The sequence below is a fragment of the Balaenoptera physalus genome (genome assembly GCF_965194825.1).
Source record: "Balaenoptera physalus genome assembly, chromosome: X".
Classification (NCBI taxonomy): Eukaryota; Metazoa; Chordata; class Mammalia; order Artiodactyla; family Balaenopteridae; genus Balaenoptera; species Balaenoptera physalus.
This window is the reverse complement of record NC_138903.1, coordinates 137,039,807-137,111,895: the sequence shown is the minus strand read 5'-3', so window position 1 is coordinate 137,111,895 and position 72,089 is coordinate 137,039,807.

The following is a 72,089-nucleotide window of genomic DNA, read 5'->3' as shown; positions in this document are numbered from 1 at the left end:
TAACGCGTACCCTAACCCTAAACCCTACCCTAACCCTAACTCGTTCCCTAATCCTAAACAATACCCTATACCGAGCCCTAACCCTATCACTAACCCTAACCCTAACCCTAACCCATACCCTACGCCGTACCAGAAGCCCTCCCTGAACCCGTACCCTAAGCCGTACCCTAAGCCTAACCCTAAGCCTAACCCTAACCCTAGGCTACCCTTTGATGCTTCTGCCTCCAATAGATTTCCTAAGCACTAGTGTTTTAAGGAACAGCTTAAAAAGAGAATCCTAATGTGATTTCTTTATAATGGGTGTGTTCCTTATCTTATCCTAGTGTCTAAACTCTTCTCCATGGCTGGACCTCCAAATAATATTCCTTTATGTGCTAAGGGGTATCTGGAGAGTGGGATAGGTTTAATAACTACCCTAACACTAACGCGTACCCTAACCCTAACCCCTACCCTAACCATAACACGTACCTTAATCCTAACCAGTACCCTAAACCGAGCCCTAACCCTAACACTAACCCTAACCCTAACCCTAACCCATACCCTACGCCGTACCCGAAGCCCTCCCCGAACCCGTACCCTAAGCCGTACCCTAAGCCGTACCCTAAGCCTAACACTAACCCTAGGCTACCCTTGACTTCTTCTGCCTCCAATAGATTTCCTAAGCTCTAGTGTTTTAAGGAACAGCTTAAAAAGAGAATCTTATTGTGATTTCTTTATAATGGGTGTGTTCCTTATCTTATCCTAGTGTCTAAACTCTTCTCCATGGCTGGACCCCCAAATAATATTCCTTTACGTGCTAAGGGGTATCTAGAGAGTGGGATAGGTTTAATAACTACCCTAACCCTAACGCGTACCCTAACCCTATCCCCTACCCTAATCCTAACCCGTACCCTAAACCGAGCCCTAACCCTAACACTAACCCTAACACTAACCCTAACCCATACCCTACGCCGTACCCGAAGCCCTCACCGAACCCGTACCCTAAGCCGTACCCTAAGCCGTACCCTAAGCCTAACCCTAACCCTAGGCTACCCTTGACTGCTTCTGCCTCCAATAGATTTCCTAAGCACTAGTGTTTTAAGGAACAGCTTAAAAAGAGAATCCTAATGTGATTTCTTTATAATGGGTGTGTTCGTTATCTTATCCTAGTGTCTAAACTCTTCTCCATGGCTGGACCTCCAAATAATATTCCTTTACGTGCTAAGGGGTATCTAGAGAGTGGGTTAGGTTTAATAACTACCCTAACACTAACGCGTACCCTAACCCTAACCCCTACCCTATCGCTAACACGTACCCTAATCCTAACCAATACCCTAAACCGAGACCTAACCCTAACACTAACCCTAACCCTAACCCTAACCCATACCCTACGCCGTACCAGAAGCCCTCCCCGAACCCGTACCCTAAGCCGTACCCTAAGCCTAACCCTAAGCCTAAGCCTAAACCTAGGCTACCCTTGAATGCTTCTGCCTCCAATAGATTTCCTAAGCACTAATGTTTTAAGGAACAGCTTAAAAAGAGAATCCTAATGTGATTTCTTTATAATGGGTGTGTTCCTTATCTTATCCTAGTGTCTAAATTCTTCTCCATGGCTGGACTTCCAAATAATATTCCTTTACGTGCTAAGGGGTATCTAGAGAGTGGGATACCTTTAATAACTACCCTAACACTAACGCGTACCCTAACCCTAACCCCTACCCTAACCCTAACACGTACCCTAATCCTAACCAATACCCTAAACCGAGCCCTAACCCTAACACTAACCCCAACCCTAACCCTAACCCATACCCTACGCCGTACCCGAAGCCATCCCCGAACCCGTACCCTAAGCCGTACCCTAAGCCGTACCCTAAGCCTAACCCTAACCCTAGGCTACCCTTGACTGCTTCTGCCTCCAATAGATTTCCTAAGCACTAGTGTTTTAAGGAACAGCTTAAAAAGAGAATCCTAATGTGATTTCTTTATAATGGGTGTGTTCCTTATCTTATCCTAGTGTGTAAACTCTTCTCCATGGCTGGACCTCCAAATAATATTCCTTTACGTGCTAAGGGGTATCTAGAGAGTGGGTTAGGTTTAATAACTACCCTAACACTAACGCGTACCCTAACCCTAACCCCTACCCTATCGCTAACACGTACCCTAATCCTAACCAATACCCTAAACCGAGCCCTAACCCTAACACTAACCCTAACCCTAACCCTAACCCATACCCTACGCCGTACCAGAAGCCCTCCCCGAACCCGTACCCTAAGCCGTACCCTAAGCCTAACCCTAAGCCTAACCCTAAACCTAGGCTACCCTTGAATGCTTCTGCCTCCAATAGATTTCCTAAGCACTAGTGTTTTAAGGAACAGCTTAAAAAGAGAATCTTATTGTGATTTCTTTATAATGGGTGTGTTCCTTATCTTATCCTAGTGTCTAAACTCTTCTCCATGGCTGGACCTCCAAATAATATTCCTTTATGTGCTAAGGGGTATCTGGAGAGTGGGATAGGTTTAATAACTACCCTAACACTAACGCGTACCCTAACCCTAACCCCTACCCTAACCATAACACGTACCTTAATCCTAACCAATACCCTAAACCGAGCCCTAACCCTAACACTAACCCTAACCCTAACCCTAACCCATACCCTACGCCGTACCCGAAGCCCTCCCCGAACCCGTACCCTAAGCCGTACCCTAAGCCGTACCCTAAGCCTAACACTAACCCTAGGCTACCCTTGACTGCTTCTGCCTCCAATAGATTTCCTAAGCTCTAGTGTTTTAAGGAACAGCTTAAAAAGAGAATCTTATTGTGATTTCTTTATAATGGGTGTGTTCCTTATCTTATCCTAGTGTCTAAACTCTTCTCCATGGCTGGACCCCCAAATAATATTCCTTTACGTGCTAAGGGGTATCTAGAGAGTGGGATAGGTTTAATAACTACCCTAACCCTAACGCGTACCCTAACCCTATCCCCTACCCTAATCCTAACCCGTACCCTAAACCGAGCCCTAACCCTAACACTAACCCTAACACTAACCCTAACCCATACCCTACGCCGTACCCGAAGCCCTCACCGAACCCGTACCCTAAGCCGTACCCTAAGCCGTACCCTAAGCCTAACCCTAACCCTAGGCTACCCTTGACTGCTTCTGCCTCCAATAGATTTCCTAAGCACTAGTGTTTTAAGGAACAGCTTAAAAAGAGAATCCTAATGTGATTTCTTTATAATGGGTGTGTTCCTTATCTTATCCTAGTGTGTAAACTCTTCTCCATGGCTGGACCTCCAAATAATATTCCTTTACGTGCTAAGGGGTATCTAGAGAGTGGGTTAGGTTTAATAACTACCCTAACACTAACGCGTACCCTAACCCTAACCCCTACCCTATCGCTAACACGTACCCTAATCCTAACCAATACCCTAAACCGAGCCCTAACCCTAACACTAACCCTAACCCTAACCCTAACCCATACCCTACGCCGTACCAGAAGCCCTCCCCGAACCCGTACCCTAAGCCGTACCCTAAGCCTAACCCTAAGCCTAACCCTAAACCTAGGCTACCCTTGAATGCTTCTGCCTCCAATAGATTTCCTAAGCACTAATGTTTTAAGGAACAGCTTAAAAAGAGAATCCTAATGTGATTTCTTTATAATGGGTGTGTTCCTTATCTTATCCTAGTGTCTAAATTCTTCTCCATGGCTGGACCTCCAAATAATATTCCTTTACGTTCTAAGGGGTATCTAGAGAGTGGAATAGCTTTAATAACTACCCTAACACTAACGCGTACCCTAACCCTAACCCCTACCCTAACCCTAACATGTACCCTAATCCTAACCAATACCCTAAACCGAGCCCTAACCCTAACACTAACCCTAACCCTAACCCTAACCCATACCCTACGCCGTACCAGAAGCCCTCCCCGAACCCGTACCCTAAGCCGTACCCTAAGCCTAACCCTAAGCCTAACCCTAAACCTAGGCTACCCTTGAATGCTTCTGCCTCCAATAGATTTCCTAAGCACTAGTGTTTTAAGGAACAGCTTAAAAAGAGAATCTTATTGTGATTTCTTTATAATGGGTGTGTTCCTTATCTTATCCTAGTGTCTAAACTCTTCTCCATGGCTGGACCCCCAAATAATATTCCTTTACGTGCTAAGGGGTATCTAGAGAGTGGGATAGGTTTAATAACTACCCTAACCCTAACGCGTACCCTAACCCTATCCCCTACCCTAATCCTAACCCGTACCCTAAACCGAGCCCTAACCCTAACACTAACCCTAACCCTAACCCTAACCCATACCCTACGCCGTACCCGAAGCCCTCACCGAACCCGTACCCTAAGCCGTACCCTAAGCCGTACCCTAAGCCTAACCCTAACCCTAGGCTACCCTTGACTGCTTCTGCCTCCAATAGATTTCCTAAGCACTAGTGTTTTAAGGAACAGCTTAAAAAGAGAATCCTAATGTGATTTCTTTATAATGGGTGTGTTCCTTATCTTATCCTAGTGTGTAAACTCTTCTCCATGGCTGGACCTCCAAATAATATTCCTTTACGTGCTAAGGGGTATCTAGAGAGTGGGTTAGGTTTAATAACTACCCTAACACTAACGCGTACCCTAACCCTAACCCCTGCCCTATCGCTAACACGTACCCTAATCCTAACCAATACCCTAAACCGAGCCCTAACCCTAACACTAACCCTAACCCTAACCCTAACCCATACCCTACGCCGTACCAGAAGCCCTCCCCGAACCCGTACCCTAAGCCGTACCCTAAGCCTAACCCTAAGCCTAACCCTAAACCTAGGCTACCCTTGAATGCTTCTGCCTCCAATAGATTTCCTAAGCACTAGTGTTTTAAGGAACAGCTTAAAAAGAGAATCTTATTGTGATTTCTTTATAATGGGTGTGTTCCTTATCTTATCCTAGTGTCTAAACTCTTCTCCATGGCTGGACCCCCAAATAATATTCCTTTACGTGCTAAGGGGTATCTAGAGAGTGGGATAGGTTTAATAACTACCCTAACCCTAACGCGAACCCTAACCCTATCCCCTACCCTAATCCTAACCCGTACCCTAAACCGAGCCCTAACCCTAACACTAACCCTAACCCTAACCCTAACCCATACCCTACGCCGTACCCGAAGCCCTCCCCGAACCCGTACCCTAAGCCGTACCCTAAGCCGTACCCTAAGCCTAACCCTAACCCTAGGCTACCCTTGACTGCTTCTGCCTCCAATAGATTTCCTAAGCACTAGTGTTTTAAGGAACAGCTTAAAAAGAGAATCCTAATGTGATTTCTTTATAATGGGTGTGTTCCTTATCTTATCCTAGTGTGTAAACTCTTCTCCATGGCTGGACCTCCAAATAATATTCCTTTACGTGCTAAGGGGTATCTAGAGAGTGGGTTAGGTTTAATAACTACCCTAACACTAACGCGTACCCTAACCCTAACCCCTACCCTATCGCTAACACGTACCCTAATCCTAACCAATACCCTAAACCGAGCCCTAACCCTAACACTAACCCTAACCCTAACCCTAACCCATACCCTACGCCGTACCAGAAGCCCTCCCCGAACCCGTACCCTAAGCCGTACCCTAAGCCTAACCCTAAGCCTAACCCTAAACCTAGGCTACCCTTGAATGCTTCTGCCTCCAATAGATTTCCTAAGCACTAGTGTTTTAAGGAACAGCTTAAAAAGAGAATCTTATTGTGATTTCTTTATAATGGGTGTGTTCCTTATCTTATCCTAGTGTCTAAACTCTTCTCCATGGCTGGACCTCCAAATAATATTCCTTTATGTGCTAAGGGGTATCTGGAGAGTGGGATAGGTTTAATAACTACCCTAACACTAACGCGTACCCTAACCCTAACCCCTACCCTAACCATAACACGTACCTTAATCCTAACCAATACCCTAAACCGAGCCCTAACCCTAACACTAACCCTAACCCTAACCCTAACCCATACCCTACGCCGTACCCGAAGCCCTCCCCGAACCCGTACCCTAAGCCGTACCCTAAGCCGTACCCTAAGCCTAACACTAACCCTAGGCTACCCTTGACTGCTTCTGCCTCCAATAGATTTCCTAAGCTCTAGTGTTTTAAGGAACAGCTTAAAAAGAGAATCTTATTGTGATTTCTTTATAATGGGTGTGTTCCTTATCTTATCCTAGTGTCTAAACTCTTCTCCATGGCTGGACCCCCAAATAATATTCCTTTACGTGCTAAGGGGTATCTAGAGAGTGGGATAGGTTTAATAACTACCCTAACCCTAACGCGTACCCTAACCCTATCCCCTACCCTAATCCTAACCCGTACCCTAAACCGAGCCCTAACCCTAACACTAACCCTAACACTAACCCTAACCCATACCCTACGCCGTACCCGAAGCCCTCACCGAACCCGTACCCTAAGCCGTACCCTAAGCCGTACCCTAAGCCTAACCCTAACCCTAGGCTACCCTTGACTGCTTCTGCCTCCAATAGATTTCCTAAGCACTAGTGTTTTAAGGAACAGCTTAAAAAGAGAATCCTAATGTGATTTCTTTATAATGGGTGTGTTCCTTATCTTATCCTAGTGTGTAAACTCTTCTCCATGGCTGGACCTCCAAATAATATTCCTTTACGTGCTAAGGGGTATCTAGAGAGTGGGTTAGGTTTAATAACTACCCTAACACTAACGCGTACCCTAACCCTAACCCCTACCCTATCGCTAACACGTACCCTAATCCTAACCAATACCCTAAACCGAGCCCTAACCCTAACACTAACCCTAACCCTAACCCTAACCCATACCCTACGCCGTACCAGAAGCCCTCCCCGAACCCGTACCCTAAGCCGTACCCTAAGCCTAACCCTAAGCCTAACCCTAAACCTAGGCTACCCTTGAATGCTTCTGCCTCCAATAGATTTCCTAAGCACTAATGTTTTAAGGAACAGCTTAAAAAGAGAATCCTAATGTGATTTCTTTATAATGGGTGTGTTCCTTATCTTATCCTAGTGTCTAAATTCTTCTCCATGGCTGGACCTCCAAATAATATTCCTTTACGTGCTAAGGGGTATCTAGAGAGTGGAATAGCTTTAATAACTACCCTAACACTAACGCGTACCCTAACCCTAACCCCTACCCTAACCCTAACATGTACCCTAATCCTAACCAATACCCTAAACCGAGCCCTAACCCTAACACTAACCCTAACCCTAACCCTAACCCATACCCTACGCCGTACCAGAAGCCCTCCCCGAACCCGTAACCTAAGCCGTACCCTAAGCCTAACCCTAAGCCTAACCCTAAACCTAGGCTACCCCTGAATGCTTCTGCCTCCAATAGATTTCCTAAGCACTAGTGTTTTAAGGAACAGCTTAAAAAGAGAATCTTATTGTGATTTCTTTATAATGGGTGTGTTCCTTATCTTATCCTAGTGTCTAAACTCTTCTCCATGGCTGGACCCCCAAATAATATTCCTTTACGTGCTAAGGGGTATCTAGAGAGTGGGATAGGTTTAATAACTACCCTAACCCTAACGCGAACCCTAACCCTATCCCCTACCCTAATCCTAACCCGTACCCTAAACCGAGCCCTAACCCTAACACTAACCCTAACCCTAACCCTAACCCATACCCTACGCCGTACCCGAAGCCCTCCCCGAACCCGTACCCTAAGCCGTACCCTAAGCCGTACCCTAAGCCTAACCCTAACCCTAGGCTACCCTTGACTGCTTCTGCCTCCAATAGATTTCCTAAGCACTAGTGTTTTAAGGAACAGCTTAAAAAGAGAATCCTAATGTGATTTCTTTATAATGGGTGTGTTCCTTATCTTATCCTAGTGTCTAAACTCTTCTCCATGGCTGGACCTCCAAATAATATTCCTTTACGTGCTAAGGGGTATCTAGAGAGTGGGTTAGGTTTAATAACTACCCTAACACTAACGCGTACCCTAACCCTAAACCCTACCCTAACCCTAACTCGTTCCCTAATCCTAAACAATACCCTATACCGAGCCCTAACCCTATCACTAACCCTAACCCTAACCCTAACCCATACCCTACGCCGTACCAGAAGCCCTCCCTGAACCCGTACCCTAAGCCGTACCCTAAGCCTAACCCTAAGCCTAACCCTAACCCTAGGCTACCCTTGGATGCTTCTGCCTCCAATAGATTTCCTAAGCACTAGTGTTTTAAGGAACAGCTTAAAAAGAGAATCCTAATGTGATTTCTTTATAATGGGTGTGTTCCTTATCTTATCCTAGTGTCTAAACTCTTCTCCATGGCTGGACCTCCAAATAATATTCCTTTATGTGCTAAGGGGTATCTGGAGAGTGGGATAGGTTTAATAACTACCCTAACACTAACGCGTACCCTAACCCTAACCCCTACCCTAACCATAACACGTACCTTAATCCTAACCAGTACCCTAAACCGAGCCCTAACCCTAACACTAACCCTAACCCTAACCCTAACCCATACCCTACGCCGTACCCGAAGCCCTCCCCGAACCCGTACCCTAAGCCGTACCCTAAGCCGTACCCTAAGCCTAACACTAACCCTAGGCTACCCTTGACTGCTTCTGCCTCCAATAGATTTCCTAAGCTCTAGTGTTTTAAGGAACAGCTTAAAAAGAGAATCTTATTGTGATTTCTTTATAATGGGTGTGTTCCTTATCTTATCCTAGTGTCTAAACTCTTCTCCATGGCTGGACCCCCAAATAATATTCCTTTACGTGCTAAGGGGTATCTAGAGAGTGGGATAGGTTTAATAACTACCCTAACCCTAACGCGTACCCTAACCCTATCCCCTACCCTAATCCTAACCCGTACCCTAAACCGAGCCCTAACCCTAACACTAACCCTAACACTAACCCTAACCCATACCCTACGCCGTACCCGAAGCCCTCACCGAACCCGTACCCTAAGCCGTACCCTAAGCCGTACCCTAAGCCTAACCCTAACCCTAGGCTACCCTTGACTGCTTCTGCCTCCAATAGATTTCCTAAGCACTAGTGTTTTAAGGAACAGCTTAAAAAGAGAATCCTAATGTGATTTCTTTATAATGGGTGTGTTCCTTATCTTATCCTAGTGTGTAAACTCTTCTCCATGGCTGGACCTCCAAATAATATTCCTTTACGTGCTAAGGGGTATCTAGAGAGTGGGTTAGGTTTAATAACTACCCTAACACTAACGCGTACCCTAACCCTAACCCCTACCCTATCGCTAACACGTACCCTAATCCTAACCAATACCCTAAACCGAGACCTAACCCTAACACTAACCCTAACCCTAACCCTAACCCATACCCTACGCCGTACCAGAAGCCCTCCCCGAACCCGTACCCTAAGCCGTACCCTAAGCCTAACCCTAAGCCTAACCCTAAACCTAGGCTACCCTTGAATGCTTCTGCCTCCAATAGATTTCCTAAGCACTAATGTTTTAAGGAACAGCTTAAAAAGAGAATCCTAATGTGATTTCTTTATAATGGGTGTGTTCCTTATCTTATCCTAGTGTCTAAATTCTTCTCCATGGCTGGACTTCCAAATAATATTCCTTTACGTGCTAAGGGGTATCTAGAGAGTGGGATACCTTTAATAACTACCCTAACACTAACGCGTACCCTAACCCTAACCCCTACCCTAACGCTAACACGTACCCTAATCCTAACCAATACCCTAAACCGAGCCCTAACCCTAACACTAACCCCAACCCTAACCCTAACCCATACCCTACGCCGTACCCGAAGCCATCCCCGAACCCGTACCCTAAGCCGTACCCTAAGCCGTACCCTAAGCCTAACCCTAACCCTAGGCTACCCTTGACTGCTTCTGCCTCCAATAGATTTCCTAAGCACTAGTGTTTTAAGGAACAGCTTAAAAAGAGAATCCTAATGTGATTTCTTTATAATGGGTGTGTTCCTTATCTTATCCTAGTGTGTAAACTCTTCTCCATGGCTGGACCTCCAAATAATATTCCTTTACGTGCTAAGGGGTATCTAGAGAGTGGGTTAGGTTTAATAACTACCCTAACACTAACGCGTACCCTAACCCTAACCCCTACCCTATCGCTAACACGTACCCTAATCCTAACCAATACCCTAAACCGAGACCTAACCCTAACACTAACCCTAACCCTAACCCTAACCCATACCCTACGCCGTACCAGAAGCCCTCCCCGAACCCGTACCCTAAGCCGTACCCTAAGCCTAACCCTAAGCCTAACCCTAAACCTAGGCTACCCTTGAATGCTTCTGCCTCCAATAGATTTCCTAAGCACTAATGTTTTAAGGAACAGCTTAAAAAGAGAATCCTAATGTGATTTCTTTATAATGGGTGTGTTCCTTATCTTATCCTAGTGTCTAAATTCTTCTCCATGGCTGGACTTCCAAATAATATTCCTTTACGTGCTAAGGGGTATCTAGAGAGTGGGATACCTTTAATAACTACCCTAACACTAACGCGTACCCTAACCCTAACCCCTACCCTAACGCTAACACGTACCCTAATCCTAACCAATACCCTAAACCGAGCCCTAACCCTAACACTAACCCCAACCCTAACCCTAACCCATACCCTACGCCGTACCCGAAGCCATCCCCGAACCCGTACCCTAAGCCGTACCCTAAGCCGTACCCTAAGCCTAACCCTAACCCTAGGCTACCCTTGACTGCTTCTGCCTCCAATAGATTTCCTAAGCACTAGTGTTTTAAGGAACAGCTTAAAAAGAGAATCCTAATGTGATTTCTTTATAATGGGTGTGTTCCTTATCTTATCCTAGTGTGTAAACTCTTCTCCATGGCTGGACCTCCAAATAATATTCCTTTACGTGCTAAGGGGTATCTAGAGAGTGGGTTAGGTTTAATAACTACCCTAACACTAACGCGTACCCTAACCCTAACCCCTACCCTATCGCTAACACGTACCCTAATCCTAACCAATACCCTAAACCGAGCCCTAACCCTAACACTAACCCTAACCCTAACCCTAACCCATACCCTACGCCGTACCAGAAGCCCTCCCCGAACCCGTACCCTAAGCCGTACCCTAAGCCTAACCCTAAGCCTAACCCTAAACCTAGGCTACCCTTGAATGCTTCTGCCTCCAATAGATTTCCTAAGCACTAGTGTTTTAAGGAACAGCTTAAAAAGAGAATCTTATTGTGATTTCTTTATAATGGGTGTGTTCCTTATCTTATCCTAGTGTCTAAACTCTTCTCCATGGCTGGACCTCCAAATAATATTCCTTTATGTGCTAAGGGGTATCTGGAGAGTGGGATAGGTTTAATAACTACCCTAACACTAACGCGTACCCTAACCCTAACCCCTACCCTAACCATAACACGTACCTTAATCCTAACCAATACCCTAAACCGAGCCCTAACCCTAACACTAACCCTAACCCTAACCCTAACCCATACCCTACGCCGTACCCGAAGCCCTCCCCGAACCCGTACCCTAAGCCGTACCCTAAGCCGTACCCTAAGCCTAACACTAACCCTAGGCTACCCTTGACTGCTTCTGCCTCCAATAGATTTCCTAAGCTCTAGTGTTTTAAGGAACAGCTTAAAAAGAGAATCTTATTGTGATTTCTTTATAATGGGTGTGTTCCTTATCTTATCCTAGTGTCTAAACTCTTCTCCATGGCTGGACCCCCAAATAATATTCCTTTACGTGCTAAGGGGTATCTAGAGAGTGGGATAGGTTTAATAACTACCCTAACCCTAACGCGTACCCTAACCCTATCCCCTACCCTAATCCTAACCCGTACCCTAAACCGAGCCCTAACCCTAACACTAACCCTAACACTAACCCTAACCCATACCCTACGCCGTACCCGAAGCCCTCACCGAACCCGTACCCTAAGCCGTACCCTAAGCCGTACCCTAAGCCTAACCCTAACCCTAGGCTACCCTTGACTGCTTCTGCCTCCAATAGATTTCCTAAGCACTAGTGTTTTAAGGAACAGCTTAAAAAGAGAATCCTAATGTGATTTCTTTATAATGGGTGTGTTCCTTATCTTATCCTAGTGTGTAAACTCTTCTCCATGGCTGGACCTCCAAATAATATTCCTTTACGTGCTAAGGGGTATCTAGAGAGTGGGTTAGGTTTAATAACTACCCTAACACTAACGCGTACCCTAACCCTAACCCCTACCCTATCGCTAACACGTACCCTAATCCTAACCAATACCCTAAACCGAGCCCTAACCCTAACACTAACCCTAACCCTAACCCTAACCCATACCCTACGCCGTACCAGAAGCCCTCCCCGAACCCGTACCCTAAGCCGTACCCTAAGACTAACCCTAAGCCTAACCCTAAACCTAGGCTACCCTTGAATGCTTCTGCCTCCAATAGATTTCCTAAGCACTAATGTTTTAAGGAACAGCTTAAAAAGAGAATCCTAATGTGATTTCTTTATAATGGGTGTGTTCCTTATCTTATCCTAGTGTCTAAATTCTTCTCCATGGCTGGACTTCCAAATAATATTCCTTTACGTGCTAAGGGGTATCTAGAGAGTGGGATACCTTTAATAACTACCCTAACACTAACGCGTACCCTAACCCTAACCCCTACCATATCGCTAACACGTACCCTAATCCTAACAAATACCCTAAACCGAGCCCTAACCCTAACACTAACCCTAACCCTAACCCTAACCCATACCCTACGCCGTACCAGAAGCCCTCCCCGAACCCGTACCGTAAGCCGTACCCTAAGCCTAACCCTAAGCCTAACCCTAAACGTAGGCTACCCTTGAATGCTTCTGCCTCCAATAGATTTCCTAAGCAGTAGTGTTTTAAGGAACAGCTTAAAAAGAGAATCCTAATGTGATTTCTTTATAATGGGTGTGTTCCTTATCTTATCCTAGTGTCTAAATTCTTCTCCATGGCTGGACCTCCAAATAATATTCCTTTACGTGCTAAGGGGTATCTAGAGAGTGGAATAGCTTTAATAACTACCCTAACACTAACGCGTACCCTAACCCTAACCCCTACCCTAACCCTAACATGTACCCTAATCCTAACCAATACCCTAAACCGAGCCCTAACCCTAACACTAACCCTAACCCTAACCCTAACCCATACCCTACGCCGTACCAGAAGCCCTCCCCGAACCCGTACCCTAAGCCGTACCCTAAGCCTAACCCTAAGCCTAACCCTAAACCTAGGCTACCCTTGAATGCTTCTGCCTCCAATAGATTTCCTAAGCACTAGTGTTTTAAGGAACAGCTTAAAAAGAGAATCTTATTGTGATTTCTTTATAATGGGTGTGTTCCTTATCTTATCCTAGTGTCTAAACTCTTCTCCATGGCTGGACCCCCAAATAATATTCCTTTACGTGCTAAGGGGTATCTAGAGAGTGGGATAGGTTTAATAACTACCCTAACCCTAACGCGTACCCTAACCCTATCCCCTACCCTAATCCTAACCCGTACCCTAAACCGAGCCCTAACCCTAACACTAACCCTAACCCTAACCCTAACCCATACCCTACGCCGTACCCGAAGCCCTCACCGAACCCGTACCCTAAGCCGTACCCTAAGCCGTACCCTAAGCCTAACCCTAACCCTAGGCTACCCTTGACTGCTTCTGCCTCCAATAGATTTCCTAAGCACTAGTGTTTTAAGGAACAGCTTAAAAAGAGAATCCTAATGTGATTTCTTTATAATGGGTGTGTTCCTTATCTTATCCTAGTGTGTAAACTCTTCTCCATGGCTGGACCTCCAAATAATATTCCTTTACGTGCTAAGGGGTATCTAGAGAGTGGGTTAGGTTTAATAACTACCCTAACACTAACGCGTACCCTAACCCTAACCCCTGCCCTATCGCTAACACGTACCCTAATCCTAACCAATACCCTAAACCGAGCCCTAACCCTAACACTAACCCTAACCCTAACCCTAACCCATACCCTACGCCGTACCAGAAGCCCTCCCCGAACCCGTACCCTAAGCCGTACCCTAAGCCTAACCCTAAGCCTAACCCTAAACCTAGGCTACCCTTGAATGCTTCTGCCTCCAATAGATTTCCTAAGCACTAGTGTTTTAAGGAACAGCTTAAAAAGAGAATCTTATTGTGATTTCTTTATAATGGGTGTGTTCCTTATCTTATCCTAGTGTCTAAACTCTTCTCCATGGCTGGACCCCCAAATAATATTCCTTTACGTGCTAAGGGGTATCTAGAGAGTGGGATAGGTTTAATAACTACCCTAACCCTAACGCGAACCCTAACCCTATCCCCTACCCTAATCCTAACCCGTACCCTAAACCGAGCCCTAACCCTAACACTAACCCTAACCCTAACCCTAACCCATACCCTACGCCGTACCCGAAGCCCTCCCCGAACCCGTACCCTAAGCCGTACCCTAAGCCGTACCCTAAGCCTAACCCTAACCCTAGGCTACCCTTGACTGCTTCTGCCTCCAATAGATTTCCTAAGCACTAGTGTTTTAAGGAACAGCTTAAAAAGAGAATCCTAATGTGATTTCTTTATAATGGGTGTGTTCCTTATCTTATCCTAGTGTCTAAACTCTTCTCCATGGCTGGACCTCCAAATAATATTCCTTTACGTGCTAAGGGGTATCTAGAGAGTGGGTTAGGTTTAATAACTACCCTAACACTAACGCGTACCCTAACCCTAAACCCTACCCTAACCCTAACTCGTTCCCTAATCCTAAACAATACCCTATACCGAGCCCTAACCCTATCACTAACCCTAACCCTAACCCTAACCCATACCCTACGCCGTACCAGAAGCCCTCCCTGAACCCGTACCCTAAGCCGTACCCTAAGCCTAACCCTAAGCCTAACCCTAACCCTAGGCTACCCTTGGATGCTTCTGCCTCCAATAGATTTCCTAAGCACTAGTGTTTTAAGGAACAGCTTAAAAAGAGAATCCTAATGTGATTTCTTTATAATGGGTGTGTTCCTTATCTTATCCTAGTGTCTAAACTCTTCTCCATGGCTGGACCTCCAAATAATATTCCTTTACGTGCTAAGGGGTATCTAGAGAGTGGAATAGCTTTAATAACTACCCTAACACTAACGCGTACCCTAACCCTAACCCCTACCCTAACCCTAACATGTACCCTAATCCTAACCAATACCCTAAACCGAGCCCTAACCCTAACACTAACCCTAACCCTAACCCTAACCCATACCCTACGCCGTACCAGAAGCCCTCCCCGAACCCGTACCCTAAGCCGTACCCTAAGCCTAACCCTAAGCCTAACCCTAAACCTAGGCTACCCTTGAATGCTTCTGCCTCCAATAGATTTCCTAAGCACTAGTGTTTTAAGGAACAGCTTAAAAAGAGAATCTTATTGTGATTTCTTTATAATGGGTGTGTTCCTTATCTTATCCTAGTGTCTAAACTCTTCTCCATGGCTGGACCCCCAAATAATATTCCTTTACGTGCTAAGGGGTATCTAGAGAGTGGGATAGGTTTAATAACTACCCTAACCCTAACGCGTACCCTAACCCTATCCCCTACCCTAATCCTAACCCGTACCCTAAACCGAGCCCTAACCCTAACACTAACCCTAACCCTAACCCTAACCCATACCCTACGCCGTACCCGAAGCCCTCACCGAACCCGTACCCTAAGCCGTACCCTAAGCCGTACCCTAAGCCTAACCCTAACCCTAGGCTACCCTTGACTGCTTCTGCCTCCAATAGATTTCCTAAGCACTAGTGTTTTAAGGAACAGCTTAAAAAGAGAATCCTAATGTGATTTCTTTATAATGGGTGTGTTCCTTATCTTATCCTAGTGTGTAAACTCTTCTCCATGGCTGGACCTCCAAATAATATTCCTTTACGTGCTAAGGGGTATCTAGAGAGTGGGTTAGGTTTAATAACTACCCTAACACTAACGCGTACCCTAACCCTAACCCCTGCCCTATCGCTAACACGTACCCTAATCCTAACCAATACCCTAAACCGAGCCCTAACCCTAACACTAACCCTAACCCTAACCCTAACCCATACCCTACGCCGTACCAGAAGCCCTCCCCGAACCCGTACCCTAAGCCGTACCCTAAGCCTAACCCTAAGCCTAACCCTAAACCTAGGCTACCCTTGAATGCTTCTGCCTCCAATAGATTTCCTAAGCACTAGTGTTTTAAGGAACAGCTTAAAAAGAGAATCTTATTGTGATTTCTTTATAATGGGTGTGTTCCTTATCTTATCCTAGTGTCTAAACTCTTCTCCATGGCTGGACCCCCAAATAATATTCCTTTACGTGCTAAGGGGTATCTAGAGAGTGGGATAGGTTTAATAACTACCCTAACCCTAACGCGAACCCTAACCCTATCCCCTACCCTAATCCTAACCCGTACCCTAAACCGAGCCCTAACCCTAACACTAACCCTAACCCTAACCCTAACCCATACCCTACGCCGTACCCGAAGCCCTCCCCGAACCCGTACCCTAAGCCGTACCCTAAGCCGTACCCTAAGCCTAACCCTAACCCTAGGCTACCCTTGACTGCTTCTGCCTCCAATAGATTTCCTAAGCACTAGTGTTTTAAGGAACAGCTTAAAAAGAGAATCCTAATGTGATTTCTTTATAATGGGTGTGTTCCTTATCTTATCCTAGTGTCTAAACTCTTCTCCATGGCTGGACCTCCAAATAATATTCCTTTACGTGCTAAGGGGTATCTAGAGAGTGGGTTAGGTTTAATAACTACCCTAACACTAACGCGTACCCTAACCCTAAACCCTACCCTAACCCTAACTCGTTCCCTAATCCTAAACAATACCCTATACCGAGCCCTAACCCTATCACTAACCCTAACCCTAACCCTAACCCATACCCTACGCCGTACCAGAAGCCCTCCCTGAACCCGTACCCTAAGCCGTACCCTAAGCCTAACCCTAAGCCTAACCCTAACCCTAGGCTACCCTTGGATGCTTCTGCCTCCAATAGATTTCCTAAGCACTAGTGTTTTAAGGAACAGCTTAAAAAGAGAATCCTAATGTGATTTCTTTATAATGGGTGTGTTCCTTATCTTATCCTAGTGTCTAAACTCTTCTCCATGGCTGGACCTCCAAATAATATTCCTTTATGTGCTAAGGGGTATCTGGAGAGTGGGATAGGTTTAATAACTACCCTAACACTAACGCGTACCCTAACCCTAACCCCTACCCTAACCATAACACGTACCTTAATCCTAACCAGTACCCTAAACCGAGCCCTAACCCTAACACTAACCCTAACCCTAACCCTAACCCATACCCTACGCCGTACCCGAAGCCCTCCCCGAACCCGTACCCTAAGCCGTACCCTAAGCCGTACCCTAAGCCTAACACTAACCCTAGGCTACCCTTGACTGCTTCTGCCTCCAATAGATTTCCTAAGCTCTAGTGTTTTAAGGAACAGCTTAAAAAGAGAATCTTATTGTGATTTCTTTATAATGGGTGTGTTCCTTATCTTATCCTAGTGTCTAAACTCTTCTCCATGGCTGGACCCCCAAATAATATTCCTTTACGTGCTAAGGGGTATCTAGAGAGTGGGATAGGTTTAATAACTACCCTAACCCTAACGCGTACCCTAACCCTATCCCCTACCCTAATCCTAACCCGTACCCTAAACCGAGCCCTAACCCTAACACTAACCCTAACACTAACCCTAACCCATACCCTACGCCGTACCCGAAGCCCTCACCGAACCCGTACCCTAAGCCGTACCCTAAGCCGTACCCTAAGCCTAACCCTAACCCTAGGCTACCCTTGACTGCTTCTGCCTCCAATAGATTTCCTAAGCACTAGTGTTTTAAGGAACAGCTTAAAAAGAGAATCCTAATGTGATTTCTTTATAATGGGTGTGTTCCTTATCTTATCCTAGTGTGTAAACTCTTCTCCATGGCTGGACCTCCAAATAATATTCCTTTACGTGCTAAGGGGTATCTAGAGAGTGGGTTAGGTTTAATAACTACCCTAACACTAACGCGTACCCTAACCCTAACCCCTACCCTATCGCTAACACGTACCCTAATCCTAACCAATACCCTAAACCGAGCCCTAACCCTAACACTAACCCCAACCCTAACCCTAACCCATACCCTACGCCGTACCCGAAGCCATCCCCGAACCCGTACCCTAAGCCGTACCCTAAGCCGTACCCTAAGCCTAACCCTAACCCTAGGCTACCCTTGACTGCTTCTGCCTCCAATAGATTTCCTAAGCACTAGTGTTTTAAGGAACAGCTTAAAAAGAGAATCCTAATGTGATTTCTTTATAATGGGTGTGTTCCTTATCTTATCCTAGTGTGTAAACTCTTCTCCATGGCTGGACCTCCAAATAATATTCCTTTACGTGCTAAGGGGTATCTAGAGAGTGGGTTAGGTTTAATAACTACCCTAACACTAACGCGTACCCTAACCCTAACCCCTACCCTATCGCTAACACGTACCCTAATCCTAACCAATACCCTAAACCGAGCCCTAACCCTAACACTAACCCTAACCCTAACCCTAACCCATACCCTACGCCGTACCAGAAGCCCTCCCCGAACCCGTACCCTAAGCCGTACCCTAAGCCTAACCCTAAGCCTAACCCTAAACCTAGGCTACCCTTGAATGCTTCTGCCTCCAATAGATTTCCTAAGCACTAGTGTTTTAAGGAACAGCTTAAAAAGAGAATCTTATTGTGATTTCTTTATAATGGGTGTGTTCCTTATCTTATCCTAGTGTCTAAACTCTTCTCCATGGCTGGACCCCCAAATAATATTCCTTTACGTGCTAAGGGGTATCTAGAGAGTGGGATAGGTTTAATAACTACCCTAACCCTAACGCGTACCCTAACCCTATCCCCTACCCTAATCCTAACCCGTACCCTAAACCGAGCCCTAACCCTAACACTAACCCTAACCCTAACCCATACCCTACGCCGTACCCGAAGCCCTCACCGAACCCGTACCCTAAGCCGTACCCTAAGCCGTACCCTAAGCCTAACCCTAACCCTAGGCTACCCTTGACTGCTTCTGCCTCCAATAGATTTCCTAAGCACTAGTGTTTTAAGGAACAGCTTAAAAAGAGAATCCTAATGTGATTTCTTTATAATGGGTGTGTTCCTTATCTTATCCTAGTGTCTAAACTCTTCTCCATGGCTGGACCTCCAAATAATATTCCTTTACGTGCTAAGGGGTATCTAGAGAGTGGGTTAGGTTTAATAACTACCCTAACACTAACGCGTACCCTAACCCTAAACCCTACCCTAACCCTATCCCCTACCCTAATCCTAACCCGTACCCTAAACCGAGCCCTAACCCTAACACTAACCCTAACACTAACCCTAACCCATACCCTACGCCGTACCCGAAGCCCTCACCGAACCCGTACCCTAAGCTGTACCCTAAGCCGTACCCTAAGCCTAACCCTAACCCTAGGCTACCCTTGACTGCTTCTGCCTCCAATAGATTTCCTAAGCACTAGTGTTTTAAGGAACAGCTTAAAAAGAGAATCCTAATGTGATTTCTTTATAATGGGTGTGTTCCTTATCTTATCCTAGTGTGTAAACTCTTCTCCATGGCTGGACCTCCAAATAATATTCCTTTACGTGCTAAGGGGTATCTAGAGAGTGGGTTAGGTTTAATAACTACCCTAACACTAACGCGTACCCTAACCCTAACCCCTACCCTATCGCTAATACGTACCCTAATCCTAACCAATACCCTAAACCGAGCCCTAACCCTAACACTAACCCTAACCCTAACCCTAACCCATACCCTACGCCGTACCAGAAGCCCTCCCCGAACCCGTACCCTAAGCCGTACCCTAAGCCTAACCCTAAGCCTAACCCTAAACCTAGGCTACCCTTGAATGCTTCTGCCTCCAATAGATTTCCTAAGCACTAATGTTTTAAGGAACAGCTTAAAAAGAGAATCCTAGTGTGATTTCTTTATAATGGGTGTGTTCCTTATCTTATCCTAGTGTCTAAATTCTTCTCCATGGCTGGACTTCCAAATAATATTCCTTTACGTGCTAAGGGGTATCTAGAGAGTGGGATACCTTTAATAACTACCCTAACACTAACGCGTACCCTAACCCTAACCCCTACCCTAACCCTAACACGTACCCTAATCCTAACCAATACCCTAAACCGAGCCCTAATCCTAACACTAACCCCAACCCTAACCCTAACCCATACCCTACGCCGTACCCGAAGCCATCCCCGAACCCGTACCCTAAGCCGTACCCTAAGCCTAACCCTAACCCTAGGCTACCCTTGACTGCTTCTGCCTCCAATAGATTTCCTAAGCACTAGTGTTTTAAGGAACAGCTTAAAAAGAGAATCCTAATGTGATTTCTTTATAATGGGTGTGTTCCTTATCTTATCCTAGTGTGTAAACTCTTCTCCATGGCTGGACCTCCAAATAATATTCCTTTACGTGCTAAGGGGTATCTAGAGAGTGGGTTAGGTTTAATAACTACCCTAACACTAACGCGTACCCTAACCCTAACCCCTACCCTATCGCTAACACGTACCCTAATCCTAACCAATACCCTAAACCGAGCCCTAACCCTAACACTAACCCTAACCCTAACCCTAACCCATACCCTACGCCGTACCAGAAGCCCTCCCCGAACCCGTACCCTAAGCCGTACCCTAAGCCTAACCCTAAGCCTAACCCTAAACCTAGGCTACCCTTGAATGCTTCTGCCTCCAATAGATTTCCTAAGCACTAGTGTTTTAAGGAACAGCTTAAAAAGAGAATCTTATTGTGATTTCTTTATAATGGGTGTGTTCCTTATCTTATCCTAGTGTCTAAACTCTTCTCCATGGCTGGACCCCCAAATAATATTCCTTTACGTGCTAAGGGGTATCTAGAGAGTGGGATAGGTTTAATAACTACCCTAACCCTAACGCGAACCCTAACCCTATCCCCTACCCTAATCCTAACCCGTACCCTAAACCGAGCCCTAACCCTAACACTAACCCTAACCCTAACCCTAACCCATACCCTACGCCGTACCCGAAGCCCTCCCCGAACCCGTACCCTAAGCCGTACCCTAAGCCGTACCCTAAGCCTAACCCTAACCCTAGGCTACCCTTGACTGCTTCTGCCTCCAATAGATTTCCTAAGCACTAGTGTTTTAAGGAACAGCTTAAAAAGAGAATCCTAATGTGATTTCTTTATAATGGGTGTGTTCCTTATCTTATCCTAGTGTCTAAACTCTTCTCCATGGCTGGACCTCCAAATAATATTCCTTTACGTGCTAAGGGGTATCTAGAGAGTGGGTTAGGTTTAATAACTACCCTAACACTAACGCGTACCCTAACCCTAACCCCTACCCTAACCCTAACACGTACCCTAATCCTAAACAATACCCTATACCGAGCCCTAACCCTATCACTAACCCTAACCCTAACCCTAACCCATACCCTACGCCGTACCAGAAGCCCTCCCTGAACCCGTACCCTAAGCCGTACCCTAAGCCTAACCCTAAGCCTAACCCTAACCCTAGGCTACCCTTGGATGCTTCTGCCTCCAATAGATTTCCTAAGCACTAGTGTTTTAAGGAACAGCTTAAAAAGAGAATCCTAATGTGATTTCTTTATAATGGGTGTGTTCCTTATCTTATCCTAGTGTCTAAACTCTTCTCCATGGCTGGACCTCCAAATAATATTCCTTTATGTGCTAAGGGGTATCTGGAGAGTGGGATAGGTTTAATAACTACCCTAACACTAACGCGTACCCTAACCCTAACCCCTACCCTAACCATAACACGTACCTTAATCCTAACCAATACCCTAAACCGAGCCCTAACCCTAACACTAACCCTAACCCTAACCCTAACCCATACCCTACGCCGTACCCGAAGCCCTCCCCGAACCCGTACCCTAAGCCGTACCCTAAGCCGTACCCTAAGCCTAACACTAACCCTAGGCTACCCTTGACTGCTTCTGCCTCCAATAGATTTCCTAAGCTCTAGTGTTTTAAGGAACAGCTTAAAAAGAGAATCTTATTGTGATTTCTTTATAATGGGTGTGTTCCTTATCTTATCCTAGTGTCTAAACTCTTCTCCATGGCTGGACCCCCAAATAATATTCCTTTACGTGCTAAGGGGTATCTAGAGAGTGGGATAGGTTTAATAACTACCCTAACCCTAACGCGTACCCTAACCCTATCCCCTACCCTAATCCTAACCCGTACCCTAAACCGAGCCCTAACCCTAACACTAACCCTAACACTAACCCTAACCCATACCCTACGCCGTACCCGAAGCCCTCACCGAACCCGTACCCTAAGCCGTACCCTAAGCCGTACCCTAAGCCTAACCCTAACCCTAGGCTACCCTTGACTGCTTCTGCCTCCAATAGATTTCCTAAGCACTAGTGTTTTAAGGAACAGCTTAAAAAGAGAATCCTAATGTGATTTCTTTATAATGGGTGTGTTCCTTATCTTATCCTAGTGTGTAAACTCTTCTCCATGGCTGGACCTCCAAATAATATTCCTTTACGTGCTAAGGGGTATCTAGAGAGTGGGTTAGGTTTAATAACTACCCTAACACTAACGCGTACCCTAACCCTAACCCCTACCCTATCGCTAACACGTACCCTAATCCTAACCAATACCCTAAACCGAGCCCTAACCCTAACACTAACCCTAACCCTAACCCTAACCCATACCCTACGCCGTACCAGAAGCCCTCCCCGAACCCGTACCCTAAGCCGTACCCTAAGCCTAACCCTAAACCTAGGCTACCCTTGAATGCTTCTGCCTCCAATAGATTTCCTAAGCACTAATGTTTTAAGGAACAGCTTAAAAAGAGAATCCTAGTGTGATTTCTTTATAATGGGTGTGTTCCTTATCTTATCCTAGTGTCTAAATTCTTCTCCATGGCTGGACTTCCAAATAATATTCCTTTACGTGCTAAGGGGTATCTAGAGAGTGGGATACCTTTAATAACTACCCTAACACTAACGCGTACCCTAACCCTAACCCCTACCCTAACCCTAACACGTACCCTAATCCTAACCAATACCCTAAACCGAGCCCTAATCCTAACACTAACCCCAACCCTAACCCTAACCCATACCCTACGCCGTACCCGAAGCCATCCCCGAACCCGTACCCTAAGCCGTACCCTAAGCCTAACCCTAACCCTAGGCTACCCTTGACTGCTTCTGCCTCCAATAGATTTCCTAAGCACTAGTGTTTTAAGGAACAGCTTAAAAAGAGAATCCTAATGTGATTTCTTTATAATGGGTGTGTTCCTTATCTTATCCTAGTGTGTAAACTCTTCTCCATGGCTGGACCTCCAAATAATATTCCTTTACGTGCTAAGGGGTATCTAGAGAGTGGGATAGGTTTAATAACTACCCTAACCCTAACGCGTACCCTAACCCTATCCCCTACCCTAATCCTAACCCGTACCCTAAACCGAGCCCTAACCCTAACACTAACCCTAACCCTAACCCTAACCCATACCCTACGCCGTACCCGAAGCCCTCACCGAACCCGTACCCTAAGCCGTACCCTAAGCCGTACCCTAAGCCTAACCCTAACCCTAGGCTACCCTTGACTGCTTCTGCCTCCAATAGATTTCCTAAGCACTAGTGTTTTAAGGAACAGCTTAAAAAGAGAATCCTAATGTGATTTCTTTATAATGGGTGTGTTCCTTATCTTATCCTAGTGTGTAAACTCTTCTCCATGGCTGGACCTCCAAATAATATTCCTTTACGTGCTAAGGGGTATCTAGAGAGTGGGTTAGGTTTAATAACTACCCTAACACTAACGCGTACCCTAACCCTAACCCCTGCCCTATCGCTAACACGTACCCTAATCCTAACCAATACCCTAAACCGAGCCCTAACCCTAACACTATCCCTAACCCTAACCCTAACCCATACCCTACGCCGTACCAGAAGCCCTCCCCGAACCCGTACCCTAAGCCGTACCCTAAGCCTAACCCTAAGCCTAACCCTAACCCTAGGCTACCCTTGACTGCTTTTGCCTCCAATAGATTTCCTAAGCAATAGTGTTTTAAGGAACAGCTTAAAAAGAGAATCCTAATGTGATTTCTTTATAATGGGTGTGTTCCTTATCTTATCCTAGTGTCTAAACTCTTCTCCATGGCTGGACCTCCAAATAATATTCCTTTACGTGCTAAGGGGTATCTAGAGAGTGGGTTAGGTTTAATAACTACCCTAACACTAACGCGTACCCTAACCCTAAACCCTACCCTAACCCTAACACGTACCCTAATCCTAAACAATACCCTATACCGAGCCCTAACCCTATCACTCACCCTAACCCTAACCCTAACCCATACCCTACGCCGTACCAGAAGCCCTCCCTGAACCCGTACCCTAAGCCGTACCCTAAGCCTAACCCTAAGCCTAACCCTAACCCTAGGCTACCCTTGGATGCTTCTGCCTCCAATAGATTTCCTAAGCACTAGTGTTTTAAGGAACAGCTTAAAAAGAGAATCCTAATGTGATTTCTTTATAATGGGTGTGTTCCTTATCTTATCCTAGTGTCTAAACTCTTCTCCATGGCTGGACCTCCAAATAATATTCCTTTATGTGCTAAGGGGTATCTGGAGAGTGGGATAGGTTTAATAACTACCCTAACACTAACGCGTACCCTAACCCTAACCCCTACCCTAACCATAACACGTACCTTAATCCTAACCAATACCCTAAACCGAGCCCTAACCCTAACACTAACCCTAACCCTAACCCTAACCCATACCCTACGCCGTACCCGAAGCCCTCCCCGAACCCGTACCCTAAGCCGTACCCTAAGCCGTACCCTAAGCCTAACACTAACCCTAGGCTACCCTTGACTGCTTCTGCCTCCAATAGATTTCCTAAGCTCTAGTGTTTTAAGGAACAGCTTAAAAAGAGAATCTTATTGTGATTTCTTTATAATGGGTGTGTTCCTTATCTTATCCTAGTGTCTAAACTCTTCTCCATGGCTGGACCCCCAAATAATATTCCTTTACGTGCTAAGGGGTATCTAGAGAGTGGGATAGGTTTAATAACTACCCTAACCCTAACGCGTACCCTAACCCTATCCCCTACCCTAATCCTAACCCGTACCCTAAACCGAGCCCTAACCCTAACACTAACCCTAACACTAACCCTAACCCATACCCTACGCCGTACCCGAAGCCCTCACCGAACCCGTACCCTAAGCCGTACCCTAAGCCGTACCCTAAGCCTAACCCTAACCCTAGGCTACCCTTGACTGCTTCTGCCTCCAATAGATTTCCTAAGCACTAGTGTTTTAAGGAACAGCTTAAAAAGAGAATCCTAATGTGATTTCTTTATAATGGGTGTGTTCCTTATCTTATCCTAGTGTCTAAATTCTTCTCCATGGCTGGACTTCCAAATAATATTCCTTTACGTGCTAAGGGGTATCTAGAGAGTGGGATACCTTTAATAACTACCCTAACACTAACGCGTACCCTAACCCTAACCCCTACCCTAACCCTAACACGTACCCTAATCCTAACCAATACCCTAAACCGAGCCCTAATCCTAACACTAACGCCAACCCTAACCCTAACCCATACCCTACGCCGTACCCGAAGCCATCCCCGAACCCGTACCCTAAGCCGTACCCTAAGCCTAACCCTAACCCTAGGCTACCCTTGACTGCTTCTGCCTCCAATAGATTTCCTAAGCACTAGTGTTTTAAGGAACAGCTTAAAAAGAGAATCCTAATGTGATTTCTTTATAATGGGTGTGTTCCTTATCTTATCCTAGTGTGTAAACTCTTCTCCATGGCTGGACCTCCAAATAATATTCCTTTACGTGCTAAGGGGTATCTAGAGAGTGGGTTAGGTTTAATAACTACCCTAACACTAACGCGTACCCTAACCCTAACCCCTACCCTATCGCTAACACGTACCCTAATCCTAACCAATACCCTAAACCGAGCCCTAACCCTAACACTAACCCTAACCCTAACCCTAACCCATACCCTACGCCGTACCAGAAGCCCTCCCCGAACCCGTACCCTAAGCCGTACCCTAAGCCTAACCCTAAGCCTAACCCTAAACCTAGGCTACCCTTGAATGCTTCTGCCTCCAATAGATTTCCTAAGCACTAGTGTTTTAAGGAACAGCTTAAAAAGAGAATCTTATTGTGATTTCTTTATAATGGGTGTGTTCCTTATCTTATCCTAGTGTCTAAACTCTTCTCCATGGCTGGACCGCCAAATAATATTCCTTTACGTGCTAAGGGGTATCTAGAGAGTGGGATAGGTTTAATAACTACCCTAACCCTAACGCGTACCCTAACCCTATCCCCTACCCTAATCCTAACCCGTACCCTAAACCGAGCCCTAACCCTAACACTAACCCTAACCCTAACCCTAACCCATACCCTACGCCGTACCCGAAGCCCTCACCGAACCCGTACCCTAAGCCGTACCCTAAGCCGTACCCTAAGCCTAACCCTAACCCTAGGCTACCCTTGACTGCTTCTGCCTCCAATAGATTTCCTAAGCACTAGTGTTTTAAGGAACAGCTTAAAAAGAGAATCCTAATGTGATTTCTTTATAATGGGTGTGTTCCTTATCTTATCCTAGTGTCTAAACTCTTCTCCATGGCTGGACCTCCAAATAATATTCCTTTACGTGCTAAGGGGTATCTAGAGAGTGGGTTAGGTTTAATAACTACCCTAACACTAACGCGTACCCTAACCCTAAACCCTACCCTAACCCTAACACGTACCCTAATCCTAAACAATACCCTATACCGAGCCCTAACCCTATCACTCACCCTAACCCTAACCCTAACCCATACCCTACGCCGTACCAGAAGCCCTCCCTGAACCCGTACCCTAAGCCGTACCCTAAGCCTAACCCTAAGCCTAACCCTAACCCTAGGCTACCCTTGGATGCTTCTGCCTCCAATAGATTTCCTAAGCACTAGTGTTTTAAGGAACAGCTTAAAAAGAGAATCCTAATGTGATTTCTTTATAATGGGTGTGTTCCTTATCTTATCCTAGTGTCTAAACTCTTCTCCATGGCTGGACCTCCAAATAATATTCCTTTATGTGCTAAGGGGTATCTGGAGAGTGGGATAGGTTTAATAACTACCCTAACACTAACGCGTACCCTAACCCTAACCCCTACCCTAACCATAACACGTACCTTAATCCTAACCAATACCCTAAACCGAGCCCTAACCCTAACACTAACCCTAACCCTAACCCTAACCCATACCCTACGCCGTACCCGAAGCCCTCCCCGAACCCGTACCCTAAGCCGTACCCTAAGCCGTACCCTAAGCCTAACACTAACCCTAGGCTACCCTTGACTGCTTCTGCCTCAAATAGATTTCCTAAGCTCTAGTGTTTTAAGGAACAGCTTAAAAAGAGAATCTTATTGTGATTTCTTTATAATGGGTGTGTTCCTTATCTTATCCTAGTGTCTAAACTCTTCTCCATGGCTGGACCCCCAAATAATATTCCTTTACGTGCTAAGGGGTATCTAGAGAGTGGGATAGGTTTAATAACTACCCTAACCCTAACGCGTACCCTAAACCTATCCCCTACCCTAATCCTAACCCGTACCCTAAACCGAGCCCTAACCCTAACACTAACCCTAACACTAACCCTAACCCATACCCTACGCCGTACCCGAAGCCCTCACCGAACCCGTACCCTAAGCCGTACCCTAAGCCGTACCCTAAGCCTAACCCTAACCCTAGGCTACCCTTGACTGCTTCTGCCTCCAATAGATTTCCTAAGCACTAGTGTTTTAAGGAACAGCTTAAAAAGAGAATCCTAATGTGATTTCTTTATAATGGGTGTGTTCCTTATCTTATCCTAGTGTGTAAACTCTTCTCCATGGCTGGACCTCCAAATAATATTCCTTTACGTGCTAAGGGGTATCTAGAGAGTGGGTTAGGTTTAATAACTACCCTAACACTAACGCGTACCCTAACCCTAACCCCTACCCTATCGCTAACACGTACCCTAATCCTAACCAATACCCTAAACCGAGCCCTAACCCTAACACTAACCCTAACCCTAACCCTAACCCATACCCTACGCCGTACCAGAAGCCCTCCCCGAACCCGTACCCTAAGCCGTACCCTAAGCCTAACCCTAAACCTAGGCTACCGTTGAATGCTTCTGCCTCCAATAGATTTCCTAAGCACTAATGTTTTAAGGAACAGCTTAAAAAGAGAATCCTAGTGTGATTTCTTTATAATGGGTGTGTTCCTTATCTTATCCTAGTGTCTAAATTCTTCTCCATGGCTGGACTTCCAAATAATATTCCTTTACGTGCTAAGGGGTATCTAGAGAGTGGGATACCTTTAATAACTACCCTAACACTAACGCGTACCCTAACCCTAACCCCTACCCTAACCCTAACACGTACCCTAATCCTAACCAATACCCTAAACCGAGCCCTAATCCTAACACTAACCCCAACCCTAACCCTAACCCATACCCTACGCCGTACCCGAAGCCATCCCCGAACCCGTACCCTAAGCCGTACCCTAAGCCTAACCCTAACCCTAGGCTACCCTTGACTGCTTCTGCCTCCAATAGATTTCCTAAGCACTAGTGTTTTAAGGAACAGCTTAAAAAGAGAATCCTAATGTGATTTCTTTATAATGGGTGTGTTCCTTATCTTATCCTAGTGTGTAAACTCTTCTCCATGGCTGGACCTCCAAATAATATTCCTTTACGTGCTAAGGGGTATCTAGAGAGTGGGTTAGGTTTAATAACTACCCTAACACTAACGCGTACCCTAACCCTAACCCCTACCCTATCGCTAACACGTACCCTAATCCTAACCAATACCCTAAACCGAGCCCTAACCCTAACACTAACCCTAACCCTAACCCTAACCCATACCCTACGCCGTACCAGAAGCCCTCCCCGAACCCGTACCCTAAGCCGTACCCTAAGCCTAACCCTAAGCCTAACCCTAAACCTAGGCTACCCTTGAATGCTTCTGCCTCCAATAGATTTCCTAAGCACTAGTGTTTTAAGGAACAGCTTAAAAAGAGAATCTTATTGTGATTTCTTTATAATGGGTGTGTTCCTTATCTTATCCTAGTGTCTAAACTCTTCTCCATGGCTGGACCGCCAAATAATATTCCTTTACGTGCTAAGGGGTATCTAGAGAGTGGGATAGGTTTAATAACTACCCTAACCCTAACGCGTACCCTAACCCTATCCCCTACCCTAATCCTAACCCGTACCCTAAACCGAGCCCTAACCCTAACACTAACCCTAACCCTAACCCTAACCCATACCCTACGCCGTACCCGAAGCCCTCACCGAACCCGTACCCTAAGCCGTACCCTAAGCCGTACCCTAAGCCTAACCCTAACCCTAGGCTACCCTTGACTGCTTCTGCCTCCAATAGATTTCCTAAGCACTAGTGTTTTAAGGAACAGCTTAAAAAGAGAATCCTAATGTGATTTCTTTATAATGGGTGTGTTCCTTATCTTATCCTAGTGTGTAAACTCTTCTCCATGGCTGGACCTCCAAATAATATTCCTTTACGTGCTAAGGGGTATCTAGAGAGTGGGTTAGGTTTAATAACTACCCTAACACTAACGCGTACCCTAACCCTAACCCCTGCCCTATCGCTAACACGTACCCTAATCCTAACCAATACCCTAAACCGAGCCCTAACCCTAACACTATCCCTAACCCTAACCCTAACCCATACCCTACGCCGTACCAGAAGCCCTCCCCGAACCCGTACCCTAAGCCGTACCCTAAGCCTAACCCTAAGCCTAACCCTAACCCTAGGCTACCCTTGACTGCTTTTGCCTCCAATAGATTTCCTAAGCACTAGTGTTTTAAGGAACAGCTTAAAAAGAGAATCCTAATGTGATTTCTTTATAATGGGTGTGTTCCTTATCTTATCCTAGTGTCTAAACTCTTCTCCATGGCTGGACCTCCAAATAATATTCCTTTACGTGCTAAGGGGTATCTACAGAGTGGGATAGGTTTAATAACTACCCTAACACTAACGCGTACCCTAACCCTAACCCCTACCCTAACACTAACACGTACCCTAATCCTAACCAATACCCTAAACCGAGCCCTAACCCTAACACTAACCCTAACCCTAACCCTAACCCATACCCTACGCCGTACCCGAAGCCCTCCCCGAACCCGTACCCTAAGCCGTACCCTAAGCTGTACCCTAAGCCTAACCCTAACCCTAGGCTACCCTTGACTGCTTCTGCCTCCAATAGATTTCCTAAGCACTAGTGTTTTAAGGAACAGCTTAAAAAGAGAATCCTAATGTGATTTCTTTATAATGGGTGTGTTCCTTATCTTATCCTAGTGTGTAAACTCTTCTCCATGGCTGGACCTCTAAATAATATTGCTTTACGTGCTAAGGGGTATCTAGAGAGTGGGATAGGTTTAATAACTACCCTAACACTAAAGCGTACCCTAACCCTATCCCCTACCCTATTGCTAACACGTACCCTAATCCTAACCAATACCCTAAACCGAGCCCTAACCCTAACACTAACCCTAACCCTAACCCTAACCCATACCCTACGCCGTACCCGAAGCACTCCCCGAACCCGTACCCTAAGCCGTACCCTAAGCCTAACCCCAAGCCTAACCCTAACCCTTGGTTACCCTTGACTGCTTCTGCCTCCAATAGCTTTCCTAAGCACTAGTGTTTTAAGGAACAGCTTAAAAAGAGAATCCTAATGTGATTTCTTTATAATGGGTGTGTTCCTTATCTTATCCTAGTGTCTAAACTCTTCTCCATGGCTGGACCCCCAAATAATATTCCTTTACGTGCTAAGGTGTATCTAGAGAGTGGGATAGGTTTAATAACTACCCTAACCCTAACGCGTACCCTAACCCTAACCCCTACCCTAACCCTAACATGTACCCTAATCCTATCCCGTACCCTAAACCGAGCCATAACCCTAACACTAACCCTAACCCTAACCCTAACCCATACCCTACGCCGTACCCAAAGCCCTCCCCGAACCCGTACCCTAAGCCGTACCCTAAGCCGTACCCTAAGCCTAACCCTAACCCTAGGCTACCCTTGACTGCTTCTTCCTCCAATAGATTTCCTAAGCACTAGTGTTTTAAGGAACAGCTTAAAAAGAGAATCCTAATGTGATTTCTTTATAATGGGTGTGTTCCTTATCTTATCCTAGTGTCTAAACTCTTCTCCATGGCTGGACCCCCAAATAATATTCCTTTACGTGCTAAGGGGTATCTAGAGAGTGGGATAGGTTTAATAACTACCCTAACCCTAACGCGTACCCTAACCCTAACGCGAACCCTAACCCTAACACGTACCCTAATCCTAACCCGTACCCTAAACCGAACCCTAACCCTAACACTAACCCTAACCCTAACCCTAACCCATACCCTACGCCGTACCCAAAGCCCTCACCGAACCCGTACCCTAAGCCGTACCCTAAGCCTAACCCTAAGCCTAACCCTAACCCTAGGCTACCCTTGACTGCTTCTGCCTCCAATAGATTTCCTAAGCACTAGTGTTTTAAGGAACAGCTTAAAAAGAGAATCCTAATGTGATTTCTTTATAATGGGTGTGTTCCTTATCTTATCCTAGTGTCTAAACTCTTCTCCATGGCTGGACCTCCAAATAGTATTCCTTTACGTGCTAAGGGGTATCTAGAGAGTGGGTTAGGTTTAATAACTACCCTAACACTAACGCGTACCCTAACCCTAAACCCTACCCTAACCCTATCCCCTACCCTAATCCTAACCCGTACCCTAAACCGAGCCCTAACCCTAACACTAACCCTAACACTAACCCTAACCCATACCCTACGCCGTACCCGAAGCCCTCACCGAACCCGTACCCTAAGCCGTACCCTAAGCCGTACCCTAAGCCTAACCCTAACCCTAGGCTACCCTTGACTGCTTCTGCCTCCAATAGATTTCCTAAGCACTAGTGTTTTAAGGAACAGCTTAAAAAGAGAATCCTAATGTGATTTCTTTATAATGGGTGTGTTCCTTATCTTATCCTAGTGTGTAAACTCTTCTCCATGGCTGGACCTCCAAATAATATTCCTTTACGTGCTAAGGGGTATCTAGAGAGTGGGTTAGGTTTAATAACTACCCTAACACTAACGCGTACCCTAACCCTAACCCCTACCCTATCGCTAACACGTACCCTAATCCTAACCAATACCCTAAACCGAGCCCTAACCCTAACACTAACCCTAACCCTAACCCTAACCCATACCCTACGCCGTACCAGAAGCCCTCCCCGAACCCGTACCCTAAGCCGTACCCTAAGCCTAACCCTAAGCCTAACCCTAAACCTAGGCTACCCTTGAATGCTTCTGCCTCCAATAGATTTCCTAAGCACTAATGTTTTAAGGAACAGCTTAAAAAGAGAATCCTAGTGTGATTTCTTTATAATGGGTGTGTTCCTTATCTTATCCTAGTGTCTAAATTCTTCTCCATGGCTGGACTTCCAAATAATATTCCTTTACGTGCTAAGGGGTATCTAGAGAGTGGGATACCTTTAATAACTACCCTAACACTAACGCGTACCCTAACCCTAACCCCTACCCTAACCCTAACACGTACCCTAATCCTAACCAATACCCTAAACCGAGCCCTAATCCTAACACTAACCCCAACCCTAACCCTAACCCATACCCTACGCCGTACCCGAAGCCATCCCCGAACCCGTACCCTAAGCCGTACCCTAAGCCTAACCCTAACCCTAGGCTACCCTTGACTGCTTCTGCCTCCAATAGATTTCCTAAGCACTAGTGTTTTAAGGAACAGCTTAAAAAGAGAATCCTAATGTGATTTCTTTATAATGGGTGTGTTCCTTATCTTATCCTAGTGTGTAAACTCTTCTCCATGGCTGGACCTCCAAATAATATTCCTTTACGTGCTAAGGGGTATCTAGAGAGTGGGTTAGGTTTAATAACTACCCTAACACTAACGCGTACCCTAACCCTAACCCCTACCCTATCGCTAACACGTACACTAATCCTAACCAATACCCTAAACCGAGCCCTAACCCTAACACTAACCCTAACCCTAACCCTAACCCATACCCTACGCCGTACCAGAAGCCCTCCCCGAACCCGTACCCTAAGCCGTACCCTAAGCCTAACCCTAAGCCTAACCCTAAACCTAGGCTACCCTTGAATGCTTCTGCCTCCAATAGATTTCCTAAGCACTAGTGTTTTAAGGAACAGCTTAAAAAGAGAATCTTATTGTGATTTCTTTATAATGGGTGTGTTCCTTATCTTATCCTAGTGTCTAAACTCTTCTCCATGGCTGGACCCCCAAATAATATTCCTTTACGTGCTAAGGGGTATCTAGAGAGTGGGATAGGTTTAATAACTACCCTAACCCTAACGCGAACCCTAACCCTATCCCCTACCCTAATCCTAACCCGTACCCTAAACCGAGCCCTAACCCTAACACTAACCCTAACCCTAACCCTAACCCATACCCTACGCCGTACCCGAAGCCCTCCCCGAACCCGTACCCTAAGCCGTACCCTAAGCCGTACCCTAAGCCTAACCCTAACCCTAGGCTACCCTTGACTGCTTCTGCCTCCAATAGATTTCCTAAGCACTAGTGTTTTAAGGAACAGCTTAAAAAGAGAATCCTAATGTGATTTCTTTATAATGGGTGTGTTCCTTATCTTATCCTAGTGTCTAAACTCTTCTCCATGGCTGGACCTCCAAATAATATTCCTTTACGTGCTAAGGGGTATCTAGAGAGTGGGTTAGGTTTAATAACTACCCTAACACTAACGCGTACCCTAACCCTAAACCCTACCCTAACCCTAACACGTACCCTAATCCTAAACAATACCCTATACCGAGCCCTAACCCTATCACTAACCCTAACCCTAACCCTAACCCATACCCTACGCCGTACCAGAAGCCCTCCCTGAACCCGTACCCTAAGCCGTACCCTAAGCCTAACCCTAAGCCTAACCCTAACCCTAGGCTACCCTTGGATGCTTCTGCCTCCAATAGATTTCCTAAGCACTAGTGTTTTAAGGAACAGCTTAAAAAGAGAATCTTAATGTGATTTCTTTATAATGGGTGTGTTCCTTATCTTATCCTAGTGTCTAAACTCTTCTCCATGGCTGGACCTCCAAATAATATTCCTTTATGTGCTAAGGGGTATCTGGAGAGTGGGATAGGTTTAATAACTACCCTAACACTAACGCGTACCCTAACCCTAACCCCTACCCTAACCATAACACGTACCTTAATCCTAACCAATACCCTAAACCGAGCCCTAACCCTAACACTAACCCTAACCCTAACCCTAACCCATACCCTACGCCGTACCCGAAGCCCTCCCCGAACCCGTACCCTAAGCCGTACCCTAAGCCGTACCCTAAGCCTAACACTAACCCTAGGCTACCCTTGACTGCTTCTGCCTCCAATAGATTTCCTAAGCTCTAGTGTTTTAAGGAACAGCTTAAAAAGAGAATCTTATTGTGATTTCTTTATAATGGGTGTGTTCCTTATCTTATCCTAGTGTCTAAACTCTTCTCCATGGCTGGACCCCCAAATAATATTCCTTTACGTGCTAAGGGGTATCTAGAGAGTGGGATAGGTTTAATAACTACCCTAACCCTAACGCGTACCCTAACCCTATCCCCTACCCTAATCCTAACCCGTACCCTAAACCGAGCCCTAACCCTAACACTAACCCTAACCCATACCCTACGCCGTACCCGAAGCCCTCACCGAACCCGTACCCTAAGCCGTACCCTAAGCCGTACCCTAAGCCTAACCCTAACCCTAGGCTACCCTTGACTGCTTCTGCCTCCAATAGATTTCCTAAGCACTAGTGTTTTAAGGAACAGCTTAAAAAGAGAATCCTAATGTGATTTCTTTATAATGGGTGTGTTCCTTATCTTATCCTAGTGTGTAAACTCTTCTCCATGGCTGGACCTCCAAATAATATTCCTTTACGTGCTAAGGGGTATCTAGAGAGTGGGTTAGGTTTAATAACTACCCTAACACTAACGCGTACCCTAACCCTAACCCCTACCCTATCGCTAACACGTACCCTAATCCTAACCAATACCCTAAACCGAGCCCTAACCCTAACACTAACCCTAACCCTAACCCTAACCCATACCCTACGCCGTACCAGAAGCCCTCCCCGAACCCGTACCCTAAGCCGTACCCTAAGCCTAACCCTAAACCTAGGCTACCCTTGAATGCTTCTGCCTCCAATAGATTTCCTAAGCACTAATGTTTTAAGGAACAGCTTAAAAAGAGAATCCTAGTGTGATTTCTTTATAATGGGTGTGTTCCTTATCTTATCCTAGTGTCTAAATTCTTCTCCATGGCTGGACTTCCAAATAATATTCCTTTACGTGCTAAGGGGTATCTAGAGAGTGGGATACCTTTAATAACTACCCTAACACTAACGCGTACCCTAACCCTAACCCCTACCCTAACCCTAACACGTACCCTAATCCTAACCAATACCCTAAACCGAGCCCTAATCCTAACACTAACCCCAACCCTAACCCTAACCCATACCCTACGCCGTACCCGAAGCCATCCCCGAACCCGTACCCTAAGCCGTACCCTAAGCCTAACCCTAACCCTAGGCTACCCTTGACTGCTTCTGCCTCCAATAGATTTCCTAAGCACTAGTGTTTTAAGGAACAGCTTAAAAAGAGAATCCTAATGTGATTTCTTTATAATGGGTGTGTTCCTTATCTTATCCTAGTGTGTAAACTCTTCTCCATGGCTGGACCTCCAAATAATATTCCTTTACGTGCTAAGGGGTATCTAGAGAGTGGGTTAGGTTTAATAACTACCCTAACACTAACGCGTACCCTAACCCTAACCCCTACCCTATCGCTAACACGTATCCTAATCCTAACCAATACCCTAAACCGAGCCCTAACCCTAACACTAACCCTAACCCTAACCCTAACCCATACCCTACGCCGTACCAGAAGCCCTCCCCGAACCCGTACCCTAAGCCGTACCCTAAGCCTAACCCTAAGCCTAACCCTAAACCTAGGCTACCCTTGAATGCTTCTGCCTCCAATAGATTTCCTAAGCACTAGTGTTTTAAGGAACAGCTTAAAAAGAGAATCTTATTGTGATTTCTTTATAATGGGTGTGTTCCTTATCTTATCCTAGTGTCTAAACTCTTCTCCATGGCTGGACCGCCAAATAATATTCCTTTACGTGCTAAGGGGTATCTAGAGAGTGGGATAGGTTTAATAACTACCCTAACCCTAACGCGTACCCTAACCCTATCCCCTACCCTAATCCTAACCCGTACCCTAAACCGAGCCCTAACCCTAACACTAACCCTAACCCTAACCCTAACCCATACCCTACGCCGTACCAGAAGCCCTCACCGAACCCGTACCCTAAGCCGTACCCTAAGCCGTACCCTAAGCCTAACCCTAACCCTAGGCTACCCTTGACTGCTTCTGCCTCCAATAGATTTCCTAAGCACTAGTGTTTTAAGGAACAGCTTAAAAAGAGAATCCTAATGTGATTTCTTTATAATGGGTGTGTTCCTTATCTTATCCTAGTGTGTAAACTCTTCTCCATGGCTGGACCTCCAAATAATATTCCTTTACGTGCTAAGGGGTATCTAGAGAGTGGGTTAGGTTTAATAACTACCCTAACACTAACGCGTACCCTAACCCTAACCCCTGCCCTATCGCTAACACGTACCCTAATCCTAACCAATACCCTAAACCGAGCCCTAACCCTAACACTATCCCTAACCCTAACCCTAACCCATACCCTACGCCGTACCAGAAGCCCTCCCCGAACCCGTACCCTAAGCCGTACCCTAAGCCTAACCCTAAGCCTAACCCTAACCCTAGGCTACCCTTGACTGCTTTTGCCTCCAATAGATTTCCTAAGCACTAGTGTTTTAAGGAACAGCTTAAAAAGAGAATCCTAATGTGATTTCTTTATAATGGGTGTGTTCCTTATCTTATCCTAGTGTCTAAACTCTTCTCCATGGCTGGACCTCCAAATAATATTCCTTTACGTGCTAAGGGGTATCTACAGAGTGGGATAGGTTTAATAACTACCCTAACACTAACGCGTACCCTAACCCTAACCCCTACCCTAACACTAACACGTACCCTAATCCTAACCAATACCCTAAACCGAGCCCTAACCCTAACACTAACCCTAACCCTAACCCTAACCCATACCCTACGCCGTACCCGAAGCACTCCCCGAACCCGTACCCTAAGCCGTACCCTAAGCCTAACCCCAAGCCTAACCCTAACCCTTGGTTACCCTTGACTGCTTCTGCCTCCAATAGCTTTCCTAAGCACTAGTGTTTTAAGGAACAGCTTAAAAAGAGAATCCTAATGTGATTTCTTTATAATGGGTGTGTTCCTTATCTTATCCTAGTGTCTAAACTCTTCTCCATGGCTGGACCCCCAAATAATATTCCTTTACGTGCTAAGGGGTATCTAGAGAGTGGGATAGGTTTAATAACTACCCTAACCCTAACGCGTACCCTAACCCTATCCCCTACCCTAATCCTAACCCGTACCCTAAACCGAGCCCTAACCCTAACACTAACCCTAACCCATACCCTACGCCGTACCCGAAGCCCTCACCGAACCCGTACCCTAAGCCGTACCCTAAGCCGTACCCTAAGCCTAACCCTAACCCTAGGCTACCCTTGACTGCTTCTGCCTCCAATAGATTTCCTAAGCACTAGTGTTTTAAGGAACAGCTTAAAAAGAGAATCCTAATGTGATTTCTTTATAATGGGTGTGTTCCTTATCTTATCCTAGTGTGTAAACTCTTCTCCATGGCTGGACCTCCAAATAATATTCCTTTACGTGCTAAGGGGTATCTAGAGAGTGGGTTAGGTTTAATAACTACCCTAACCCTAACGCGTACCCTAACCCTAACCCCTACCCTAACCCTAACATGTACCCTAATCCTATCCCGTACCCTAAACCGAGCCATAACCCTAACACTAACCCTAACCCTAACCCTAACCCATACCCTACGCCGTACCCAAAGCCCTCCCCGAACCCGTACCCTAAGCCGTACCCTAAGCCGTACCCTAAGCCTAACCCTAACCCTAGGCTACCCTTGACTGCTTCTTCCTCCAATAGATTTCCTAAGCACTAGTGTTTTAAGGAACAGCTTAAAAAGAGAATCCTAATGTGATTTCTTTATAATGGGTGTGTTCCTTATCTTATCCTAGTGTCTAAACTCTTCTCCATGGCTGGACCCCCAAATAATATTCCTTTACGTGCTAAGGGGTATCTAGAGAGTGGGATAGGTTTAATAACTACCCTAACCCTAACGCGTACCCTAACCCTAACGCGAACCCTAACCCTAACACGTACCCTAATCCTAACCCGTACCCTAAACCGAACCCTAACCCTAACACTAACCCTAACCCTAACCCTAACCCATACCCTACGCCGTACCCGAAGCCCTCACCGAACCCGTACCCTAAGCCGTACCCAAAGCCTAACCCTAAGCCTAACCCTAACCCTAGGCTACCCTTGACTGCTTCTGCCTCCAATAGATTTCCTAAGCACTAGTGTTTTAAGGAACAGCTTAAAAAGAGAATCCTAATGTGATTTCTTTATAATGGGTGTGTTCCTTATCTTATCCTAGTGTCTAAACTCTTCTCCATGGCTGGACCTCCAAATAGTATTCCTTTACGTGCTAAGGGGTATCTAGAGAGTGGGTTAGGTTTAATAACTACCCTAACACTAACGCGTACCCTAACCCTAAACCCTACCCTAACCCTATCCCCTACCCTAATCCTAACCCGTACCCTAAACCGAGCCCTAACCCTAACACTAACCCTAACACTAACCCTAACCCATACCCTACGCCGTACCCGAAGCCCTCACCGAACCCGTACCCTAAGCCGTACCCTAAGCCGTACCCTAAGCCTAACCCTAACCCTAGGCTACCCTTGACTGCTTCTGCCTCCAATAGATTTCCTAAGCACTAGTGTTTTAAGGAACAGCTTAAAAAGAGAATCCTAATGTGATTTCTTTATAATGGGTGTGTTCCTTATCTTATCCTAGTGTGTAAACTCTTCTCCATGGCTGGACCTCCAAATAATATTCCTTTACGTGCTAAGGGGTATCTAGAGAGTGGGTTAGGTTTAATAACTACCCTAACACTAACGCGTACCCTAACCCTAACCCCTACCCTATCGCTAACACGTACCCTAATCCTAACCAATACCCTAAACCGAGCCCTAACCCTAACACTAACCCTAACCCTAACCCTAACCCATACCCTACGCCGTACCAGAAGCCCTCCCCGAACCCGTACCCTAAGCCGTACCCTAAGCCTAACCCTAAGCCTAACCCTAAACCTAGGCTACCCTTGAATGCTTCTGCCTCCAATAGATTTCCTAAGCACTAATGTTTTAAGGAACAGCTTAAAAAGAGAATCCTAGTGTGATTTCTTTATAATGGGTGTGTTCCTTATCTTATCCTAGTGTCTAAATTCTTCTCCATGGCTGGACTTCCAAATAATATTCCTTTACGTGCTAAGGGGTATCTAGAGAGTGGGATACCTTTAATAACTACCCTAACACTAACGCGTACCCTAACCCTAACCCCTACCCTAACCCTAACACGTACCCTAATCCTAACCAATACCCTAAACCGAGCCCTAATCCTAACACTAACCCCAACCCTAACCCTAACCCATACCCTACGCCGTACCCGAAGCCATCCCCGAACCCGTACCCTAAGCCGTACCCTAAGCCTAACCCTAACCCTAGGCTACCCTTGACTGCTTCTGCCTCCAATAGATTTCCTAAGCACTAGTGTTTTAAGGAACAGCTTAAAAAGAGAATCCTAATGTGATTTCTTTATAATGGGTGTGTTCCTTATCTTATCCTAGTGTGTAAACTCTTCTCCATGGCTGGACCTCCAAATAATATTCCTTTACGTGCTAAGGGGTATCTAGAGAGTGGGTTAGGTTTAATAACTACCCTAACACTAACGCGTACCCTAACCCTAACCCCTACCCTATCGCTAACACGTACACTAATCCTAACCAATACCCTAAACCGAGCCCTAACCCTAACACTAACCCTAACCCTAACCCTAACCCATACCCTACGCCGTACCAGAAGCCCTCCCCGAACCCGTACCCTAAGCCGTACCCTAAGCCTAACCCTAAGCCTAACCCTAAACCTAGGCTACCCTTGAATGCTTCTGCCTCCAATAGATTTCCTAAGCACTAGTGTTTTAAGGAACAGCTTAAAAAGAGAATCTTATTGTGATTTCTTTATAATGGGTGTGTTCCTTATCTTATCCTAGTGTCTAAACTCTTCTCCATGGCTGGACCCCCAAATAATATTCCTTTACGTGCTAAGGGGTATCTAGAGAGTGGGATAGGTTTAATAACTACCCTAACCCTAACGCGAACCCTAACCCTATCCCCTACCCTAATCCTAACCCGTACCCTAAACCGAGCCCTAACCCTAACACTAACCCTAACCCTAACCCTAACCCATACCCTACGCCGTACCCGAAGCCCTCCCCGAACCCGTACCCTAAGCCGTACCCTAAGCCGTACCCTAAGCCTAACCCTAACCCTAGGCTACCCTTGACTGCTTCTGCCTCCAATAGATTTCCTAAGCACTAGTGTTTTAAGGAACAGCTTAAAAAGAGAATCCTAATGTGATTTCTTTATAATGGGTGTGTTCCTTATCTTATCCTAGTGTCTAAACTCTTCTCCATGGCTGGACCTCCAAATAATATTCCTTTACGTGCTAAGGGGTATCTAGAGAGTGGGTTAGGTTTAATAACTACCCTAACACTAACGCGTACCCTAACCCTAAACCCTACCCTAACCCTAACACGTACCCTAATCCTAAACAATACCCTATACCGAGCCCTAACCCTATCACTAACCCTAACCCTAACCCTAACCCATACCCTACGCCGTACCAGAAGCCCTCCCTGAACCCGTACCCTAAGCCGTACCCTAAGCCTAACCCTAAGCCTAACCCTAACCCTAGGCTACCCTTGGATGCTTCTGCCTCCAATAGATTTCCTAAGCACTAGTGTTTTAAGGAACAGCTTAAAAAGAGAATCTTAATGTGATTTCTTTATAATGGGTGTGTTCCTTATCTTATCCTAGTGTCTAAACTCTTCTCCATGGCTGGACCTCCAAATAATATTCCTTTATGTGCTAAGGGGTATCTGGAGAGTGGGATAGGTTTAATAACTACCCTAACACTAACGCGTACCCTAACCCTAACCCCTACCCTAACCATAACACGTACCTTAATCCTAACCAATACCCTAAACCGAGCCCTAACCCTAACACTAACCCTAACCCTAACCCTAACCCATACCCTACGCCGTACCCGAAGCCCTCCCCGAACCCGTACCCTAAGCCGTACCCTAAGCCGTACCCTAAGCCTAACACTAACCCTAGGCTACCCTTGACTGCTTCTGCCTCCAATAGATTTCCTAAGCTCTAGTGTTTTAAGGAACAGCTTAAAAAGAGAATCTTATTGTGATTTCTTTATAATGGGTGTGTTCCTTATCTTATCCTAGTGTCTAAACTCTTCTCCATGGCTGGACCCCCAAATAATATTCCTTTACGTGCTAAGGGGTATCTAGAGAGTGGGATAGGTTTAATAACTACCCTAACCCTAACGCGTACCCTAACCCTATCCCCTACCCTAATCCTAACCCGTACCCTAAACCGAGCCCTAACCCTAACACTAACCCTAACCCATACCCTACGCCGTACCCGAAGCCCTCACCGAACCCGTACCCTAAGCCGTACCCTAAGCCGTACCCTAAGCCTAACCCTAACCCTAGGCTACCCTTGACTGCTTCTGCCTCCAATAGATTTCCTAAGCACTAGTGTTTTAAGGAACAGCTTAAAAAGAGAATCCTAATGTGATTTCTTTATAATGGGTGTGTTCCTTATCTTATCCTAGTGTGTAAACTCTTCTCCATGGCTGGACCTCCAAATAATATTCCTTTACGTGCTAAGGGGTATCTAGAGAGTGGGTTAGGTTTAATAACTACCCTAACACTAACGCGTACCCTAACCCTAACCCCTACCCTATCGCTAACACGTACCCTAATCCTAACCAATACCCTAAACCGAGCCCTAACCCTAACACTAACCCTAACCCTAACCCTAACCCATACCCTACGCCGTACCAGAAGCCCTCCCCGAACCCGTACCCTAAGCCGTACCCTAAGCCTAACCCTAAACCTAGGCTACCCTTGAATGCTTCTGCCTCCAATAGATTTCCTAAGCACTAATGTTTTAAGGAACAGCTTAAAAAGAGAATCCTAGTGTGATTTCTTTATAATGGGTGTGTTCCTTATCTTATCCTAGTGTCTAAATTCTTCTCCATGGCTGGACTTCCAAATAATATTCCTTTACGTGCTAAGGGGTATCTAGAGAGTGGGATACCTTTAATAACTACCCTAACACTAACGCGTACCCTAACCCTAACCCCTACCCTAACCCTAACACGTACCCTAATCCTAACCAATACCCTAAACCGAGCCCTAATCCTAACACTAACCCCAACCCTAACCCTAACCCATACCCTACGCCGTACCCGAAGCCATCCCCGAACCCGTACCCTAAGCCGTACCCTAAGCCTAACCCTAACCCTAGGCTACCCTTGACTGCTTCTGCCTCCAATAGATTTCCTAAGCACTAGTGTTTTAAGGAACAGCTTAAAAAGAGAATCCTAATGTGATTTCTTTATAATGGGTGTGTTCCTTATCTTATCCTAGTGTGTAAACTCTTCTCCATGGCTGGACCTCCAAATAATATTCCTTTACGTGCTAAGGGGTATCTAGAGAGTGGGTTAGGTTTAATAACTACCCTAACACTAACGCGTACCCTAACCCTAACCCCTACCCTATCGCTAACACGTACCCTAATCCTAACCAATACCCTAAACCGAGCCCTAACCCTAACACTAACCCTAACCCTAACCCTAACCCATACCCTACGCCGTACCAGAAGCCCTCCCCGAACCCGTACCCTAAGCCGTACCCTAAGCCTAACCCTAAGCCTAACCCTAAACCTAGGCTACCCTTGAATGCTTCTGCCTCCAATAGATTTCCTAAGCACTAGTGTTTTAAGGAACAGCTTAAAAAGAGAATCTTATTGTGATTTCTTTATAATGGGTGTGTTCCTTATCTTATCCTAGTGTCTAAACTCTTCTCCATGGCTGGACCGCCAAATAATATTCCTTTACGTGCTAAGGGGTATCTAGAGAGTGGGATAGGTTTAATAACTACCCTAACCCTAACGCGTACCCTAACCCTATCCCCTACCCTAATCCTAACCCGTACCCTAAACCGAGCCCTAACCCTAACACTAACCCTAACCCTAACCCTAACCCATACCCTACGCCGTACCAGAAGCCCTCACCGAACCCGTACCCTAAGCCGTACCCTAAGCCGTACCCTAAGCCTAACCCTAACCCTAGGCTACCCTTGACTGCTTCTGCCTCCAATAGATTTCCTAAGCACTAGTGTTTTAAGGAACAGCTTAAAAAGAGAATCCTAATGTGATTTCTTTATAATGGGTGTGTTCCTTATCTTATCCTAGTGTGTAAACTCTTCTCCATGGCTGGACCTCCAAATAATATTCCTTTACGTGCTAAGGGGTATCTAGAGAGTGGGTTAGGTTTAATAACTACCCTAACACTAACGCGTACCCTAACCCTAACCCCTGCCCTATCGCTAACACGTACCCTAATCCTAACCAATACCCTAAACCGAGCCCTAACCCTAACACTATCCCTAACCCTAACCCTAACCCATACCCTACGCCGTACCAGAAGCCCTCCCCGAACCCGTACCCTAAGCCGTACCCTAAGCCTAACCCTAAGCCTAACCCTAACCCTAGGCTACCCTTGACTGCTTTTGCCTCCAATAGATTTCCTAAGCACTAGTGTTTTAAGGAACAGCTTAAAAAGAGAATCCTAATGTGATTTCTTTATAATGGGTGTGTTCCTTATCTTATCCTAGTGTCTAAACTCTTCTCCATGGCTGGACCTCCAAATAATATTCCTTTACGTGCTAAGGGGTATCTACAGAGTGGGATAGGTTTAATAACTACCCTAACACTAACGCGTACCCTAACCCTAACCCCTACCCTAACACTAACACGTACCCTAATCCTAACCAATACCCTAAACCGAGCCCTAACCCTAACACTAACCCTAACCCTAACCCTAACCCATACCCTACGCCGTACCCGAAGCACTCCCCGAACCCGTACCCTAAGCCGTACCCTAAGCCTAACCCCAAGCCTAACCCTAACCCTTGGTTACCCTTGACTGCTTCTGCCTCCAATAGCTTTCCTAAGCACTAGTGTTTTAAGGAACAGCTTAAAAAGAGAATCCTAATGTGATTTCTTTATAATGGGTGTGTTCCTTATCTTATCCTAGTGTCTAAACTCTTCTCCATGGCTGGACCCCCAAATAATATTCCTTTACGTGCTAAGGGGTATCTAGAGAGTGGGATAGGTTTAATAACTACCCTAACCCTAACGCGTACCCTAACCCTATCCCCTACCCTAATCCTAACCCGTACCCTAAACCGAGCCCTAACCCTAACACTAACCCTAACCCATACCCTACGCCGTACCCGAAGCCCTCACCGAACCCGTACCCTAAGCCGTACCCTAAGCCGTACCCTAAGCCTAACCCTAACCCTAGGCTACCCTTGACTGCTTCTGCCTCCAATAGATTTCCTAAGCACTAGTGTTTTAAGGAACAGCTTAAAAAGAGAATCCTAATGTGATTTCTTTATAATGGGTGTGTTCCTTATCTTATCCTAGTGTGTAAACTCTTCTCCATGGCTGGACCTCCAAATAATATTCCTTTACGTGCTAAGGGGTATCTAGAGAGTGGGTTAGGTTTAATAACTACCCTAACACTAACGCGTACCCTAACCCTAACCCCTACCCTATCGCTAACACGTACCCTAATCCTAACCAATACCCTAAACCGAGCACTAACCCTAACACTAACCCTAACCCTAACCCTAACCCATACCCTACGCCGTACCAGAAGCCCTCCCCGAACCCGTACCCTAAGCCGTACCCTAAGCCTAACCCTAAACCTAGGCTACCCTTGAATGCTTCTGCCTCCAATAGATTTCCTAAGCACTAATGTTTTAAGGAACAGCTTAAAAAGAGAATCCTAGTGTGATTTCTTTATAATGGGTGTGTTCCTTATCTTATCCTAGTGTCTAAATTCTTCTCCATGGCTGGACTTCCAAATAATATTCCTTTACGTGCTAAGGGGTATCTAGAGAGTGGGATACCTTTAATAACTACCCTAACACTAACGCGTACCCTAACCCTAACCCCTACCCTAACCCTAACACGTACCCTAATCCTAACCAATACCCTAAACCGAGCCCTAATCCTAACACTAACCCCAACCCTAACCCTAACCCATACCCTACGCCGTACCCGAAGCCATCCCCGAACCCGTACCCTAAGCCGTACCCTAAGCCTAACCCTAACCCTAGGCTACCCTTGACTGCTTCTGCCTCCAATAGATTTCCTAAGCACTAGTGTTTTAAGGAACAGCTTAAAAAGAGAATCCTAATGTGATTTCTTTATATTGGGTGTGTTCCTTATCTTATCCTAGTGTGTAAACTCTTCTCCATGGCTGGACCTCCAAATAATATTCCTTTACGTGCTAAGGGGTATCTAGAGAGTGGGTTAGGTTTAATAACTACCCTAACACTAACGCGTACCCTAACCCTAACCCCTACCCTATCGCTAACACGTACCCTAATCCTAACCAATACCCTAAACCGAGCCCTAACCCTAACACTAACCCTAACCCTAACCCTAACCCATACCCTACGCCGTACCAGAAGCCCTCCCCGAACCCGTACCCTAAGCCGTACCCTAAGCCTAACCCTAAGCCTAACCCTAAACCTAGGCTACCCTTGAATGCTTCTGCCTCCAATAGATTTCCTAAGCACTAGTGTTTTAAGGAACAGCTTAAAAAGAGAATCTTATTGTGATTTCTTTATAATGGGTGTGTTCCTTATCTTATCCTAGTGTCTAAACTCTTCTCCATGGCTGGACCGCCAAATAATATTCCTTTACGTGCTAAGGGGTATCTAGAGAGTGGGATAGGTTTAATAACTACCCTAACCCTAACGCGTACCCTAACCCTATCCCCTACCCTAATCCTAACCCGTACCCTAAACCGAGCCCTAACCCTAACACTAACCCTAACCCTAACCCTAACCCATACCCTACGCCGTACCCGAAGCCCTCACCGAACCCGTACCCTAAGCCGTACCCTAAGCCGTACCCTAAGCCTAACCCTAACCCTAGGCTACCCTTGACTGCTTCTGCCTCCAATAGATTTCCTAAGCACTAGTGTTTTAAGGAACAGCTTAAAAAGAGAATCCTAATGTGATTTCTTTATAATGGGTGTGTTCCTTATCTTATCCTAGTGTGTAAACTCTTCTCCATGGCTGGACCTCCAAATAATATTCCTTTACGTGCTAAGGGGTATCTAGAGAGTGGGTTAGGTTTAATAACTACCCTAACACTAACGCGTACCCTAACCCTAACCCCTGCCCTATCGCTAACACGTACCCTAATCCTAACCAATACCCTAAACCGAGCCCTAACCCTAACACTATCCCTAACCCTAACCCTAACCCATACCCTACGCCGTACCAGAAGCCCTCCCCGAACCCGTACCCTAAGCCGTACCCTAAGCCTAACCCTAAGCCTAACCCTAACCCTAGGCTACCCTTGACTGCTTTTGCCTCCAATAGATTTCCTAAGCACTAGTGTTTTAAGGAACAGCTTAAAAAGAGAATCCTAATGTGATTTCTTTATAATGGGTGTGTTCCTTATCTTATCCTAGTGTCTAAACTCTTCTCCATGGCTGGACCTCCAAATAATATTCCTTTACGTGCTAAGGGGTATCTACAGAGTGGGATAGGTTTAATAACTACCCTAACACTAACGCGTACCCTAACCCTAACCCCTACCCTAACACTAACACGTACCCTAATCCTAACCAATACCCTAAACCGAGCCCTAACCCTAACACTAACCCTAACCCTAACCCTAACCCATACCCTACGCCGTACCCGAAGCACTCCCCGAACCCGTACCCTAAGCCGTACCCTAAGCCTAACCCCAAGCCTAACCCTAACCCTTGGTTACCCTTGACTGCTTCTGCCTCCAATAGCTTTCCTAAGCACTAGTGTTTTAAGGAACAGCTTAAAAAGAGAATCCTAATGTGATTTCTTTATAATGGGTGTGTTCCTTATCTTATCCTAGTGTCTAAACTCTTCTCCATGGCTGGACCCCCAAATAATATTCCTTTACGTGCTAAGGTGTATCTAGAGAGTGGGATAGGTTTAATAACTACCCTAACCCTAACGCGTACCCTAACCCTAACCCCTACCCTAACCCTAACATGTACCCTAATCCTATCCCGTACCCTAAACCGAGCCATAACCCTAACACTAACCCTAACCCTAACCCTAACCCATACCCTACGCCGTACCCAAAGCCCTCCCCGAACCCGTACCCTAAGCCGTACCCTAAGCCGTACCCTAAGCCTAACCCTAACCCTAGGCTACCCTTGACTGCTTCTTCCTCCAATAGATTTCCTAAGCACTAGTGTTTTAAGGAACAGCTTAAAAAGAGAATCCTAATGTGATTTCTTTATAATGGGTGTGTTCCTTATCTTATCCTAGTGTCTAAACTCTTCTCCATGGCTGGACCCCCAAATAATATTCCTTTACGTGCTAAGGGGTATCTAGAGAGTGGGATAGGTTTAATAACTACCCTAACCCTAACGCGTACCCTAACCCTATCCCCTACCCTAACCCTAACACGTACCCTAATCCTAACCCGTACCCTAAACCGAACCCTAACCCTAACACTAACCCTAACCCTAACCCTAACCCATACCCTACGCCGTACCCGAAGCCCTCACCGAACCCGTACCCTAAGCCGTACCCTAAGCCTAACCCTAAGCCTAACCCTAACCCTAGGCTACCCTTGACTGCTTCTGCCTCCAATAGATTTCCTAAGCACTAGTGTTTTAAGGAACAGCTTAAAAAGAGAATCCTAATGTGATTTCTTTATAATGGGTGTGTTCCTTATCTTATCCTAGTGTCTAAACTCTTCTCCATGGCTGGACCTCCAAATAATATTCCTTTACGTGCTAAGGGGTATCTAGAGACTGGGATAGGTTTAATAACTACCCTAACACTAACGCGTACCCTAACCCTAACCCCTACCCTAACCCTAACACGTACCCTAATCCTAACCAATACCCTAAACCGAGCCCTAACCCTAACACTAACCCTAACCGTAACCCTAACCCATACCCTACGCCATACCCGAAGCCCTCCCCGAACCGGTACCCTAAGCCGTACCCTAAGCCGTACCCTAAGCCTAACCCTAACCCTAGGCTACCCTTGACTGCTTCTGCCTCCAATAGATTTTCTAAGCACTAGTGTTTTAAGGAACAGCTTAAAAAGAGAATCCTAATGTGATTTCTTTATAATGGGTGTGTTCCTTATCTTATCCTAGTGTCTAAACTCTTCTCCATGGCTGAACCTCCAAATAATATTCCTTTACGTGCTAAGGGGTATCTAGAGAGTGGGTTAGGTTTAATAACTACCCTAACACTAACGCGTACCCTAACCCTAAACCCTACCCTAACCCTAACATGTACCCTAATCCTAACCAATACCCTATACCGAGCCCTAACCCTAACACTAACCCTAACCCTAACCCTAACCCATACCCTACGCCGTACCAGAAGCCCTCCCCGAACCCGTACCCTAAGCCGTACCCTAAGCCTAACCCTAAGCCTAACCCTAACCCTAGGCTACCCTTGGATGCTTCTGCCTCCAATAGATTTCCTAAGCACTAGTGTTTTAAGGAACAGCTTAAAAAGAGAATCCTAATGTGATTTCTTTATAATGGGTGTGTTCCTTATCTTATCCTAGTGTCTAAATTCTTCTCCATGGCTGGACCTCCAAATAATATTCCTTTACGTGCTAAGGGGTATCTAGAGAGTGGGATAGCTTTAATAACTACCCTAACACTAACGCGTACCCTAACCCTAACCCCTACCCTAACCCTAACACGTACCCTAATCCTAACCAATACCCTAAACCGAGCCCTAACCCTAACACTAACCCTAACCCTAACCCTAACCCATACCCTACGCCGTACCCGAAGCCATCCCCGAACCCGTAACCTAAGCCGTACCCTAAGCCGTACCCTAAGCCTAACCCTAACTCTAGGCTACCCTTGACTGCTTCTGCCTCCAATAGATTTCCTAAGCACTAGTGTTTTAAGGAACAGCTTAAAAAGAGAATCCTAATGTGATTTCTTTATAATGGGTGTGTTCCTTATCTTATCCTAGTGTGTAAACTCTTCTCCATGGCTGGACCTCCAAATAATATTCCTTTACGTGCTAAGGGGTATCTAGAGACTGGGATAGGTTTAATAACTACCCTAACACTAACGCGTACCCTAACCCTAACCCCTACCCTAACCCTAACACGTACCCTAATCCTAACCAATACCCTAAACCGAGCCCTAACCCTAACACTAACCCTAACCGTAACCCTAACCCATACCCTACGCCATACCCGAAGCCCTCCCCGAACCGGTACCCTAAGCCGTACCCTAAGCCGTACCCTAAGCCTAACCCTAACCCTAGGCTACCCTTGACTGCTTCTGCCTCCAATAGATTTTCTAAGCACTAGTGTTTTAAGGAACAGCTTAAATAGAGAATCCTAATGTGATTTCTTTATTATGGGTGTGTTCCTTATCTTATCCTAGTGTCTAAACTCTTCTCCATGGCTGAACCTCCAAATAATATTCCTTTACGTGCTAAGGGGTATCTAGAGAGTGGGTTAGGTTTAATAACTACCCTAACACTAACGCGTACCCTAACCCTAAACCCTACCCTAACCCTAACATGTACCCTAATCCTAACCAATACCCTATACCGAGCCCTAACCCTAACACTAACCCTAACCCTAACCCTAACCCATACCCTACGCCGTACCAGAAGCCCTCCCCGAACCCGTACCCTAAGCCGTGCCCTAAGCCTAACCCTAAGCCTAACCCTAAACCTAGGCTACCCTTGGATGCTTCTGCCTCCAATAGATTTCCTAAGCACTAGTGTTTTAAGGAACAGCTTAAAAAGAGAATCCTAATGTGATTTCTTTATAATGGGTGTGTTCCTTATCTTATCCTAGTGTCTAAATTCTTCTCCATGGCTGGACCTCCAAATAATATTCCTTTACGTGCTAAGGGGTATCTAGAGAGTGGGATAGCTTTAATAACTACCCTAACACTAACGCGTACCCTAACCCTAACCCCTACCCTAACCCTAACACGTACCCTAATCCTAACCAATACCCTAAACCGAGCCCTAACCCTAACACTAACCCTAACCCTAACCCTAACCCATACCCTACGCCATACCCGAAGCCATCCCCGAACCCGTAACCTAAGCCGTACCCAAAGCCGTACCCTAAGCCTAACCCTAACTCTAGGCTACCCTTGACTGCTTCTGCCTCCAATAGATTTCCTAAGCACTAGTGTTTTAAGGAACAGCTTAAAAAGAGAATCCTAATGTGATTTCTTTACAATGTGTGTGTTCTGTATCTTATCCTAGTGTCTAAACTCTTCTCCATGGCTGGACCTCCAAATAATATTCCTTTACGTGCTAAGGGGTATCTAGGGACTGGGATAGGTTTAATAACTACACTAACACTAACGCGTACCCTAACCCTAACCCCTACCATAACCCTAACACATACCCTAATCCTAACCAATACCCTAAACCGAGCCCTAACCCTAACACTAACCCTAAGCGTAACCCTAACCCATACCCTACGCCGTACCCGAAGCCCTCCCCGAACCGGTACCCTAAGCCGTACCCTAAGCCGTACCCTAAGCCTAACCCTAACCCTAGGCTACCCTTGACTGCTTCTGCCTCCAATAGATTTTCTAAGCACTAGTGTTTTAAGGAACAGCTTAAAAAGAGAATCCTAATGTGATTTCTTTATAATGGGTGTGTTCCTTATCTTATCCTAGTGTCTAAACTCTTCTCCATGGCTGGACCTCCAAATAATATTCCTTTACGTGCTAAGGGGTATCTAGAGAGTGGGTTAGGTTTAATAACTACCCTAACACTAACGCGTACCCTAACCCTAAACCCTACCCTAACCCTAACACGTACCCTAATCCTAACCAATACCCTATACCGAGCCCTAACCCTAACACTAACCCTAACCCTAACCCTAACCCATACCCTACGCCGTACCAGAAGCCCTCCCCGAACCCGTACCCTAAGCCGTACCCTAAGCCTAACCCTAAGCCTAACCCTAACCCTAGGCTACCCTTGACTGCTTCTGCCTCCAATAGATTTCCTAAGCACTAGTGTTTTAAGGAACAGCTTAAAAAGAGAATCCTAATGTGATTTCTTTATAATGGGTGTGTTCCTTATCTTATCCTAGTGTCTAAACTCTTCTCCATGGCTGGACCTCCAAATAATATTCCTTTACGTGCTAAGGGGTATCTAGAGAGTGGGATAGGTTTAATAACTACCCTAACACTAACGCGTACCCTAACCCTAACCCCTACCCTATCGCTAACACGTACCCTAATCCTAACCAATACCCTAAACCGAGCCCTAACCCTAACACTAACCCTAACCCTAACCCTAACCCATACCCTACGCCATACCAGAAGCCCTCCCCGAACCCATACCCTAAGCCGTACCCTAAGCCTAACCCTAAGCCTAACCCTAACCCTAGGCTACCCTTGACTGCTTCTGCCTCCAATAGATTTCCTAAGCACTAGTGTTTTAAGGAACAGCTTAAAAAGAGAATCTTATTGTGATTTCTTTATAATGGGTGTGTTCCTTATCTTATCCTAGTGTCTAAACTCTTCTCCATGGCTGGACCCCCAAATAATATTCCTTTACGTGCTAAGGGGTATCTAGAGAGTGGGATAGGTTTAATAACTACCCTAACCCTAACGCGTACCCTAACCCTATCCCCTACCCTAATCCTAACCCGTACCCTAAACCGAGCCCTAACCCTAACACTAACCCTAACCCTAACCCTAACCCATACCCTACGCCGTACACGAAGCCCTCACCGAACCCGTACCCTAAGCCGTACCCTAAGCCGTACCCTAAGCCTAACCCTAACGCTAGGCTACCCTTGACTGCTTCTGCCTCCAATAGATTTCCTAAGCACTAGTGTTTTAAGGAACAGCTTAAAAAGAGAATCCTAATGTGATTTCTTTATAATGGGTGTGTTCCTTATCTTATCCTAGTGTGTAAACTCTTCTCCATGGCTGGACCTCCAAATAATATTCCTTTACGTGCTAAGGGGTATCTAGAGAGTGGGTTAGGTTTAATAACTACCCTAACACTAACGCGTACCCTAACCCTAACCCCTGCCCAATCGCTAACACGTACCCTAATCCTAACCAATACCCTAAACCGAGCCCTAACCCTAACACTAACCCTAACCCTAACCCTAACCCATACCCTATGCCGTACCAGAAGCCCTCCCCGAACCCGTACCCTAAGCCGTACCCTAAGCCTAACCCTAAGCCTAACCCTAAACCTAGGCTACCCTTGAATGCTTCTGCCTCCAATAGATTTCCTAAGCACTAGTGTTTTAAGGAACAGCTTAAAAAGAGAATCTTATTGTGATTTCTTTATAATGGGTGTGTTCCTTATCTTATCCTAGTGTCTAAATTCTTCTCCATGGCTGGACCCCCAAATAATATTCCTTTACGTGCTAAGGGGTATCTAGAGAGTGGGTTAGGTTTAATAACTACCCTAACACTAACGCGTACCCTAACCCTAACCCCTACCCTATCGCTAACACGTACCCTAATCCTAACCAATACCCTAAACCGAGCCCTAACCCTAACACTAACCCTAACCCTAACCCTAACCCATACCCTACGCCGTACCAGAAGCCCTCCCCGAACCCGTACCCTAAGCCGTACCCTAAGCCTAACCCTAAGCCTAACCCTAAACCTAGGCTACCCTTGAATGCTTCTGCCTCCAATAGATTTCCTAAGCACTAGTGTTTTAAGGAACAGCTTAAAAAGAGAATCTTATTGTGATTTCTTTATAATGGGTGTGTTCCTTATCTTATCCTAGTGTCTAAACTCTTCTCCATGGCTGGACACCCAAATAATATTCCTTTACGTGCTAAGGGGTATCTAGAGAGTGGGATAGGTTTAATAACTACCCTAACCCTAACGCGTACCCTAACCCTATCCCCTACCCTAATCCTAACCCGTACCCTAAACCGAGCCCTAACCCTAACACTAACCCTAACCCTAACCCTAACCCATACCCTACGCCGTACCCGAAGCCCTCACCGAACCCGTACCCTAAGCCGTACCCTAAGACGTACCCTAAGCCTAACCCTAACCCTAGGCTACCCTTGACTGCTTCTGCCTCCAATAGATTTCCTAAGCACTAGTGTTTTAAGGAAAAGCTTAAAAAGAGAATCCTAATGTGATTTCTTTATAATGGGTGTGTTCCTTATCTTATCCTAGTGTGTAAACTCTTCTCCATGGCTGGACCTCCAAATAATATTCCTTTACGTGCTAAGGGGTATCTAGAGAGTGGGTTAGGTTTAATAACTACCCTAACACTAACGCGTACCCTAACCCTAACCCCTACCCTATCGCTAACACGTACCCTAATCCTAACCAATACCCTAAATCGAGCCCTAACCCTAACACTAACCCTAACCCTAACCCTAACCCATACCCTACGCCGTACCAGAAGCCCTCCCCGAACCCGTACCCTAAGCCGTACCCTAAGCCTAACCCTAAGCCTAACCCTAAACCTAGGCTACCCTTGAATGCTTCTGCCTCCAATAGATTTCCTAAGCACTAGTGTTTTAAGGAACAGCTTAAAAAGAGAATCCTAATGTGATTTCTTTATAATGGTGTGTTCCTTATCTTATCCTAGTGTCTAAACTCTTCTCCATGGCTGGACCTCCAAATAATATTCCTTTACGTGCTAAGGGGTATCTAGAGAGTGTGATAGCTTTAATAACTACCCTAACACTAACGCGTACCCTAACCCTAACCCCTACCCTATCGCTAACACGTACCCTAATCCTAACCAATACCCTAAACCGAGCCCTAACCCTAACACTAACCCTAACCGTAACCCTAACCCATACCCTACGCCATACCAGAAGCCCTCCCCGAACCCGTACCCTAAGCCGTACCCTAAGCCTAACCCTAAGCCTAACCCTAAACCTAGGCTACCCTTGAATGCTTCTGCCTCCAATAGATTTCCTAAGCACTAATGTTTTAAGGAACAGCTTAAAAAGAGAATCCTAATGTGATTTCTTTATAATGGGTGTGTTCCTTATCTTATCCTAGTGTCTAAACTCTTCTCCATGGCTGGACCTCCAAATAATATTCCTTTACGTGCTAATGGGTATCTAGAGATTGGGATAGGTTTAATAACTACCCTAACACTAACGCGTACCCTAACCCTAACCCCTACCCTAACCCTAACACGTACCCTAATCCTAACCAATACCCTAAGCCGAGCCCTAACCCTAACACTAACCCTAACCCTAACCCTAACCCATACCCTAAGCCGTACCCGAAGCCCTCCCCAAACCCGTACCCTAAGCCGTACCCTAAGCCATACCCTAAGCCTAACCCTAACCCTAGGCTACCCTTGACTGCTTCTGCCTCCAGTAGATTTCCTAAGCACTAGTGTTTTAAGGAACAGCTTAAAAAGAGAATCCTAATGTGATTTCTTTATAATGGGTGTGTTCCTTATCTTATCCTAGTGTGTAAACTCTTCTCCATGGCTGGACCTCCAAATAATATTCCTTTACGTGCTAAGGGGTATCTAGAGAGTGGGTTAGGTTTAATAACTACCCTAACACTAACGCGTACCCTAAACCTAACCCCTACCCTATCGCTAACACGTACCCTAATCCTAACCAATACCCTAAACCGAGCCCTAACCCTAACACTAACCCTAACCCTAACCCTAACCCATACCCTACGCCGTACCAGAAGCCCTCCCCGAACCCGTACCCTAAGCCGTACCCTAAGCCTAACCCTAAGCCTAACCCTAAACCTAGGCTACCCTTGAATGCTTCTGCCTCCAATAGATTTCCTAAGCACTAATGTTTTAAGGAACAGCTTAAAAAGAGAATCCTAATGTGATTTCTTTATAATGGGTGTGTTCCTTATCTTATCCTAGTGTCTAAATTCTTCTCCATGGCTGGACTTCCAAATAATATTCCTTTACGTGCTAAGGGGTATCTAGAGAGTGGGATAGCTTTAATAACTACCCTAACACTAACGCGTACCCTAACCCTAACCCCTACCCTAACCCTAACACGTACCCTAATCCTAACCAATACCCTAAACCGAGCCCTAACCCTAACACTAACCCTAACCCTAACCCTAACCAATACCCTACGCCGTACCCGAAGCCATCCCCGAACCCGTACCCTAAGCCGTACCCTAAGCCTAACCCTAACCCTAGGCTACCCTTGACTGCTTCTGCCTCCAATAGATTTCCTAAGCACTAGTGTTTTAAGGAACAGCTTAAAAAGAGAATCCTAATGTGATTTCTTTATAATGGGTGTGTTCCTTATCTTATCCTAGTGTCTAAACTCTTCTCCATGGCTGGACCTCCAAATAATATTCCTTTACGTGCTAAGGGGTATCTAGAGATTGGGATAGGTTTAATAACTACCCTAACACTAACGCGTACCCTAACCCTAACCCCTACCCTAACCCTAACACGTACCCTAATCCTAACCAATACCCTAAGCCGAGCCCTAACCCTAACACTAACCCTAACCCTAACCCTAACCCATACCCTAAGCCGTACCCGAAGCCCTCCCCAAACCCGTACCCTAAGCCGTACCCTAAGCCGTACCCTAAGCCTAACCCTAACCCTAGGCTTCCCTTGACTGCTTCTGCCTCCAATAGATTTCCTAAGCACTAGTGTTTTAAGGAACAGCTTAAAAAGAGAATCCTAATGTGATTTCTTTATAATGGGTGTGTTCCTTATCTTATCCTAGTGTCTAAACTCTTCTCCATGGCTGGACCTCCAAATAATATTCCTTTACGTGCTTAGGGGTATCTAGAGACTGGGATAGGTTTAATAACTACCCTAACACTAACGCGTACCCTAACCCTAACCCCTACCCTAACCCTAACACGTACCCTAATCCTAACCAATACCCTAAACCGAGCCCTAACCCTAACACTAACCCTAACCCTAACCCTAACCCATACCCTACGCCGTACCCGAAGCCCTCCCCGAACCGGTACCCTAAGCCGTACCCTAAGCCGTACCCTAAGCCTAACCCTAAACCTAGGCTACCCTTGAATGCTTCTGCCTCCAATAGATTTCCTAAGCACTAGTGTTTTAAGGAACAGCTTAAAAAGAGAATCCTAATGTGATTTCTTTATAATGGGTGTGTTCCTTATCTTATCCTAGTGTCTAAATTCTTCTCCATGGCTGGACCTCCAAATAATATTCCTTTACGTGCTAAGGGGTATCTAGAGAGTGGGATAGCTTTAATAACTACCCTAACACTAACGCGTACCCTAACCCTAACCCCTACCCTAACCCTAACACGTACCCTAATCCTAACCAATACCCTAAACCGAGCCCTAACCCTAACACTAACCCTAACCCTAACCCTAACCCATACCCTAAGCCGTACCCGAAGCCCTCCCCAAACCCGTACCCTAAGCCGTACCCTAAGCCGTACCCTAAGCCTAACCCTAACCCTAGGCTTCCCTTGACTGCTTCTGCCTCCAATAGATTTCCTAAGCACTAGTGTTTTAAGGAACAGCTTAAAAAGAGAATCCTAATGTGATTTCTTTATAATGGGTGTGTTCCTTATCTTATCCTAGTGTCTAAACTCTTCTCCATGGCTGGACCTCCAAATAATATTCCTTTACGTGCTTAGGGGTATCTAGAGACTGGGATAGGTTTAATAACTACCCTAACACTAACGCGTACCCTAACCCTAACCCCTACCCTAACCCTAACACGTACCCTAATCCTAACCAATACCCTAAACCGAGCCCTAACCCTAACACTAACCCTAACCCTAACCCTAACCCATACCCTACGCCGTACCCGAAGCCCTCCCCGAACCGGTACCCTAAGCCGTACCCTAAGCCGTACCCTAAGCCGTACCCTAACCCTAGGCTACCCTTGACTGCTTCTGCCTCCAATAGATTTTCTAAGCACTAGTGTTTTAAGGAACAGCTTAAAAAGAGAATCCTAATGTGATTTCTTTATAATGGGTGTGTTCCTTATCTTATCCTAGTGTCTAAACTCTTCTCCATGGCTGGACCTCCAAATAATATTCCTTTACGTGCTAAGGGGTATCTAGAGAGTGGGTTAGGTTTAATAACTACCCTAACACTAACGCGTACCCTAACCCTAAACCCTACCCTAACCCTAACACGTACCCTAATCCTAACCAATACCCTAAACCGAGCCCTAACCCTAACACTAACCCTAACCCTAACCCTAACCCATACCCTACGCCGTACCCGAAGCCCTCCCCGAACCCGTACCCTAAGCCGTACCCTAAGCCGTACCCTAAGCCTAACCCTAACCCTAGGCTACCCTTGACTGCTTCTGCCTCCAATAGATTTCCTAAGCATTGTGTTTTAAGGAACAGCTTAAAAAGAGAATCTTATTGTGATTTCTTTATAATGGGTGTGTTCCTTATCTTATCCTAGTGTCTAAACTCTTCTCCATGGCTGGAGACCCAAATAATATTCCTTTACGTGCTAAGGGGTATCTAGAGAGTGGGATAGGTTTAATAACTACCCTAACCCTAACGCGTACCCTAACCCTATCCCCTACCCTAGTCCTAACCCGTACCCTAAACCGAGCCCTAACCCTAACACTAACCCTAACACTAACCCTAACCCATACCCTACGCCGTACCCGAAGCCCTCACCGAACCCGTACCCTAAGCCTTACCCTAAGCCGTACCCTAAGCCTAACCCTAACCCTAGGCTACCCTTGACTTCTTCTGCCTCCAATAGATTTCCTAAGCACTAGTGTTTTAAGGAACAGCTTAAAAAGAGAATCCTAATGTGATTTCTTTATAATGGGTGTGTTCCTTATCTTATCCTAGTGTCTAAATTCTTCTCCATGGCTGGACCTCCAAATAATATTCCTTTACGTGCTAAGGGGTATCTAGAGAGTGGGATAGCTTTAATAACTACCCTAACACTAACGCGTACCCTAACCCTAACCCCTACCCTAACCCTAACACGTACCCTAATCCTAACCAATACCCTAAACCGAGCCCTAACCCTAACACTAACCCTAACCCTAACCCTAACCTATACCCTAAGCCGTACCCGAAGCCCTCCCCAAACCCGTACCCTAAGCCGTACCCTAAGCCGTACCCTAAGCCTAACCCTAACCCTAGGCTTCCCTTGACTGCTTCTGCCTCCAATAGATTTCCTAAGCACTAGTGTTTTAAGGAACAGCTTAAAAAGAGAATCCTAATGTGATTTCTTTATAATGGGTGTGTTCCTTATCTTATCCTAGTGTCTAAACTCTTCTCCATGGCTGGACCTCCAAATAATATTCCTTTACGTGCTTAGGGGTATCTAGAGACTGGGATAGGTTTAATAACTACCCTAACACTAACGCGTACCCTAACCCTAACCCCTACCCTAACCCTAACACGTACCCTAATCCTAACCAATACCCTAAACCGAGCCCTAACCCTAACACTAACCCTAACCCTAACCCTAACCCATACCCTACGCCGTACCCGAAGCCCTCCCCGAACCGGTACCCTAAGCCGTACCCTAAGCCGTACCCTAAGCCTAACCCTAACCCTAGGCTACCCTTGACTGCTTCTGCCTCCAATAGATTTTCTAAGCACTAGTGTTTTAAGGAACAGCTTAAAAAGAGAATCCTAATGTGATTTCTTTATAATGGGTGTGTTCCTTATCTTATCCTAGTGTCTAAACTCTTCTCCATGGCTGGACCTCCAAATAATATTCCTTTACGTGCTAAGGGGTATCTAGAGAGTGGGTTAGGTTTAATAACTACCCTAACACTAACGCGTACCCTAACCCTAAACCCTACCCTAACCCTAACACGTACCCTAATCCTAACCAATACCCTAAACCGAGCCCTAACCCTAACACTAACCCTAACCCTAACCCTAACCCATACCCTACGCCGTACCCGAAGCCCTCCCCGAACCCGTACCCTAAGCCGTACCCTAAGCCGTACCCTAAGCCTAACCCTAACCCTAGGCTACCCTTGAATGCTTCTGCCTCCAATAGATTTCCTAAGCACTAGTGTTTTAAGGAACAGCTTAAAAAGAGAATCCTAATGTGATTTCTTTATAATGGGTGTGTTCCTTATCTTATCCTAGTGTCTAAATTCTTCTCCATGGCTGGACCTCCAAATAATATTCCTTTACGTGCTAAGGGGTATCTAGAGAGTGGGATAGCTTTAATAACTACCCTAACACTAACGCGTACCCTAACCCTAACCCCTACCCTAACCCTAACACGTACCCTAATCCTAACCAATACCCTAAACCGAGCCCTAACCCTAACACTAACCCTAACCCTAACCCTAACCCATACCCTACGCCGTGCCCGAAGCCATCATCGAACCCGTACCCTAAGCCGTACCCTAAGCCTAACCCTAACCCTAGGCTACCCTTGACTGCTTCTGCCTCCAATAGATTTCCTAAGCACTAGTGTTTTAAGGAACAGCTTAAAAAGAGAATCCTAATGTGATTTGTTTATGATGGGTGTGTTCCTTATCTTATCCTAGTGTCTAAATTCTTCTCCATGGCTGGACCTCCAAATAATATTCCTTTACGTGCTAAGGGGTATCTAGAGAGTGGGATAGCTTTAATAACTACCCTAACACTAACGCGTACCCTAACCCTAACCCCTACCCTAACCCTAACACGTACCCTAATCCTAACCAATACCCTAAACCGAGCCCTAACCCTAACACTAACCCTAACCCATACCCTACGCCGTACCCGAAGCCATCCCCGAACCCGTACCCTAAGCCGTACCCTAAGCCTAACCCTAACCCTAGGCTACCCTTGACTGCTTCTGCCTCCAATAGATTTCCTAAGCACTAGTGTTTTAAGGAACAGCTTAAAAAGAGAATCCTAATGTGATTTCTTTATAATGGGTGTGTTCCTTATCTTATCCTAGTGTCTAAACTCTTCTCCATGGCTGGACCTCCAAATAATATTCCTTTACGTGCTAAGGGGTATCTAGAGACTGGGATAGGTTTAATAACTACCCTAACACTAACGCGTACCCTAAACCTAACCCCTACCCTAACCCTAACACGTACCCTAATCCTAACCAATACCCTAAGCCGAGCCCTAACCCTAACACTAACCCTAAACCTAACCCTATCCCATACCCTACGCCGTACCCGAAGCCCTCCCCGAACCGGTACCCTAAGCCGTACCCTAAGCCGTACCCTAAGCCTAACCCTAACCCTAGGCTACCCTTGACTGCTTCTGCCTCCAATAGATTTTCTAAGCACTAGTGTTTTAAGGAACAGCTTAAAAAGAGAATCCTAATGTGATTTCTTTATAATGGGTGTGTTCCTTATCTTATCCTAGTGTCTAAACTCTTCTCCATGGCTGGACCTCCAAATAATATTCCTTTACGTGCTAAGGGGTATCTAGAGAGTGGGTTAGGTTTAATAACTACCCTAACACTAACGCGTACCCTAACCCTAAACCCTACCCTAACCCTAACACGTACCCTAATCCTAACCAATACCCTATACCGAGCCCTAACCCTAACACTAACCCTAACCCTAACCCTAACCCATACCCTACGCCGTACCAGAAGCCCTCCCCGAACCCGTACCCTAAGCCGTACCCTAAGCCTAACCCTAAGCCTAACCCTAACCCTAGGCTACCCTTGACTGCTTCTGCCTCCAATAGATTTCCTAAGCACTAGTGTTTTAAGGAACAGCTTAAAAAGAGAATCTTATTGTGATTTCTTTATAATGGGTGTGTTCCTTATCTTATCCTAGTGTCTAAACTCTTCTCCATGGCTGGACCCCCAAATAATATTCCTTTACGTGCTAAGGGGTATCTAGAGAGTGGGATAGGTTTAATAACTACCCTAACCCTAACGCGTACCCTAACCCTATCCCCTACCCTAATCCTAACCCGTACCCTAAACCGAGCCCTAACCCTAACACTAACCCTAACCCTAACCCTAACCCATACCCTACGCCGTACCCGAAGCCCTCACCGAACCCGTACCCTAAGCCGTACCCTAAGCCGTACCCTAAGCCTAACCCTAACGCTAGGCTACCCTTGACTGCTTCTGCCTCCAATAGATTTCCTAAGCACTAGTGTTTTAAGGAACAGCTTAAAAAGAGAATCCTAATGTGATTTCTTTATAATGGGTGTGTTCCTTATCTTATCCTAGTGTGTAAACTCTTCTCCATGGCTGGACCTCCAAATAATATTCCTTTACGTGCTAAGGGGTATCTAGAGAGTGGGTTAGGTTTAATAACTACCCTAACACTAACGCGTACCCTAACCCTAACCCCTGCCCAATCGCTAACATGTACCCTAATCCTAACCAATACCCTAAACCGAGCCCTAACCCTAACACTAACCCTAACCCTAACCCTAACCCATACCCTATGCCGTACCAGAAGCCCTCCCCGAACCCGTACCCTAAGCCGTACCCTAAGCCTAACCCTAAGCCTAACCCTAAACCTAGGCTACCCTTGAAAGCTTCTGCCTCCAATAGATTTCCTAAGCACTAGTGTTTTAAGGAACAGCTTAAAAAGAGAATCTTATTGTGATTTCTTTATAATGGGTGTGTTCCTTATCTTATCCTAGTGTCTAAACTCTTCTCCATGGCTGGACCCCCAAATAATATTCCTTTACGTGCTAAGGGGTATCTAGAGAGTGGGTTAGGTTTAATAACTACCCTAACACTAACGCGTACCCTAACCCTAACCCCTACCCTATCGCTAACACGTACCCTAATCCTAACCAATACCCTAAACCGAGCCCTAACCCTAACACTAACCCTAACCCTAACCCTAACCCATACCCTACGCCGTACCAGAAGCCCTCCCCGAACCCGTACCCTAAGCCGTACCCTAAGCCTAACCGTAAGCCTAACCCTAAACCTAGGCTACCCTTGAATGCTTCTGCCTCCAATAGATTTCCTAAGCACTAGTGTTTTAAGGAACAGCTTAAAAAGAGAATCTTATTGTGATTTCTTTATAATGGGTGTGTTCCTTATCTTATCCTAGTGTCTAAACTCTTCTCCATGGCTGGACACCCAAATAATATTCCTTTACGTGCTAAGGGGTATCTAGAGAGTGGGATAGGTTTAATAACTACCCTAACCCTAACGCGTACCCTAACCCTATCCCCTACCCTAATCCTAACCCGTACCCTAAACCGAGCCCTAACCCTAACACTAACCCTAACCCTAACCCTAACCCATACCCTACGCCGTACCCGAAGCCCTCACCGAACCCGTACCCTAAGCCGTACCCTAAGACGTACCCTAAGCCTAACCCTAACCCTAGGCTACCCTTGACTGCTTCTGCCTCCAATAGATTTCCTAAGCACTAGTGTTTTAAGGAAAAGCTTAAAAAGAGAATCCTAATGTGATTTCTTTATAATGGGTGTGTTCCTTATCTTATCCTAGTGTGTAAACTCTTCTCCATGGCTGGACCTCCAAATAATATTCCTTTACGTGCTAAGGGGTATCTAGAGAGTGGGTTAGGTTTAATAACTACCCTAACACTAACGCGTACCCTAACCCTAACCCCTACCCTATCGCTAACACGTACCCTAATCCTAACCAATACCCTAAACCGAGCCCTAACCCTAACACTAACCCTAACCCTAACCCTAACCCATACCCTACGCTGTACCAGAAGCCCTCCCCGAACCCGTACCCTAATCCGTACCCTAAGCCTAACCCTAAGCCTAACCCTAAACCTAGGCTACCCTTGAATGCTTCTGCCTCCAATAGATTTCCTAAGCACTAGTGTTTTAAGGAACAGCTTAAAAAGAGAATCCTAATGTGATTTCTTTATAATGGGTGTGTTCCTTATCTTATCCTAGTGTCTAAACTCTTCTCCATGGCTGGACCTCCAAATAATATTCCTTTACGTGCTAAGGGGTATCTAGAGAGTGTGATAGCTTTAATAACTACCCTAACACTAACGCGTACCCTAACCCTAACCCCTACCCTATCGCTAACACGTACCCTAATCCTAACCAATACCCTAAACCGAGCCCTAACCCTAACACTAACCCTAACCGTAACCCTAACCCATACCCTACGCCGTACCAGAAGCCCTCCCCGAACCCGTACCCTAAGCCGTACCCTAAGCCTAACCCTAAGCCTAACCCTAAACCTAGGCTACCCTTGAATGCTTCTGCCTCCAATAGATTTCCTAAGCACTAATGTTTTAAGGAACAGCTTAAAAAGAGAATCCTAATGTGATTTCTTTATAATGGGTGTGTTCCTTATCTTATCCTAGTGTCTAAACTCTTCTCCATGGCTGGACCTCCAAATAATATTCCTTTACGTGCTAATGGGTATCTAGAGATTGGGATAGGTTTAATAACTACCCTAACACTAACGCGTACCCTAACCCTAACCCCTACCCTAACCCTAACACGTACCCTAATCCTAACCAATACCCTAAGCCGAGCCCTAACCCTAACACTAACCCTAACCCTAACCCTAACCCATACCCTAAGCCGTACCCGAAGCCCTCCCCAAACCCGTACCCTAAGCCGTACCCTAAGCCATACCCTAAGCCTAACCCTAACCCTAGGCTACCCTTGACTGCTTCTGCCTCCAGTAGATTTCCTAAGCACTAGTGTTTTAAGGAACAGCTTAAAAAGAGAATCCTAATGTGATTTCTTTATAATGGGTGTGTTCCTTATCTTATCCTAGTGTGTAAACTCTTCTCCATGGCTGGACCTCCAAATAATATTCCTTTACGTGCTAAGGGGTATCTAGAGAGTGGGTTAGGTTTAATAACTACCCTAACACTAACGCGTACCCTAACCCTAACCCCTACCCTATCGCTAACACGTACCCTAATCCTAACCAATACCCTAAACCGAGCCCTAACCCTAACACTAACCCTAACCCTAACCCTAACCCATACCCTACGCCGTACCAGAAGCCCTCCCCGAACCCGTACCCTAAGCCGTACCCTAAGCCTAACCCTAAGCCTAACCCTAAACCTAGGCTACCCTTGAATGCTTCTGCCTCCAATAGATTTCCTAAGCACTAATGTTTTAAGGAACAGCTTAAAAAGAGAATCCTAATGTGATTTCTTTATAATGGGTGTGTTCCTTATCTTATCCTAGTGTCTAAATTCTTCTCCATGGCTGGACTTCCAAATAATATTCCTTTACGTGCTAAGGGGTATCTAGAGAGTGGGATAGGTTTAATAACTACCCTAACCCTAACGCGTACCCTAACCCTATCCCCTACCCTAGTCCTAACCCGTACCCTAAACCGAGCCCTAACCCTAACACTAACCCTAACACTAACCCTAACCCATACCCTACGCCGTACCCGAAGCCCTCACCGAACCCGTACCCTAAGCCGTACCCTAAGCCTAACCCTAAGCCTAACCCTAAACCTAGGCTACCCTTGAATGCTTCTGCCTCCAATAGATTTCCTAAGCACTAGTGTTTTAAGGAACAGCTTAAAAAGAGAATCCTAATGTGATTTCTTTATAATGGGTGTGTTCCTTATCTTATCCTAGTGTCTAAATTCTTCTCCATGGCTGGACCTCCAAATAATATTCCTTTACGTGCTAAGGGGTATCTAGAGAGTGGGATAGCTTTAATAACTACCCTAACACTAACGCGTACCCTAACCCTAACCCCTACCCTAACCCTAACACGTACCCTAATCCTAACCAATACCCTAAACCGAGCCCTAACCCTAACACTAACCCTAACCCTAACCCTAACCCATACCCTAAGCCGTACCCGAAGCCCTCCCCAAACCCGTACCCTAAGCCGTACCCTAAGCCGTACCCTAAGCCTAACCCTAACCCTAGGATTCCCTTGACTGCTTCTGCCTCCAATAGATTTCCTAAGCACTAGTGTTTTAAGGAACAGCTTAAAAAGAGAATCCTAATGTGATTTCTTTATAATGGGTGTGTTCCTTATCTTATCCTAGTGTCTAAACTCTTCTCCATGGCTGGACCTCCAAATAATATTCCTTTACGTGCTAAGGGGTATCTAGAGATTGGGATAGGTTTAATAACTACCCTAACACTAACGCGTACCCTAACCCTAACCCCTACCCTAACCCTAACACGTACCCTAATCCTAACCAATACCCTAAGCCGAGCCCTAACCCTAACACTAACCCTAACCCTAACCCTAACCCATACCCTAATCCGTACCCGAAGCCCTCCCCAAACCCGTACCCTAAGCCGTACCCTAAGCCGTACCCTAAGCCTAACCCTAACCCTAGGCTTCCCTTGAATGCTTCTGCCTCCAATAGATTTCCTAAGCACTAGTGTTTTAAGGAACAGCTTAAAAAGAGAATCCTAATGTGATTTCTTTATAATGGGTGTGTTCCTTATCTTATCCTAGTGTCTAAACTCTTCTCCATGGCTGGACCTCCAAATAATATTCCTTTACGTGCTTAGGGGTATCTAGAGACTGGGATAGGTTTAATAACTACCCTAACACTAACGCGTACCCTAACCCTAACCCCTACCCTAACCCTAACACGTACCCTAATCCTAACCAATACCCTAAACCGAGCCCTAACCCTAACACTAACCCTAACCCTAACCCTAACCCATACCCTACGCCGTACCCGAAGCCCTCCCCGAACCGGTACCCTAAGCCGTACCCTAAGCCGTACCCTAAGCCTAACCCTAACCCTAGGCTACCCTTGACTGCTTCTGCCTCCAATAGATTTTCTAAGCACTAGTGTTTTAAGGAACAGCTTAAAAAGAGAATCCTAATGTGATTTCTTTATAATGGGTGTGTTCCTTATCTTATCCTAGTGTCTAAACTCTTCTCCATGGCTGGACCTCCAAATAATATTCCTTTACGTGCTAAGGGGTATCTAGAGAGTGGGTTAGGTTTAATAACTACCCTAACACTAACGCGTACCCTAACCCTAAACCCTACCCTAACCCTAACACGTACCCTAATCCTAACCAATACCCTAAACCGAGCCCTAACCCTAACACTAACCCTAACCCTAACCCTAACCCATACCCTACGCCGTACCCGAAGCCCTCCCCGAACCCGTACCCTAAGCCGTACCCTAAGCCGTACCCTAAGCCTAACCCTAACCCTAGGCTACCCTTGACTGCTTCTGCCTCCAATAGATTTCCTAAGCATTGTGTTTTAAGGAACAGCTTAAAAAGAGAATCTTATTGTGATTTCTTTATAATGGGTGTGTTCCTTATCTTATCCTAGTGTCTAAACTCTTCTCCATGGCTGGAGACCCAAATAATATTCCTTTACGTGCTAAGGGGTATCTAGAGAGTGGGATAGGTTTAATAACTACCCTAACCCTAACGCGTACCCTAACCCTATCCCCTACCCTAGTCCTAACCCGTACCCTAAACCGAGCCCTAACCCTAACACTAACCCTAACACTAACCCTAACCCATACCCTACGCCGTACCCGAAGCCCTCACCGAACCCGTACCCTAAGCCTTACCCTAAGCCGTACCCTAAGCCTAACCCTAACCCTAGGCTACCCTTGACTTCTTCTGCCTACAATAGATTTCCTAAGCACTAGTGTTTTAAGGAACAGCTTAAAAAGAGAATCCTAATGTGATTTCTTTATAATGGGTGTGTTCCTTATCTTATCCTAGTGTGTAAACTCTTCTCCATGGCTGGACCTCCAAATAATATTCCTTTACGTGCTAAGGGGTATCTAGAGAGTGGGTTAGGTTTAATAACTACCCTATCACTAACGCGTACCCTAACCCTAACCCCTACCCTATCGCTAACACGTACCCTAATCCTAACCAATACCGTAAACCGAGCCCTAACCCTAACACTAACCCTAACCCTAACCCTAACCCATACCCTACGCCGTACCAGAAGCCCTCCCCGAACCCGTACCCTAAGCCGTACCCTAAGCCTAACCCTAAGCCTAACCCTAAACCTAGGCTACCCTTGAATGCTTCTGCCTCCAATAGATTTCCTAAGCACTAGTGTTTTAAGGAACAGCTTAAAAAGAGAATCCTAATGTGATTTCTTTATAATGGGTGTGTTCCTTATCTTATCCTAGTGTCTAAATTCTTCTCCATGGCTGGACCTCCAAATAATATTCCTTTACGTGCTAAGGGGTATCTAGAGAGTGGGATAGCTTTAATAACTACCCTAACACTAACGCGTACCCTAACCCTAACCCCTACCCTAACCCTAACACGTACCCTAATCCTAACCAATACCCTAAACCGAGCCCTAACCCTAACACTAACCCTAACCCTAACCCTAACCCATACCCTAAGCCGTACCCGAAGCCCTCCCCAAACCCGTACCCTAAGCCGTACCCTAAGCCGTACCCTAAGCCTAACCCTAACCCTAGGCTTCCCTTGACTGCTTCTGCCTCCAATAGATTTCCTAAGCACTAGTGTTTTAAGGAACAGCTTAAAAAGAGAATCCTAATGTGATTTCTTTATAATGGGTGTGTTCCTTATCTTATCCTAGTGTCTAAACTCTTCTCCATGGCTGGACCTCCAAATAATATTCCTTTACGTGCTTAGGGGTATCTAGAGACTGGGATAGGTTTAATAACTACCCTAACACTAACGCGTACCCTAACCCTAACCCCTACCCTAACCCTAACACGTACCCTAATCCTAACCAATACCCTAAACCGAGCCCTAACCCTAACACTAACCCTAACCCTAACCCTAACCCATACCCTACGCCGTACCCGAAGCCCTCCCCGAACCGGTACCCTAAGCCGTACCCTAAGCCGTACCCTAAGCCTAACCCTAACCCTAGGCTACCCTTGACTGCTTCTGCCTCCAATAGATTTTCTAAGCACTAGTGTTTTAAGGAACAGCTTAAAAAGAGAATCCTAATGTGATTTCTTTATAATGGGTGTGTTCCTTATCTTATCCTAGTGTCTAAACTCTTCTCCATGGCTGGACCTCCAAATAATATTCCTTTACGTGCTAAGGGGTATCTAGAGAGTGGGTTAGGTTTAATAACTACCCTAACACTAACGCGTACCCTAACCCTAAACCCTACCCTAACCCTAACACGTACCCTAATCCTAACCAATACCCTAAACCTAGCCCTAACCCTAACACTAACCCTAACCCTAACCCTAACCCATACCCTACGCCGTACCCGAAGCCCTCCCCGAACCCGTACCCTAAGCCGTACCCTAAGCCGTACCCTAAGCCTAACCCTAACCCTAGGCTACCCTTGACTGCTTCTGCCTCCAATAGATTTCCTAAGCATTGTGTTTTAAGGAACAGCTTAAAAAGAGAATCTTATTGTGATTTCTTTATAATGGGTGTGTTCCTTATCTTATCCTAGTGTCTAAACTCTTCTCCATGGATGGAGACCCAAATAATATTCCTTTACGTGCTAAGGGGTATCTAGAGAGTGGGATAGGTTTAATAACTACCCTAACCCTAACGCGTACCCTAACCCTATCCCCTACCCTAGTCCTAACCCGTACCCTAAACCGAGCCCTAACCCTAACACTAACCCTAACACTAACCCTAACCCATACCCTACGCCGTACCCGAAGCCCTCACCGAACCCGTACCCTAAGCCTTACCCTAAGCCGTACCCTAAGCCTAACCCTAACCCTAGGCTACCCTTGACTTCTTCTGCCTCCAATAGATTTCCTAAGCACTAGTGTTTTAAGGAAAAGCTTAAAAAGAGAATCCTAATGTGATTTCTTTATAATGGGTGTGTTCCTTATCTTATCCTAGTGTCTAAATTCTTCTCCATGGCTGGACCTCCAAATAATATTCCTTTACGTGCTAAGGGGTATCTAGAGAGTGGGATAGCTTTAATAACTACCCTAACACTAACGCGTACCCTAACCCTAACACCTACCCTAACCCTAACACGTACCCTAATCCTAACCAATACCCTAAACCGAGCCCTAACCCTAACACTAACCCTAACCCTAACCCTAACCCATACCCTAAGCCGTACCCGAAGCCCTCCCCAAACCCGTACCCTAAGCCGTACCCTAAGCCGTACCCTAAGCCTAACCCTAACCCTAGGCTTCCCTTGACTGCTTCTGCCTCCAATAGATTTCCTAAGCACTAGTGTTTTAAGGAACAGCTTAAAAAGAGAATCCTAATGTGATTTCTTTATAATGGGTGTGTTCCTTATCTTATCCTAGTGTCTAAACTCTTCTCCATGGCTGGACCTCCAAATAATATTCCTTTACTTGCTTAGGGGTATCTAGAGACTGGGATAGGTTTAATAACTACCCTAACACTAACGCGTACCCTAACCCTAACCCCTACCCTAACCCTAACACGTACCCTAATCCTAACCAATACCCTAAACCGAGCCCTAACCCTAACACTAACCCTAACCCTAACCCTAACCCATACCCTACGCCGTACCCGAAGCCCTCCCCGAACCGGTACCCTAAGCCGTACCCTAAGCCGTACCCTAAGCCTAACCCTAACCCTAGGCTACCCTTGACTGCTTCTGCCTCCAATAGATTTTCTAAGCACTAGTGTTTTAAGGAACAGCTTAAAAAGAGAATCCTAATGTGATTTCTTTATAATGGGTGTGTTCCTTATCTTATCCTAGTGTCTAAACTCTTCTCCATGGCTGGACCTCCAAATAATATTCCTTTACGTGCTAAGGGGTATCTAGAGAGTGGGTTAGGTTTAATAACTACCCTAACACTAACGCGTACCCTAAACCTAAACCCTACCCTAACCCTAACACGTACCCTAATCCTAACCAATACCCTAAACCGAGCCCTAACCCTAACACTAACCCTAACCCTAACCCTAACCCATACCCTACGCCGTACCCGAAGCCCTCCCCGAACCCGTACCCTAAGCCGTACCCTAAGCCGTACCCTAAGCCTAACCCTAACCCTAGGCTACCCTTGAATGCTTCTGCCTCCAATAGATTTCCTAAGCACTAGTGTTTTAAGGAACAGCTTAAAAAGAGAATCCTAATGTGATTTCTTTATAATGGGTGTGTTCCTTATCTTATCCTAGTGTCTAAATTCTTCTCCATGGCTGGACCTCCAAATAATATTCCTTTACGTGCTAAGGGGTATCTAGAGAGTGGGATAGCTTTAATAACTACCCTAACACTAACGCGTACCCTAACCCTAACCCCTACCCTAACCCTAACACGTACCCTAATCCTAACCAATACCCTAAACCGAGCCCTAACCCTAACACTAACCCTAACCCTAACCCTAACCCATACCCTACGCCGTGCCCGAAGCCATCCCCGAACCCGTACCCTAAGCCGTACCCTAAGCCTAACCCTAACCCTAGGCTACCCTTGACTGCTTCTGCCTCCAATAGATTTCCTAAGCACTAGTGTTTTAAGGAACAGCTTAAAAAGAGAATCCTAATGTGATTTGTTTATGATGGGTGTGTTCCTTATCTTATCCTAGTGTCTAAATTCTTCTCCATGGCTGGACCTCCAAATAATATTCCTTTACGTGCTAAGGGGTATCTAGAGAGTGGGATAGCTTTAATAACTACCCTAACACTAACACGTACCCTAACCCTAACCCCTACCCTAACCCTAACACGTACCCTAATCCTAACCAATACCCTAAACCGAGCCCTAACCCTAACACTAACCCTAACCCATACCTTACGCCGTACCCGAAGCCATCCCCGAACCCGTACCCTAAGCCGTACCCTAAGCCTAACCCTAACCCTAGGCTACCCTTGACTGCTTCTGCCTCCAATAGATTTCCTAAGCACTAGTGTTTTAAGGAACAGCTTAAAAAGAGAATCCTAATGTGATTTCTTTATAATGGGTGTGTTCCTTATCTTATCCTAGTGTCTAAACTCTTCTCCATGGCTGGACCTCCAAATAATATTCCTTTACGTGCTAAGGGGTATCTAGAGACTGGGATAGGTTTAATAACTACCCTAACACTAACGCGTACCCTAAACCTAACCCCTACCCTAACCCTAACACGTACCCTAATCCTAACCAATACCCTAAGCCGAGCCCTAACCCTAACACTAACCCTAAACCTAACCCTATCCCATACCCTACGCCGTACCCGAAGCCCTCCCCGAACCGGTACCCTAAGCCGTACCCTAAGCCGTACCCTAAGCCTAACCCTAACCCTAGGCTACCCTTGACTGCTTCTGCCTCCAATAGATTTTCTAAGCACTAGTGTTTTAAGGAACAGCTTAAAAAGAGAATCCTAATGTGATTTCTTTATAATGGGTGTGTTCCTTATCTTATCCTAGTGTCTAAACTCTTCTCCATGGCTGGACCTCCAAATAATATTCCTTTACGTGCTAAGGGGTATCTAGAGAGTGGGTTAGGTTTAATAACTACCCTAACACTAACGCGTACCCTAACCCTAAACCCTACCCTAACCCTAACACGTACCCTAATCCTAACCAATACCCTATACCGAGCCCTAACCCTAACACTAACCCTAACCCTAACCCTAACCCATACCCTACGCCGTACCAGAAGCCCTCCCCGAACCCGTACCCTAAGCCGTACCCTAATCCTAACCCTAAGCCTAACCCTAACCCTAGGCTACCCTTGACTGCTTCTGCCTCCAATAGATTTCCTAAGCACTAGTGTTTTAAGGAACAGCTTAAAAAGAGAATCCTAATGTGATTTCTTTATAATGGGTGTGTTCCTTATCTTATCCTAGTGTCTAAACTCTTCTCCATGGCTGGACCTCCAAATAATATTCCTTTACGTGCTAAGGGGTATCTAGAGAGTGGGATAGGTTTAATAACTACCCTAACACTAACGCGTACCCTAACCCTAACCCCTACCCTATCGCTAACACGTACCCTAATCCTAACCAATACCCTAAACCGAGCC